The 72089-nt window shown below is 29.9% G+C and overlaps 1 protein-coding gene, 1 non-coding gene and 1 pseudogene across 2 annotated transcripts; 2 read left to right on the forward strand and 1 right to left on the reverse strand.

Annotated features, from left to right (window-relative positions):
- Positions 1 to 16119: 16119 nt before the first annotated feature.
- Positions 16120 to 18863, reverse strand: LOC111302766 (G-type lectin S-receptor-like serine/threonine-protein kinase LECRK3). The gene has a single exon (XM_022898580.2). It carries the CDS (start codon positions 18626 to 18628, stop codon positions 16235 to 16237), a length of 2394 nt encoding a protein of 797 aa, XP_022754315.2. The 5' UTR covers positions 18629 to 18863; the 3' UTR covers positions 16120 to 16234.
- A 1067-nt stretch (positions 18864 to 19930) lies between these two features.
- Positions 19931 to 24714, forward strand: LOC111304013 (G-type lectin S-receptor-like serine/threonine-protein kinase RLK1; annotated as a pseudogene).
- A 46507-nt stretch (positions 24715 to 71221) lies between these two features.
- LOC149515293 (small nucleolar RNA R71) lies at positions 71222 to 71328 on the forward strand. Its single transcript, XR_016327181.1, has one exon. It is a non-coding gene; the product is annotated as a small nucleolar RNA R71 (small nucleolar RNA).
- Positions 71329 to 72089: the final 761 nt, after the last annotated feature.

The raw sequence follows: 72089 nt of genomic DNA on the forward strand, positions 1-72089 counted from the left end.
TGACATCTTGCTAATAGCAGAGAAATACATCAACATTGAAGCTTCAATGAAAACAAATCAAGGTAAAAGAGGCTTATCCACTATTCTCATTGTAAAAAAGATAAAGAATTCTATGATCCTCACCTAAGAAGGATACAACATAGGGCTAGAAGTTTCAATGGAAAAAAAAGCTACATTGCACTAAATACCTCATGTAAGAAGATTCTAATGCAAATCGAAAAAAATCCCAACCTCAGTTGGCCTAAGCCAATAAAGTAGAACACAAGGCAAAATCTGACAAATAAATGTGCCTTTCATTGGGACATTGGCTATAATACCAAAGACTATGTCAACTTGAAAAATAAGATTAAAACTCTAATAAAGTAAGATTAGTTAAAAAGATTTGTGGGATAGAAAAGACAAAACCAGTTTAAAAGAGACTACAAAAATAACCATAGAGCACCCATCCAAAATAGAGAAAGAAAAGCAAATCAAGGAAGAAATGATGCCCGATGAGAAGAGCCAAATCAAAATAAGGGCCGAGTTGACAATAGCAAGCCAATCGTCGGGGTCATTAATATGATCATAAGAAACAGCTCCACCTTAATGAAAACGAAGTTTAACCTGAGCATGATAATGGCAGTAGGCACTTCGGCTAAGAAAAAAAAGGTCTAAAGAGACTGTTAGAAAAAATAAATAAGAGAAAAAAAATAATAAAAAAGAATTTTGGCTTTGAAGCATGAAGAACACTTTCTTAAAAGCAGTTATGCCTTTAGGATACAACAAGGCCTCAAACTCTCTATTCAAAAGTAGTGAAAATAGTTATGAAAAAAGATTTATTTATAATGAATGAACAAACATAAACTTCTATTCAGATGATTATGACCTTATGTATAATCATAACTTTTATGAATAATAATCTATTTATATTCAAATAGTTATGACCATTTGTTATATGATAATTGTTCTTGTTTAAACATAGTTATTTAAAATATGAATAAAATTAATACAAAAATTAATTTTATTCATCAATAATTAAATCTTTTCATCTAATGTGGGATGCACCACATTCTCAATTACTAACAATCTCCCACTAGCTTGGAATGTTGGTGCTTAATTTTTATCTTTTACAAAAATAAATATTATGAATACAAGAAGGTATCTCTCAATTTAAACCTTTAATTGGCTTATATATCTTAAAATTCTAACGAAATTGATTGTGTCCACAGATTAAACCTTAATTCTTAGTGTTAGAATTGAAGATATAATACACATAATACTTATTTATTCTTTTGTCAAAAGTTTATAATCATTTTTAGTACTATTATGGCCATGTGTTTATCCTATTCATAAATATTTACAAGAGTAACCCTAATTCTTCTTCTTGAAGTACTCATTAACTTTATCTTCTGTATCATCATTTTCTTTGAAAAATGGTAAAAAAATCTTCAACCACCATAATTGAATGAGTTCTTCTTTTGTGAATTCATAATCTTTAGGAAAAATTGAACAATATGCAAAGCAATGCTTCAACTCTGAAGGAAGATAATAATAACTTAATCTTAATGCTAGAAGAATATTGTCTATTATGTCCCATAAAGGGCTCGTTAATATTTTATTCCATGTGTCAATGCCTAATTCACTATGCAAAAGACCTCCAAGCATTTCTGCTACTAGAAAGAGGCCTTTGCATCTTTTGGCAATGTCTTCACCGATTACCTTCAAATCTGGATGCATGATTGGGCTTCCATCAACAAATACATGTTTTGCAAATAACTTCTAACAATTATCATCAGATAAGATATGAAGATCATATGTTGGAATAGTTCTCACAATGGATGCAACCTTTCCACTATGTGTTGTTACAATAATCTTGCTATTTTTTGCTCCAAAAGTGAAAGGACTTATGAGTGCCTTTCAAAAAATTGTTAGAAAAAATAAATAAGAGAAGAGAAATAATAAAAAAGAATTTTGGATTTGAAGAATAAAGAACACTTTCTTAAAGGCAATTATACCTTTAGGATACAACAAAATCTCAAACTCTCTAATCAAAAGTAGTGAAAATAGTTATACTGAAAGATTTATAATCATGACCTTTATGAATAATAATCTATTTATATTCAAATAGTTATGACCATTTATCATATGATAATTATTTTTTTTCAAACGTAATTATTTAAAATATTAATAAAATTAATACAAAAATTAATTTTATTAATCAATAATTAATTTTTTTTATCAAATATAAGATACACCACATTCTAAACTAACAATACAATTGAGTCGATCTCATTCAACTTTAAATATTTAGAGGGGGTCCAACACCCACATGATGATGCCATAGTGATCACAACCTACAATAATGTGGTTAAAAAAATCCTACTTGACAATGGAAGTTTGAACGATGTTATATACTATGGCTGTTTCAAGAAAATACAGATTGGCGAAGATCACTTAAAGCCAACCACCACAACATTAGTGGAGTTTGGAAATAAATAGGTGCTCGTGAGAAAAACTATCAAGCTTTCGATCTCTTTAGAGATAGAGCCAAAAATGATTACCTTGATCGCAGAGTTCATAGTAATAGATGTCCAATCTATCTACAACAAGATATTAAGTTGACCTAGCCAGTTTGTTATGTGGCTCATAGGCTCAGCTCTCCATTTGAAAGTGAAATTCTTAACACCTACAAGGGCTGAAAAAGTTCGAAGAGGCCAGTCCATGGTACGACAATGTTATGTCACAACAATGAGAGATAGGACTAGGAAACAAACAGGTAGCTCAACCAATATTGAGGTGGAAAACAAAGAAGAACTAACATAAAAAATGGATAAGGAGTAAGAAACCACTAATAAGAACACAAAACATAAGATTGATCTGGAAGAAGTGCACTCATAAGCCACTCTGTGCTCTTAAGCTCTGTGAAAGTTTAATTTTGTTCTATTTTTTAAAATTTGAAGCAACAGTAGAAATGATGAAGCTCATAAGCTGATGTAAAAATTTTGATGTTACTTAGACTGAGCCAACACATCGATCAAAATATAGCATTAAATGAAAAATATACTTCACTTTTACTAATACATTTAACAAGTTGTTCAATATACTAATCATCACATCAAGACCTGTTCTCGCAAAAAATGATCTTGACCTAATAGAACAAAAAGAAATAATCCCTCAAATATCAAACTCGGATGCAAACCAACCCAAGTCGACTGAGGACCTTATGACAATTCCATTCTAGAACAACATTCCTTAAAAATACATGCAGATTAGAGCCAAGCTTAGCATAGAGACTAATTAATTCAACTCATAAATGATAATATCAACCTATTTGCTTGGACACCATCTGATATGCCTGAAATTGATATTGAAGTGATGATCCACAGATTGTATACTAATCTTGAGGTTAAACTAGTTTGGTAAAAAAAAAACTTTTGCCCTTGAAAAATAATTGGCTATTGAAGAAGAGGTTGACAAATTATTACGAGTTAACTTTATCAAGGACGTCTATTGCTTTGAGTGGATAGTTAATGTGGTTATTGTTAAAAAGCACAACGAAAAATGAAAAATGTGCTTAGACTTTACTGACCTGAATAAAGCTTGTTCGAAAGATAACTTATTCTTCCCTAGCATAAATTGACTAATAAATGATAAAGTTGAGCATGACCTTATCAGCTTCATGGATGCTTATCCCAGCTATAATTATATTAAAATGTTGAAAGAAGATAAGGATAAAACATCTTTTATTACTGAGAAAGGTCTTTATTGCTTCAAGGTCATGCCTTTCAGATTGAAAAATGTATGAGCAACCTACCAAAGATTGGTGAACAAAGTGTTTAAAGACCAGATCAGTCGTAATATGGAGATAGATATAGATGACATGATAGTCAAGAGTAAGAGTTTGATCAAACATCTAGAAGACCTCAAAGAAACCTTTAACATTTTGAGAAAGTATAATATAAGACTTAACTCAAGCAAATGTGCTTTTGGGGTTATATCAGACAAGTTTTTTGGTTACATGATCAACTAAAAAGGCATAAAAGTAAAACCCAAGAAGGTTTAAGTGATTCTAGAAATGAAGACACCGACCTTGGTGAAAAAAGTACAGAGGTTACAAGCATAACAGTTGCACTTAGCTTATTCATGTTTAGATCAGTAGAATAATGTCTACCATTCTTCAAAACTTTTAGGAATGTCTTTGACTTCAGATGGACTTTACAATGCCAAAAAATTTTTAATGAACTCAAAGAGTTCTTACCCTATTTATCTATCCTATCTAAATTAAGGATTGGCAAAATACTATACCTGTACTTGGCTAGTATAGATCAAGCTATCAGCTCGATCTTATTTCGAGAAGAAGAGAAAAAGTAATGATCAATTTATTTTGTAAGCAAAGTATTGACAGGGCCTGAAGTTAACTATAATAGTATAGAGAAATTGGCCTATGCCCTGGTCACTTAGGTTAAGAAACTCAGGTCGTACTTTCAAGCGCACATAATCCATATCCTGACCGATCAACTACTGAGGTAAGTCTTACAAAAGTTTAAAATGTCAAGAAGGCTAATCAAATAGGCAATAGATTTTAGTAAAATTGATTTACACTTTTTACTCAGATCGGTATTAAAATGACATATGCTAGCAAACTTTGTAGTAGAGCACACCTTGGTACAATTGGAAAGACAGCTTAAAAAAAAAAATTTTAGATAAAGATGATTGGAAGCTCTATGTTAATGAATCTACTATAAGCTAGGACAAAGGAGTTAGCCTTATTCTGATCAATTTGAAAGGGCTATAGTACCCATATACCTTGAGATTCAAGTTCAAGACATCTAACAATGAAGCAAAATATAAGGCATTGATAGTTGGCTTAAGGTTGGCAATCGAGTTAAATGTTTAATGCATAACTACTTATAGTGACTCCCAACTAGTGGTTGGTTAGGTAAATAGGGAGTTCAAAGTTTAGAAAGATAGAATTTAAAAGTATCTCGACAAAGCATTAGCTTTGATAGCTGGCTTTAAGAAAGTTGAGGTAAAAAAGATACTAAGGTTAAAAAATTCAATAACAAACTCTCTATCAAGTTAACTTTAGAAGCAACAATGAAAAGCTCGAATCAAGTTCTAGTAGAGGAACTAGTGTATAAAAGCGTCGAGGACAAGCTCGTAGGACAAGTCACAAAGAAAAAAACTTGGATGATGCCAATTCAAGCATACTTGACCACTAGAGTATTACTCGGTAAAAGAGTTTGAGCTAAAGTACTGTTAAGTAAGGCCCCCTAGTATATAATGATCGAAGAAAAATTATACAAGAGATCTTTTAGCCTATTTTACTTGAGATATATTGATGAAAAAAAGACAGACTATGTCCTGAGAGAATCCATGAAAGAATATATGATAATCACCTCAGACCTTGGCCTTTAGCTTATAAAACGTTGAGACAGGACTATTATTGGCCCACCATTAGAAGAGATGTGATCGAACTGGTGAAGAAATATGACAAATGTCAAAGATTTACCTATGTGTAACACCTTCCCTCAATTGAGCTCACTCTTATCATTAGCCTGTGGCCATTCATGCTATAAAGGATTGATGTCTTCAGATCATTCACCCCGACCATAGGTTAGAGGAGATTTATCTTAATGGTAGTAGATTAATTCATAAAATGGTTAAAAATTGAAACCTTAGCCATTACCATGGAAGCACAAGTTGAGAAGTTTGTGTAGAAAAACATAGTTTGCAAATTTAGACTACTTCGGTCTATAATAACAGACAACGACAAACAATTTGATAATCCAAGTTTCAGGGAATGGTGCTTAAATATTCACATTGACCTCAGGTTCATATCAATTGTCCACCCTCAATCCAACGGGCAGGCCGAAGCTATAAATAAGATAATATTAAAAGCTTTGAAAAATAGGCTCAATGTAACAAAAAAAAAAAAGATCGACGAGCTACCAAGAGGTTTGTAAGCCTTAATGACAACGACGAAGGTGCCTACCAATGAAACTCCCTTTCACTTGGCATTTGAAATAGAGGCTATAGTACTGGTTGAGATCAGTCTGTCGAGCTTATGAGTTAAATTAACATAAGAAGAAAAAAATGAAGAAACACTTAGGGTCGACTTGGACCTCACCAAAGAATAAAGGGACATAGCCCTGACCCAAATTATAGCATACCAATAAAAGGTAGCCAATTATTATAATAAGAGTATTTAGCACAAACACATTAGGGACGATGATCTGGTACTCAAAAAGGTTAAAGTTCCAGGTGTAAATGACTGAGGTGGCACATTAGTCTTGACATGGAAAGGACCATATATTGTTAAGAAGATCATTTATGATGCAACTTACAAATTACAGAATTAGAATGGCAACATCATCTTAAGGATGTGGAATGCAAATAACTGAAACGTTTATTATCAATAGCTTGGTATAAACTAAGCTCACGCTTGTATTATTTTGTGAATGGCACTACCACTCCAAGTATGTGAAATACAAATCAATTATATTACTAGTAGATCGGACCAAATTGAGCTTACACTTGCACTATTTTGCATGTGAACACATAAATTAAATTATCTTTAGTAAACTTATCTTTAAGTGATTTAAAGAAATTTGAACTAAAAGTTGTAACTATGTTCGTTAATCTAAATAGTCCAAATTATTTACCCTTAGATCGATTACCTATTTTCAAACTTATGCAAGTAAGAAAGAAATGGCGATAAAGTTAAGCTAAAACTTAGAAAATTCTCTTTTTTATTTCTTTGTAACAAGATACATCGGTTAAAATATAAGAGGTTTTTACAAAAAGCAAATCTCAAAGTCAAAAGTTTACAAAATCAAAAATAAAAAAATTACAAAATTAATTCATTAATAGTAGTAGTGACGGGATGAGTACTCTCATTAGCAAAAGCAAGAAGGATGACTTTAGCTTTGATGACCTCTACATCTTCCTCTTATATCCCTATTATGGCCTCCAACTCTTTTTCTAGGGCTTTATCCTTATCCTTCTCTTCTTCTTCCATATCTTTTTTGGGTTAATTTCGATAAGGCTTTAATCTAATATTGTTAATATCAATATCAGAGAGGTCAAGATCGAGAGAAAAGAATTTAAATTGTACCTTATCCTTGGCCAGCTAAAAGGCATCAAGAACATTTTTTTTAAAGAATTTTACCTTTACTCGGAGACATTTATCGGAAGCTTTATACTTCTTTACAACCTTAATCTACAGCTCTTTCTTCCATTTATCCTGACCTTTTAGCTTAAACCTCAACTTCGTAATTTTGGTTTGAGCATAATTTAGTGTCTACTTGGTCTACTCTTTTATCCATTCAGCTAAGGCTTTGTCCATCGATATGGCATTTAGCTTTGCTGTCAGCTTGTTTGCTTTCTCTTTAGTTTAACCTTTTTCTTGTGGGACAGGTTGAGGCTTGATTTGACATCACTCAATGCCTTCGAGCTCTTTTTATACTCTTTAACAAGAGCAGCCATTTCTTTCTCAGCACTCAGCATATGCCCCATGGCAAGATAAACATTATAGAGTTTTTGGCTGCTGTTCTCTATAGGCTAAAGTGAAAACTTCTTTTGGACTGCACAAAAAGACTTAAAACTTAAGAAAATAAAAATAATAACAATAACAAGAAATTGAGTTGAGGTCAGGAGATACTCATCAAGAGAAGTAACCATCATCTTGTAGAATTTTTTGGCAATATCGAGGTTAGAGATAAAGTCATTTGTTAGAGTAAACCTAACCCTATGGATATCCCCTTTAACCTAAGCCTCAGTACCCTAGCTTTAAGGCTTACAAAAGGAAATGACAAGATCTCCAACCATGATCTTTTAGCTGGAGGTGGTAGTGTTGGCATCGAGGAGGAAGATAGGTCCTAACCTACCTTAACTTTAGACTTTTGACTTAGAAAAGTGTGATGTATAGCTGTACTGATCACTTTGTCTCTCTTACGTGATAAGGTCCCAAGCTAAATCTTTTTCTTCCCCTTTTTAGGCTTTAAGGCATGTTGGTATAGGAAGACATCATAAACCCTTTTGGTTTCAGTCATATCTTCCAAACTGAGCTAGCAGTTAGATGAAAAATTAATTTAAAATAAAATCCTATAAGGTTACCTCAAGCCTACCCCAATACTTTGTCTTGTTTATTACTTCCGAGGAGATCAACCCATGAGCATCGATAATGAGCTCGCCTATGTGTAAAATATAAAATTTTATCCCAATATGCTAGATTGGGTATGAAAAGGGCCACCAGTATGTCCACAAAAGAGCTGGGTGTACTTATTTTCTAAGCCTCAATCTCGAGCTCACCATTTTTATTAGCCATTTGTTTTTCAAGTCATAGGAAAAGTAGCTTGCAATTCTTTATTGAGCTTAAACAATCGTGAAAAACTTTTTATTTGGCTGAGCTGTGATATAAAATCACCTATTATCACTAAGATGTTTTTTAAGAGAGAAAAACTCCCTAAATAGAGGAAGAAAAAGAATAATATTTAGCTGCTGACAAAAAATAATAAAAGAGACTATGTACCAAATAGAATTTACGGTGAATTAAGTGATAATCAAATTGTAATAATTAAAAATTGAAATGAATAAAAGATAAAGTGAAAACCTCAGACTAGCCATGAATGAATCCCAATATACATAGAGCTTATATGGCTCTAGTCTATCAGTGATCCAATCTGAGAAGTTCGACATTATTATACTGTATTTTTTTTTTTAAAAAAAGAAAGTGATACCTAGAGCTTGAACGTGATAAATTGAGCATATGTTGGGATAGTTTTTGAGATTTGCCTTATCTTTTAGCTCACTTATCATGTTCTTAAAGATCACATCGAGGTCACATGCAGTATATACAAAGATCTTAACGAGTTCATCCTACTTTATAGGACTCTCTCCCTCATCATCACTTTCTTCTACAGAGGTTCTCTCTTTCTCTTGTCCTTTATCAAAACCCCCTTCATTAGAATAATCTAACTTTTGGGTGAGAGGTGGATCCCAAGAAAGAACAACAGATGAAAATAGCTTGATCTCGAAAAAAAAGAGATGAAGTGAAGGCCCCTTAGGAGAAGATGAAATGTCAAGAAAAATTGATTGAGAGAAGAGAGTATAAGTGGTAGGAGGTTGAAAAGATTGAACCCCAAAAGGGGAAATACCCCAAGAAAAAAAAAAGTTGGACATAGAAGATAGGCTGACCTAAGAGACAAGGAAAGTAGGTGAATTTTAAAGTTCAAAGTCTATCTGAGCACATAGCTCTTCAGTACTCAAAACTTACTCGCCTCTTGCCCGAACATTTTTTTCATTACGCTGACATCGGATTGAACCAATAGGTCATCTTTGTATAGTTACGACCTCAATAACATAAGGGATTAGGTCGTTATCTTGTTTTTACTAACCTTTACTTGGTTCTACCATATAGCTTTCAGCCCTTCTAGAACTCATACTAGAAGACATGGTTAGAAATGCATACTGAAGTGGGTGTAGAAAAAATTTTAAAGGTAAGAAAGTTATTAAGATTAAAAATTTTAGGTCAGATTGAGAGTAAATAAAGTGAAAAATGGAAAGCTGAAGCCTTACCAGTTCTTTTATATAGACGTGCTTCAGGTTAGAGGGATGGCACGATCAATGCCACGTGTTGAACCACGACAAGTAAACATCTTTTCGTCTTTTTTGTTTTAAATCTCCCCACTCAAACCATCTCTCTCTTCATTTAATGCTGTTAGATCTGCGTAACCAAATGAACCCCAGATTGAACTGATCAAACCGGACAACTGTCAAGGGTAAACTGGAAGTCTGGTTCACTTTTAAGGTTCAAAATAAAAGCTTAAGCCCAAATTTTTGAAAGAAAACACAAGTCTCACCATGGCCAAACAAACTCCAGCAATATTCTCACAATCACTTCAGATAATTATCACCTCAGCAACTTTTAAAATGATTATGTACTCATTTTGGAACATACATGTGAGATCAGATAACCGTCAGGTCAGATGTAGCTAAAAGCTAGTCATCATCCAGAATCGATCTCCCCCTACAATATTGGCTTTTAATGAAAAATATAGCCACCTACCCTACATCGAGAACATCAACAATAAATTTGGTGATCTGATACTCAGATCGCTTGATGGGGGGATAAAGTGTTAAGGGCATATAATGGTTAAAAGGATATAGTAGTCTTTTTTCTCTCAAAGTCTTCAGCAGATAATCGGGGGTATCTTGATCATTTGTACCGATCTATAATGTCAGATTGGTTTAACATCTCCAGTGCCACCTTAGCTCGGCCTTGTCCTAATTGTGCCTTTTTTGTCCTCTTTAGCTTACCTATAAATATGAAGACTCAAGCACTATGAAGCTAAGCTCATCTAATTCATCTTTCTCTCTTCTTCCTATTTTTTCACTTCATTTTCGACCTGATCCTTACTGACTTGCACATTGGAATGCAAATGCTAGGAACACCCCTTGCCTTTGCTTCTAACTGTCCTTCCTCTCTGCGTTTACAAGAATACCCTCAGGTTGGAGCTCAGCACCAACAAAAAAGGTATGGGAAAAAGGGGAGGTGACACAAAAAGGAGGAAATCACCAGTCCAACGTAACCTACAATCGACACTGAAGGACAGGCAAAGCGAAAAAGAGAGATTTAGGGATAATATGGGTGGATCTTTGATTCAAACAAAGATTCAAAGAAAGACATCAATATTCAATATGAATGGTAGGTCTCTGATGTTCGCCTCTATGAAGATCACATATTTCAGGTAATAGTTTCAAATTTATGGTTTTTGTTGTTTTTGTTCCTCTTACTTAATTGGATGGTTAATATGAGGTTTTTTTGTTGTCTTTTGTTGGTTAGATGAAGAGTAATCTAGAATTGAAAGAGATGGTGCATGTGCTTGAGATTACAAAAGCCAATGTGATGGTAGGATTAATGCATGGAGAGCCTTATCTTTGCAAATTGAAATTAGCTATGTGTTTTCGATTTATATTTGGTTCTTAATTTTGTTTTATCCAATTGTTTGTTTTGGTTTACATAAAAACAGATTTGGATATGTGTTTTTGAGTTGTCAAAAAAGTTTAAAATTTAGAAATATTAATTACTATCCTGCATTAAAGGGAGAAAGCACATTGATACTATGTGAAATGTATTTCAAAGGGTATTTTACAATTTTGGAATGTTGATGGTCAATATGACAATCATTGCCTACTATTTATATTCACCATTGGAGTCTACATTAGATGTTCATGCTGCTGCTATTATGATAAAAATTTTCAAATGCCTTCATAATCTAAAACTATATTGTGGAATTAGCGATTTTTCTACTCAATATGTCCTGTTAATTTATTGTCTGTTAGCATTATTTTCTTCTCATCCTTAGTTTTCTTTCTTTTGTTTTTGTATCTGATGGGTTTCAATAATTTTTTGTTCAATACATGCAAGTATATGGTTAGATCTGATGTTTCTCCATCGTAAACTTTTTCCAGATAATGTTTTTAAATTCGTAGTTCATGCTTGACAATTGTCCGTCTCTGGTCTATGATTACGGGCTAACAGTCTGGAGACTCAAATAGTGATGTTGAATAACAGTTTATAGTACAATTGAATGGAAACTACTGATCTTAAATACATCTAATAATACGATGGTTGCCATGTTTGCTAACCTTTTAAATCAACCAATAATGTTATCTTATTTTGAACAGTGCATATGTCATTCACCCATAACATGAAGAATAAAGCTCTAGGTCATAGCTTTTGAGAAAATATCCATTTGATTTTTTTATTTGTTGGGGGTTTATTTTGAAGAATAGGCGCCCCACACAGGCTGTGTTGGTACTAGGTCATTGTTTTTTCTTGATTGCGTTTTCATGTATTTTGTACAGAAAATTATACAAATTTGAAAATCCAAATCAATTGAAGTTTGTAGATATAGGTGGATCGGTCTTTCTTCAGCATGAATGTAACGCCAAATGCACACAAAAGCAGTTGACGAGTTGCTAAGCAATACATCACGCTCAAACTGGGCATGCAAGAGAATTTGTTCTACTTCAAATTGCTGTCATACCTCTCCATTATTAGAAATTTTTTCAAAATATGAAAGATTAATTAAATTAAATAAGTATGTTACTTATTTAATGAAATAAGAAACCAAAGTCATATGAAACATGAATGAGTTAGAAAAGTAAAGTTTAGCCAAGTGTATCCAAATGTCAGTCGTAAGACATTCAAATAACAGCTTTCTGTTTCAAGGTATTCGAGGACTCATGAAGGGCATTCGAATACCTCCTTTCTGTTCAGTAAAAAATGTGATTTTCTGAAATGGTATCTCTTGGAATGAGATTTACTCATTCATATCTTTCATTATCAAAGAGGTGAATGATTATGTCCATAATTATTCATAAAGATGTGATTTGGTTTAAGGATGCATCTTTTAAGTGAAATGATACGGATAAAGAGTCATCACTCTTCTCTAAAAGCTCACAACCATTCTCTTTGATCTCTAAAAGTAAAGACAGTAAGAGTTCATTTATGTGTATGTTCAATGATTCTAAAATTAAAAAATCACTTTTTTTTTCTCATTCTTTCACTAATAAAGTAAAGTTACATTGACATTATTTCTGTAGAAATTAATGTTTAAAATTTGATATTCTCATTTTCATCAAGAGATGTTTAGTGAATTGATATCACAAGTTTTAAAGAGAAATCAAATAGAGCTTTTTGTATCATGGAGACATTTCTATTATATCCCTTTTGTATACTATAACTCCTTTTTGTATACTATAACTCGTTTCATAGAGACGAAATTAAGCTTAAGGAAAGTAATATCATGCTTTGAAATCAATTTTTCTTTGTTTTTTTGAAGGTTTCATCGTAAGGAAGAGAAAACTACAACTGAATATACAAGCGGAAGATCATTAATTATCAACAAGTTTGTGATGAAGATGCAAGTTTTGGATTTTGAATATGCCTTAATAATTAAAATGCCGAACATCCTTATTGAGAATAATAATTTGAATTGCATTCTATTTCAATTCTTATCAAAACAATACCTTTGTTTTGTGGTGAATTTTCTTTATTTTTATCACTCTTTCCTTCTTTTCTAAAAATGGTGAATCAACCCATTATTCTTTTGATTGTGGCGTGTAACTTCTTAGTCAATTGAATTTTGATTTTCTTCTTTGTTTATTTTTGTTTAATTGAACCTACACAAACCTCAATAAAGTTCACTTTTGGGGCACATCATACAAATATTCGTATTGGCCGCAAAATCTGTGTATTTGAATTTTGTAATTGAATTTTTATTTATATATTCATTTGGGTTAATAATTATATAGAAGTGAGTTATTCTTATAAATCTAACATATAAATTTATGTTTTTAAAGAAAATTAACTTATCTTAAATTGGAATAAACATAAATAATATAAAATTAATGAAGTAATCTTGAGTTAATTCAAATTGTTGCTATGAGAAATATTCATTTTCTTTTCTTTTCGTTAATAATATTACTCATTGAATATTTTAAAAGTTTTATTTTTTTAGATGTCACATGGGTATATGCATATATAAAATTTGTATATTTTATTAAAAATATTATTTGTATGTACAATTATATATATAAAAATATTAATTTGTGCGTCGCACGATCACAAACTAATAAATTTGAAAAGATCATGAACATTTTATTTATTACATATAAAATTAAATTAAATTAAGTTAAATCAAACACAATTTACACAACTGAAAGGAAAACACAACATTTACCAATTTGGAGATGATCAGCTTCTCCTGAAGTCTAAATCCTTACCAATTAAAATATCCTCAAATTGTACTTAAAATGAAAAACCATGGAATAATTATGATAATTGCCACAGCGATTAAAGCCATGCTATTGATGAATGCATAAATATTTCCTTGTCTAATGTTAGATTATCTTCCTAGTTCTTCCCCCAACCCATTTAATGCAGCATTTCCATCCAGGGGGGTGAATTCTTGTGAATTTGGTCATGTAGGAGGCGAATACCATAAATAACATTCCAACCAACACAAAGTTCAGAGACAGCAACCATATATGAGTCCTGACACCGATGTTATAAATGAATCTTGGTCAATTTTTGTGTCCGGAATTGGACACGGAGGATTTTCCTCAGTCCATTTTTGTGTTTCCTTTTGCGCAGAATAAAGCATGTCATTGATCTGTATTGCCAGTGTTGGTAACATAACATCAGTAGGATTCTTGAAGCTCTCCTATAATGGTGGAGAGTTCCTTTTAAAAACTACAAAATTAACTTCATCCTTCATTAAAGCATAGGCAACTTCACTGGTGGCAAAATCTAATCTCCACATCACTTCATGCATCTTGGGGATTGCTGAGAACAGCCTGCGATCGGCTGTTAGATCTACTTTTGATCCTCTTGGAGCAGGGTTATTGCCATTTGCATACCAAACTATAGCCCTGCCAGGGATTTTTTTGTACCATATGGCAAGTAAGAAGAAATGCTCATCTTCAAGTTGTGAAATCCGAATGCAAAATCGCTAGATGGTGAAAGCCATAGTTTTGCTTTAGCACTTAGCAGCACCCGCGGAAAGGGAGCTACCGAGGCTGACATTGCCAGTGGTTTGAGCAACAAGAAATGCGAGGAGACGCAATAGGTAAAATGGAACGAGAGAAGGAAGAAAAGAAGTTATTAATCTAATCTTATGGATATATACAATAGGTAGATTGAGTTAATTTAAAGATTAAAAATGGATATTATATAAGGAAGATTACCTAAAGACGCGTAGAATAGAAGTGCATAATTGTGAACAACTAAGTTAATTTGAATATTGAGTTTGATTTAATACAACTAACGTTATTTTCATTTGAAATGTGGTGCTGCTTCCTGAATGATTAAAATGAAGAACCCTTAGAGAAAATTTTGCCTATTAAAAGTATTAGAGGCGAATATTATCACTTAATCTTATTCCATTCAAATGTGCTTTCTTTATATTTTAGTTACAAATGCTAATCAAGCATAACAAAAACGTATTGATTTTAAGTGAATAGAATATTGATCAATTTGCCGTTGCCAAGCAGCCGAGACCGTTTGTCATTGGACAATTTTTTTTACTCTCATTAATAGGCTTAAAAGGTCAAAGATACAGAAAATTGCACATAATTTAATAGTCTGCTTTTGATTGTCATGCTGCTCTGTGACAAAAACCAATCCTGGAGTTCCCAGTTATTTTATTTTATTTTTATTTTTTTTAAAAGAAGCTTATTTTGATTGAGTATGTATCAGGAAGGTGGAGAAGCAATAGTTCATTCTAAGCCTGACCACTCTGTAATAATCTAATATAACTGAAAATTGCTGAGTGGTTTATGGTATTTTACCATATATATCTTCTTCCGTTTCCTTCCCTCCATATAATAAGATAGACAGAAGCAAACCAAGTAATGCTGAGAATGATTTTTGCTCCGACCTTTACATTTGGCCGCCAATTGAACTTAATACTCCTGTCTCCAAATGTTTAGAGATATTTTGAAAGAAAATTTGGTCTCTGGTTTCATACAATTGGCCACATGGGAAGGATGCAGTTTGTCTTAGGAAAAGAGATCCCTAGCTACAGAATAAATTGTCCAGCAAACAACTTTCTGTTTGCAGTAACAAGTTAAAAAGAGTTTAAACCAAATGTTGGGTTCCTCTGTTTCTGTAGGGGAGTCCTATAACACCCTGTATTTTTTTTTTTCACACTGAATTGCCATGAAATGATGCAACAGCAAACCTTAATTCACAAACGAAGACTAAAACTGCGTCTTATTGATCATTTGTGAAAAATTATATCAGTAACTAGTATCAAATTTATTGGGATTGATTTTAAATTGAGATTAGGAACCTTAAGCTGGAGCATAAGAAAGAAAATGTTGTACAAAATAGAGGAACCTCGCTGCTTCATTTTTATCGGAGAATACTAAAATTAAATGAACAACAAAATTTTGACAATATTTCTTTATATGGTAGAAGTACGTTGTATTTAAAATATCAGGGAATTTTTCACCATCATTATTTATTTAATTGTCATGTAAAAAACATCAGAGACAACTTAGAACTTAATAATGCAACTTATATATATATATATATATATATATATATATATATATATATAACAACGCTATCTAAAACTAAAAGAGGGTATAAAAATCACAGAAAATTACTTGCCTGAGAAAACTTCAAAAGTAAAATATCTAGTGTGATGATAAAATGTTGTGCAGAGACAAGATCTGGCCTTTAGTTCGTCAAATTATATGGAGTGGGACATGGAGGAACGGGTACCTGAAGAACTCCTTCAAGCATCTGAGTCACCTTTTTCATGGTGGGGCGTAAAGAAGGATCTTCTTGTATGCACCAAATGGCAACCATCAGAAACCTCTCCAGCTTCCCTCTGTCATCTAAAGCTTCCACGTCATTTTCAACAATGGCATCTAATGTTCCTTGTTGGTAGCAGTCATATGCCCAATAATTTAAAATGATTTTCTCCGATCCTAAAGCATCCATGTCTACACTTCGTCGACAGCAAATGATCTCTAGCAGCAAGACACCAAAGCTGTAGACATCCACTTTCACTGTTACGGGCAAGTTCCTAAACCATTCGGGTGCAACATATCCTTTTGTTCCTCTAATGGCAGTACTGGTTTGGCTCTGATCAAGCGATAAAAGCTTAGCCAAGCCAAAGTCCGAAATACGAGCATTGTAGTACTCATCTAAAAGTATGTTTTGAGGCTTTATATCACAATGGATAATTTGAGTACTGCACTCTTCATGTAAGTATAGAAGCCCTCTTGCTATGCCAAAAGCAATTTGTAGTCTTTCATTCCAACTCGGTTTGAACTCACCAAAAAGTAAGTTTGCTAAGGTGCCATTGCTTAAGAACTCATATACCAGCAATCTTTGGGTCCCTTCTTCACAAAATCCAAGTAGTCGAACTAAATTCTTGTGATGAGTTTGGCCAATAACATTCACTTCAGTTCTAAATTCTCTCTCACCATCTTGTGCTATATTGTTTAACTTCTTCACTGCAACCTGAACAGAGGACCCCAGTGTTATTGTTCCTTTGTAGACTACACCGAAAGCCCCCCTTCCCAGCTCAAGTTTGAACCCATTTGTAGCTTCTTGGAGCTCCCTGTAGGTGAAACACCGCAAATTCGTTTCCACATCAGAATCTCGAGGAACTATTGTGCGTTTATTGCGGTAAATGAATATGAAACCCAACCAACTCACAATGACTAAGCTTGTCGGAAGCACAGCCAACAAAATTATTAATTTGTTTTGACTCTTCTCTTGGCTATTCTTATTTGGCAACAGAGAAGGAGGATTAAGTTGATCACCTCTCCCAACCTTGACAAAAGCCTTTAAGCCATAAAAGATATTATCAGTTCTTCCATTTGACAGTGGTAGCTTCTTCTTCCAACATTTATCCCCAGCTCTGAAAATGGAAATGGCACACAAGCAATCCTTCAAGCAAGATTCTCTGCACTGTTGTTCAGTAAAAGGCTGTGAAAGTTCATAATCCGAAGTTGGCCAATCTGTATTAGGTAGCTCCTCTATATCATATAGATCTTCTTGGGACCACTGGCCATCTGCTTGACAGCCTAGTATGAAATCTGGTTTGCAGCTGCCATACTCATCATTAGGATCAAGCAAAGAATACTTTGGTGGACATTTACATGATGGCCTGCTATCATTTTTTAGTGTACAAATGTTATTGTATCCACAAGCCCCACTTCCGATTTCTCCATAGATTGACCTGCAGATATTATCTGGAATTGTCTTGATAACAGTCCAGCTTTGGTTGGCAGTAAAATCCTTTGGATGATAAGACAAGGTAAAAACCCCATCAAAATTGAGAGTTGCTCTATGATAAGAGTTTGCAGCAGGAACATTCCCCTTTGGGGTGAGATAAAATTTTGTATTATTTCTACTCAATACATAAAAGTAGCCACTTTCATCGAAGATAACTTGGTAACCAGAATTTGTTGAATTTATTGCATCACCGGTGCTAGTGATGTAGTATGGATCGTAAGTGTTGTCTGATAACAAATCCATGGGAGTGAGCACAGCGTTTCCATCTTCACGCAAACGAAACTGGAATCTTCCTCTTGAGAAATTGTTCTCTCTGTGTCGAGAAGAAAGCACCCCGTTTATCTCCAGTATCTGAGTTGGTAACATCGTATCAGTAGGATTCTTGAAGCTCTCCCATACTACAAGCAAATTCTCATTCAGAAGCACAAAGTTTCCAGTATCATTCATAAAACCATAGGCTACAAAAGTAGTGTTACTGGTCTTAGCTTTCCATAAGAGTTCACCTTGGGGACCGTTGACCACAAGCCCGGTGTCGTAAAACAGCTCAAGTTTTGATCCGCTTGGTACAGGCTTGTCTCCATTAGCATACCAAACTATGGTTTTATCTGGTATCTTGTTATACCAGATAGCAACCAGGAAGAGATCTTTGTCGTTGTCGAGTTGTCGGAAACCAAAGGCAAAATCACCTGAAGGAGAAATCCATGGAGATGAGTTTTCAGTCGCATGGATAGAAGCGCCAAAGCTAATATTGCCAGCAATTTGAGCTACAACAGACATTGGTTGCAAAAATATGAAGGAAAACAGGAGGAAAGCAAAAGCCATTTGTTGCTAGAATCAATCACATTGGAGATAGCACTGTTGTGAAATAATTGTGTCGCCCATCAAGGTATGACTATAAACAATTCCGGGAGCCACAGGTAGTTATTATTATTATTAATTTAATTTTCTAACTTTGAGAAGGACAAGTTTTGTCGCGTCAGGAAGGACAAATTTTATTTGGAATTCTGAGGTTGGTCCAAATTTGTGGAATGAGCTTTCCAGAGGACTGACTTTGTAATGAGTGCGGCCAAAACATTTTTTCCACATTGAAAATAATTTTGAAATATCTTTAATAAGTTGGTGATTAAAATTCATGATTTCACAGACCTAGGACGTATAGCAGAAGATTTGCAGGCTGGACGTGCTTTCTAGCTGTATAATGAGAGAAAAGTTTGCAATGACAGAAAACGTTCAATGGTACGATTCTCTAAATTTATCTTTGACAATCATCAATTTTATCGTACGGGCAGTTTGATTCCCGAAAATTAAAATTTTAAAAGAAAATATAATCTCTAAAGTGATATAATATTAAATTTTTTTTTTATTTTAAAAATATTTTATATTTAAATTTATTTATTTGTTTGATTAAAAAAATTCATGCATATTAATTTTTTTTACATATATAATAATTTTTTATTTTATTTTATTAATAATAAATACTTAAATTAAAAAATATGCTTTTAGTAGTTAAAAAAAATAAATATTTTATTTAATTATTATTTTTATTTATAAAATATAATCAATTAAGTCGTTTAGTACTTGTTTTAATAATAAAAATTATTCAAAAAATCAATTAATACATTTTTTACTTTTTTTATCTCAAGAAAAATATTAAAAGTGTTCATTTTATTTATTTACAAAAAATATCTTAAATAATCTTTTTATAAATAAATAAAAGTTTTTTATTTTTTATATACTAAAAAATAAAAATGATTTTTTTTATTTATAAAAATATTATTTAAGGTGTCTTTGTATACAAAAATGTATTAAATAATCCTTTTATAAATAAATTAAATGACTTTTAAAATTTTTTATAAAAATATTACTTAACAAAAACATCTTAAATAATTTTTTTATTTTTTATAAAATGATCATTTAAAGTATTTTTATATAAAAAATTTAAAAATGATCTTTTAATTTATTTATAAAAAAATTATTTAAAACATTTATGTACGGGCCTTAAATAATCTTTTTATTTAAGCATTCTAAGCTTCTTTTTATTTAAGCATTCTAAACTTCTTTATATGTCAAAGGTTTCTTCTTCACGGCAACTCAATCCATCTAAAACTCAATACACGTTTATCAATGGCCTCAGTTTTTTCACCTTTCCTGTCAGTTTGCCTATCTCTTCTCCTACCTCTTGTTGTTGCTCAAAGTACTGAACGCAATGTCCGGGTCGGCAGCACTATCGCATCGATGACAGTGCAAAACCCTGGCTTTCACCTTCCAATGATTTTGCCTTCGGATTTCACCAACTTGAGAATAAAGAACTTTCCTACTTGCCATATGATATTATAAAATACCAAGCCGCACCATAGTTTGGTATGCAAATGGAGATAAGCCTGCTCCAATAAGATCCAAGGTAGAGTTAACCACTGATCGCGGACTAGTTCTCAGTGATCCTAATGATCAAGTGATATGGAGATCATATTTTGCCACTGGCGAAGTTGCCTATGCTAGAATGAATGATACAGGCAATTTTGTTGTTTATAGTACTGGTTCTCAACGACTGTGGAAGAGCTTCGGAAATCCTACTAATACGTTGTTACCAACTCAGGTAATGAACAGAAAAAGTTTGCTTTCTCCTCGGCAAAAAGAAAACAACTTCTCAAAGGGAAGATTCCAGTTTCGTTTACTTGAAGATGGAAATGCTGTGCTCAATGCCATAAATTTGCAATCCAATTTTGCTTATGTTGTATATTACATTAGTGGCACTCATGATGCAGAAAACTCATCGAATTCTGGTTACCAAGTGAAGGTTGATCAAGATGGTTCCTTTTACATATTGAGAAACAAAAATCAGAGATATTTACTAAGCTCAGACGATTTAGTTCCCTCTGCACACTATTATTACAGAGTAACTCTCAATTTTGATGGTGTTTTGACCCTATCCAATTATCCGAAGAAGTTCACTGCAGCTCTGAAAACTGGACTGTCGTTAAGACCATTCAAGATTTGGGAAGTGGAACTTGTGGCTTCAATAGTATCTGTCTACTCAAAGCCGACAAAAGGACAACATGCAAATGCCCCCCAAGTTATTCTTTATCTGATGCAAATGACGAGTATGGCAACTGCCAAGCAGATTTCATGCAGGGCTGTGAAGCAGATGCCCAGAATTCTGCAGAAGATTTATACAATTTAGTGGAAATGCAAAATACAGATTCGCCAACTTCCGATTAAGAGTTGATTACCCCTTGCAGTTCTTTAAAAGACTGCAAAACTTATTGTTTGCAGGATTGTATTTGTATTGGGGCGGTATTCAATGACAAAGGCTGTTGGAAGAAGTCACTACCGCTTCCACATGGGAGACAGGACAGACAAGTGAATTCCATCTCCATCCTCAAAGTAAGAAAACCTGAATTTGCCCTCAAAAACCCTGCGATGCCATTCTCATACGTAAAAAAGAACCAAAATTCATTGATAATTCTGATTTCAGTGCTCTTAGGTAGCTCTGTGTTTGTCAATTTAGTATTGGTTGGGATATTATGTGTGGGATCATTTTTGTTGTATCACAAAAAGATTACAAGAAATCACATAAACAAAAATGGCATACAAAGCAGTTTAAGGTATTTTAGATATGAGGAGCTCGAAGAAGCTACAAATGGTTTCAAGGAGGAGTTGGGAAGGGGATCATTTTGTTAGGCAAAAAACCTCAATCCAATCAAACATCCAAGCCTGTGAAAGTGAAATCAAATAATCAATTAATCACACAATAGATAATAATTTAACGTGGTTCAGTTAAATTGACTTATATCTATGGATGAGAAACAAGATCCACTAGTTGTAAAAAATTACAAACATACATCAATTCAATCTCACTCAATAATTAATACTCATATGCCTTCTTAATCTCTTTTAATCTTATAGAGTATTCTCAACTTAAACGCCTTAACTCAAATTCCATCAAATCATCTATTTTAATGATGATATATTTGGTTCCACCTGTAATTGAAGTCTCACAATCATCTTCTCTTATTTATCTTCATGCTTCACACAAACCGATCATCAATTTTCAAAACATGAATTTGAACTCTTTTTTTGAATCAAGCTCTTCTGGGTTTGCCTCTTCCCATGGCTCGATCCATACTCTGATACTACTTGTTAGGCAAAAAACCTCAATTCAATCAAATATCTAAGTCAATAGAACCAAAATAAGATAATCAATCAATCACATAAGAGATAATAATTTAATGTGGTTTGGTCATTATTTGTTAGGTTAAAAGCTTTTATCCAATCAAGCCAGCAAAAGTATAATCAAACAATTAATCAAGCACATAAAAGATAATAATTTAATGTGATTCAGTCTAATCGACCTACATCCACGGATGAGAAATAAAATCCACTAGTTGTAAAGAATTACAAACATATATCAATTCAATCTCACTCAATAATTAATAGTCATAGGCCCTCTCAATCTCTTCTAGTCCTATAGATTATTTTCAACCTAAACAAACACATATCCATGTACACCCATGTATTATACCTATGTGAACCATCTAAGTCTCTTCTAATCCACTCACAAACATATAAACATACATGCCTATAAGACGTAAATCTCTAATAGTCTTATGGAGTATCTATCCAATAAAACTTTACAACTCTCTTATATCTTTTTCTCATACCTAACCCTGTAAAGACTCTATCTATTTATAAACAGATAAACTTACCTATCAAGAATCTCTTTCCTCTTAAAATTCTTCTTCTACAAGTCAACTTACCTATCAAGAATTCTTTTTCTGCATGTCTTTTTGTCCACCAAATAATATTTAACAAATCTCAAATAAATCTTTTATGGGATTTGAGTCACAATTCCCAACACATTTGTCATTGTTTATAAAAGGGTAATAAAAATAGATTCTCAAGATCGAACTAATGTTGCAAGTAAAAAATTAAACAGGGTGGTTCAAGATAGAGACAATGAATTCAAAACTGAAATAAGTGTTATTGCTCAAAAACATCATAAGAAACTAGGCAAGTTACTTGGATACAATGATGAAGGTCAATATCGAATGCTAGTATATGAGTACTTAAGCAATGGGATGTTAGTGAGCTTTCTCTTTGGGGATCTAAAACCCAATTGGAGCCAAAGGACACAAATTATGTTGGAAATTGCAAAAGAACTGTTTTACTTGTAGGAGGAATGCAGCCCCTAAATAATTTATTGTGATATAAAGCCTCAAAACATACTTTTTTATGATTACTATGTAGCTCGGATCTCTGACTTTAGGCTATCAAAGCTTTTAGGGATCAATCAATCCTATACTAATACTATTATCAAAGGCACAAAATGGCATGTAGCACCCAAATGATTCAAGACTATGCTTATAACTATGAAGGTTGATATGTATAGCTTTGGTGTTTCTACTACTAGAAATCATTTGTTGTAGAAGAAATGTAGCAATGGATAATGGGGCAGTACAAAAAGCAATTTTGATAGATTGGGTGTCATGAGCCAACCTTGTATAGGACTATAACCGGACATAGAATGTCATGAGCCACCCATGTATAGGGTTATGATTGGGTAGAGATGCCAAGGGGGAAGGTAGATCTTATGTGCTAGAAAAAAGTGTTCTCATTTCAAACATTGTATTCATTCTTGGTAGCATAGATATAAAATCTCTTAAGCTCTTTAGAGGGGATGAACAATCGACGTATTATTGGGTTGCTTCATTGGTTAAGGTACATGCTAGACCACCCATCTAGGGCTACCCCCTGGCCCCAATGATGGTGGAAAGACTCGATGTCCCTTTTGCACTCATGTGCTATTCTCGATATTAATAAAATATTTTTTATAAGAGAATGCCAAGGTTTGCCTTGGGGTGCTCCCATTTTGCTTTAATATATCGTTGTGTATTCTTGAGATTAATTTGTGGCTTGTTGGTTGCCTATTCAGATATTGAATTATCCTTGCTTGACTTGTGTGGAAGCGTCCATCCAAGTGCTACACGATTTATTACTTCATCGAGAGAAAGCTTAGCCCATGACACATGATTTCAAAGCACAGTTGAGAAGTACTAGAGAATTGATAAAATGGCTATAAGTGGTGGATCTAGTGACTGACAGAAGATCGAAGAGCTTGAGGCCACGGTGGTTGCCTTAAAAGCTCATGTGGTAACTTATGATTGATTGAAAAAGATCGAGACATCCTAGCGGGAGTTGTCTGATACTTTACATAGCTTGGGTGAAGAGACCAAAGATGCATTAAATGTCTTCTAGAAAGAGTTTGAGAAGCTTAAGGCCCAAATGAGTGTGCTACAAATGGCTGTGGCTAGGTCGAGTTTTAGCTCGATGAAAAAAAGGAAAAGGGTCAAGGTGCCAAAGCCTCGACGTTATAAGGGGGCAAGAGATGCCAAAGAGCTTAAGAGATTTATAGCTATATTACCAAGAACCAATATAATGCTTGAAATGAGGACACTTTTTCTTAGCACATGAGATCTACCATCCCCTTGGCATCTCTACCCGATTATGTCCTTATACATGGGTGGCTCATGAGATCCTATGCCCGATGTCATGAGCCAATCATGGCCCTATATAAGATTGGATCATGACATCGGGCTTGTGATTTCTCTTTGGAAGGCACTTTTGATGATGATGCAGAGGCCTTAAGTGACAAGATGAAGCTGGAGAGGTTTGTTATGGTCGTGATATGGTGCATTCAGGAAGACTTCTCTCTCGGACCCACCATAAAGCAAGTTATACCGATGCTTGAGGGAATAATTCAGGTTCCTGCTCCACCTTGTCCATGTCCACTAATTAATTCCATTGAATAAAAAAAAAAAAAAAGGACAACTTCAGTTTTTCTAGCTGTACTGTTTTGCTGCTATTGGTTGCACTTCTCTATTTGCAATATTTTGCAAAAAACTCAGATACTACAGCCGAGCATATGTAGTTTACTAAGTGGTGATCATACTAATTATGCCTGGCATAATAACACGATAAAAATGTCACAGGGTTTGGATACATGCTACCTGAATACTTAACACCATTACTTCAAGAAGTTAGTAAAATTATCAAAAAACAAAAAGAAGTTAGTGAAATTCCCTTTTCCTCTTTTACAATGAACCAGGTTTCTCCGTCTAAAACCTGATCTATTTCTAACCATCTCACTTGACAAGCAAGCAACAGTATTAGCCGATAAGCTTTTGATGAAAATGACATTGAGCAAAGCAAGCACTAATGAATAAGATTGGGTCCATCTCACCAGTTTCATTCACAAAAAGTTTTTAAGAGTTTTGAAAAGTAAAAGCAGAAATAAAACGCGGCTGTTGGAATGGAAGTTTCTTTCTTTTTCTTTTTTTTTCTTTAAGGTGCAAATGCAAAACTTAGTCATTTCATATGATAACTTTATGTACAATTGCAACTGCGCATATTTATTGATATAACTACACTTGTTCCGCAACATGTGAGTTCTTGCAGCAGCAATCCAAAGCTATATAAATCAACCTTCACAGACATTGGCAGGTTCATAAACCATTCTGGTGCCACATATCCTTTTGTTCCTCGAATAGCAGTACTATTGGTCTGGTCGGGCTCTGATTCAACAACAAAAGCATTGCCTATCCAAGGTCAGAAATTCTTGCCTTATAATACTCATCCAGCAGAATGTTCTGAGGCTTCATATCACAGTGAAAATCTATGTGCTGCATTCATCATGTAAATAGAGGATGAATGTAAATAGAGGAGTCCTCTTGCAATCCCAAAAGCATTTTTTTTTCCTTTTTTTCTTCTCCTTCCTTTTCACTATTTTATTATTTTTTGGTTTTAATTAATTTCTTCATCACTTTTTTAAATAACGGTATTATTTTGAATAAAGAATTTAATAAATTCATCTAAAAATTAATATATAATTGAATTAAAGATAAGTTAAAAATATTAACATGTATAAGAATAGAATATAATTGTTTAACTAGAATTTAATTTAATTATAATGAAAGCTAATTTTAAAACATTTTGTAATTAAAAAAAATCTTGAGTAAAGGAGAGAACAAAGTAGATAGACAAACAGATGATTAATAATTAATAAAGAGTATTTAGTTTCTTAAAAAAAGGGTATTTAGTACATTTTTATCAAAATTCATGGGGAAAGAGTGGGTATTTTTTAAACTAAAGGGGAAAAAGGGAATTTTTTTAATCGAACTTTAGGAGTAAATATATTTTTTTCTAAAGTGAGGGGGAAAACTTTAAAATATGTTCTAACTAGTAGTAGATTATGCATTTCAATTTGAAAATTATTTTAGTGGAAAGCAAAAACTAATACTAATATTTCTAACAACAAGCAAAGCATCACAACCATATGCTGCATTTTATCAGAAAATTTCAATATATCAATATAAGATTTCATCAGTAACCTCTTTCATGGAAAAATCTTTGTCAATTTAAATAGTTTATTCATGTAAATATGACATTTAGTCTGAAATTCATATTTTAACTTACAACAAAATTTTTTTTTATCAACTTACGACTTTCGTTTATAAAATAATTAAATAATTCAACATTTATTAATGGTGTCCCACAAGTTAGTATTTCTGCAGCGTCAAAAATTTTTAGATCATTCAATCAAATAAGTTTTTGCTTTTATAAGAACATAAAGTCTTCCGAGAGGGATCTATGGAAAAAGATTTTTACATATTTTAGACTAACAGTGAATATAAAATTTGACTAGCTGAAAAAGGTGGAGTAGTTTTCTAGAAGTGTTGATGGAAGAAAAAAAAAATCTACGAAAACACAAATAGTAGCAAACACAAAAAGTTCGGCCAACCTACACAAACTCAATCCAATCTAATTTGATAAAAAATAACCCACTTGTTATAACAAATTTCGTCCAAAAACTCAACAATTTTAAAAATACAATAAAGCTATAATTAATTTTTCTGTTAGTATAATTGTTCACCCCAAATAATTATTCTTTTAATAAAATATTAAAATTAATTAAAATTATCTAAAAGATAAGTTTAAATATGAAAAAATAAAATTAGATTTAAAAATACGTTTGTGCAAGAAAAAAATATTAACACTCACATCTTTCATTTTAAAAAACTGGTCTGCATACCAGTCTTTCGAGTTCACTAAAAGTTTAATTCAAAATTTATTAATGTTGCCCCACAAGTAGACCTAAAACACCCGTCAAGTTAGTATTTCTGCAGTGTCAAAAGTTTATAGATTACGTCTCATTCAAGCACAGATGTTTTTAGCTTTTATATGAACATAAAATCTTCTGGGAGGAACCAATGGACAAAGATTTTTACATATTTTAGACTAGTAACAGATTAACAGTGAATATAAAAATTGACTAGTTGAAAAAAGGCGTTGTAGTTTTCTAGAAGTGTTGACGGAAGAAAAAAATACATATATAGTAAAACATAAATAGTAGCTGGCAAGAATTGTCAAAAATTGATCCAAACTTTAAAAATTGGGCCAACCCACACAATCTCAATCCAATCTAATTTTTGATCCAAAATAACCCACTTGTGTAACAATTTTCGTCCAAAAACTCAACAATTTAAAAAAAAACAATAGAGTTATAATTAATTTTTTAGTAAGAGTAATTGTTCAGTTAAAAAAAATTATTCTTTTAATAAAATATTAAAATTATTTAAAAGATAAGTTTAGATATGAAAAAATAAAATTAGATTAAAAAATACGTTTACTTATAAAAAAAAAATTAATATACATACCTTTCATTTTAAAAAATAGTATCTGTTAATAACATATTATTCTTTAACCTTAAAGCTTTCATTTCAATATATATATATATATATATATATATATATATATAACAATTAACCACATATTATCCTTTAACTTTAATAAAAATGATTATAATTTTAATTTAAAAATAATTCCTTTAATTTATTTTATTACAATCAAAATCTTTTTCTTTTCTTTTATTATCTCAAATACTCATTTTCCCTTTAAAAAACAATTCTTATTTATTTCCTTGTCCAAAGTAGAAATCTTTTGTATTAAAAAAATTCTTTAAATACTCCAATAATTTGAGAATATTTTAAAAATTTTTTGTCATATAAAAAAATTTGAAAATCTCTGCATTAATTTCCTGAGATCCCAATCGAAGATCCATATTTACCGGTATGACACAAATAAATAAGATGCACATGAACTAATTTTTACCTGAACTGCACTTATCTCTCCAAGTTCATACATTTCTTAACCTTTATCGTCATCCTCATCTACATTTACTTATACTGCATTTTTATTAGTTGAACAACTATCTTGATCAGAATTCAGAAGTGAGAATAGGTACTGAGGTTGTTGGTGGTCCCAATATTATTGCCTCCATTAGTGCAAGACGCTCCACCAACTCATTGCGTTCTTGCTCAAACATTTAAAGTTGTTCAGCTAGTTGTTCCTCATATAATTTTTTATGTGCTTCCACTAATATTTGTGCTTCTTCCACCTTGTGATTCCTTCTTGGTGTATTGATGACTGTGGGAGAAATAAAGCTCCAAATGAAAATGGCATTACATCAAGCAACAAAACATTTTTAGAACAAAAAAAAAAATCGCATATCTAAACCAATTCAACAAATTAAAGCCTCAATCAAGCCAAAATAACTGACTTAATTCAAAGTAACAAGTATTGGCATCAGGATTACATTTTTTCTTCAAAATTTGAAATTAGGCTTGGTGTGGTGATGCATCATTATTGCTCTTCTCCTCAATCATGATAGTGTTGGGATGAAATTGGAGAATTAACAAATCTTCGAGGATTAAGCCTATAGACATCCAATTTTATTCGAGTTTTATATATATATATATATATATATATATATTATGTCTCGAATTGTATTTTGATATTGGATTTTAAAAGATATTTTTTAAGTTTAAATTTAAAGGCTCAAAAATGTTTTTATTTTTATTTATGTTTTGTTATTTGGTAAAATAAAAAATATAAATTTTGATTTTTTTTAAAGATTGTGATTTTATTTAAATTTTAAATTTAAAGATTGAGTTTGATTTTAGTAATTATTGGGAATTAAGTTTCTACAAGAAGGAAAAGAAATTTTGACAAGATCTTGATAAGTTTAATTAGCATTAAAATTTTTTAAATTGAAAAGAGATTCAATCCCTATATAAAAACGTTAATTCTTAGTAAAAAATCACCAATAAAGAAGCAATTACGACAATTAAAATCATCAAGTAATACAGAGCTTTAAGTTTTGAGAGAGAAGTTATTGGGCTAGAAACAAAAAAGAGAAGAAAATTCTGAAGGCTTTGGGTTTTTGGCTTACATACCGAAAGCAAACAACATTATTTGGAGGAGGTTTGACTTGTGCCTGAATTTGCTTGACCCGTTTCCTGACCTAACTCAATCGTAAGGGTTTTTTTTTTCTTTTTCTTTTTTGATTTTATTTTTGATTTATTATTTTTTGATTTATTATTATTTTTTTATATTTTAGTATTTTTTTTAATTGTGATTGAGTTAAAATGATGATAAAAAGAAAAAAGTAAAAAACTTTGGTAAGTTTTTTTATAGTTTTGTTTGCATTTTTATTTTTTGCATGATTTTTATGATATTTTATTTGCGTGATATTTATATGGTATTATTGCATGAAGAATTATAATATATATTTTTACATGATATTTTGCATGGATTTTATTTGCATGATTTATTACTATATTTTTGCATGATGTTTTATATGAATTTTATTTGTATGAATTATTTATTTTTGCATGATTGATGATATTATTGCATGATATTATTATTATATGTTTACTTGATTTTATTTTGATATTTTTGCAGGGTTTATGATATTATTGCATGATTTTATTATAATATTTTTGTATGACTTTTATTATGATATTATTGCATGATATTTTTCTATGATATTTTGATAGTATTTTGTATGACAATATTTTGTAAATAAATAAGAGGAATTGAGATCTAATTTTTCATAATATACTTAATAAATCTAATGACAAAGCCTCTTCAAGTGAACAATGAGTTTATCTTAAATACTCTAGAGGTAAGAAAAATTCTTTTTGGTGAAAGCCTAAGAACTTTTTTTCTAATATATAAATATCGAAATTAATAAAAATAAGGAATAAAAACCATTTGAATTAAGGCTTAAATAAGATAATATAAGACTAATTTGATGCCAATTTTGTACATAATGGGGTGCTAAAACCTTTCTCACATATAACTGACTCCCGAACTTAGTTTTGTTATTGTAAACCTAAACCTATTATTTTTAGGGACTTTTAGTTTATACTTAAGATAACTTCAAAAAGGGATAAATTCACATAGGTGGCCAATCACACTTTGATAAAAATGATTGTTGACGATTCCATTTTTTTGTGTCTAATTGACAAGTTCTTAAACTTGAACGTTATGATAATTTGGTGACTCTACTAAGGACCTTAAAGAGTTAAGCTATTAGTTAGTTATCTATTATCTTAAGCCTTACTTTGATGGTTTTTATTTTGTAATTATTTATTATTTTTCATGTGCACTAACCCTTTTGCTTATTTTGTAGTTTATGATTTTTTCTATGTACTAATCTACTTGTTTATTTTGTAGATTTTGATTTTACATGTGTACCAATTTATTTGATTATTTGGGTTGGCATATCTTTTTATGCACCACACATGTATTCATACATAAACTCTAGACCCAAGCTTTGTCCTTTCTTAGAAGAAAGTAAGTACTTACACTTTTGTGAGGTAATAAGTAATAACCTCTGTGTGAGCTAATGAAAACTCTCATTCAAATTAAACCCCTTCTGATTGAGCTTATAATGGTGGATAAAGATTATGGTGTTTTACTGGCCTATAATGGACGATGATATAAGGAACAATTTGGAAGTTTTTAGATGGTTAAACCTTTGAACTTAGCATGTAAGTAAACCCTAAGAATCTAAACCTAAGTTAAAGCCCTGCCCTCATCTTTATATAAAAAATGACACATAAAGGGACTTATTTTGTCATTCACCTTATATTTGTTTTGTCAAGATCATTTTAAACTTGTACAAAAATAAAAATGTTTTTAATTTTTTCTTTATTCAGAAAACAAAAAATGAAAAATGAAAAAAAAATAGATGAGATTTTGAATTGATTGCATTATCTTCTTATTATATGATCTAGGGTCATATCCGGTACATACATGTATTTGCACATATATTTTGGTTATCCATTCACTAATGCAATATTCTATTTCACTTTTTCATATATAAAAAGATGTGAATGCCTAATTATAAATTAAAAAGTAATTTTTTTTTACTTTTTTCAATTTTGTACATAGTTGTGAATATTAATTCATGTTGCTACTATGTGTTGCATGCATTTTTTACCTATGTAAATATTTTTGTATGTACATCACTTTATTTATTTAGGGGCAATCTTTACCTTTTTCAATTTTTACATATTTGTTGTAAACATCCTATTATGATCGGAGTTATCCATATTATTGGACTTCAAGCTTTAATTTGATATTGGGTTTTTAATTATGCCATTGGATTTTAAGCCCAAATAAAAAGGACCCAAAATAGTTTTATTTATTTTTGTTATTTATTAAATGTGGAGTTTTTTGGTGGTTTTTTTTAGATTGTGATTTTGTCTTCAAGATCTAAAAATTAATTATTGAACTTGGATGTGGCAATACTTGGGCTCCAATTCTCCTAAAAAAAGAAAAAGAATTATGTAAAGTTAAAATTGAATCTTGATAGATTTGATTCCATGAAATCTTTCTAGTAAATTTTTGGACTAGAATTTGCTATAAGAAAAGCATTAGCATCTTAATTGAGGGTGGCTAGATAGCAGCAAATAAAGAACAATCAGAGGCCATTGACATAAAAATCCAACAGTGAAACAAAAGCAATTAGTAAGCAACAATTCATAATCAATACAAAAGTAATTGGCAATAAGATTTTTGTATTTCAAGAAACAAAGAAGCAATAATCGACCAAATAATTCTCTACAGCCAAAAAAAAGTGAATAAAAAGTAACAAAATTCAAGAGTAATTGGACACAAAGACAAAATTTACATTCAAACCTAAATTTCTAGTCAAAACCAAACCCACCCATATCTTCCAACAACCAATACAGATCTAATAGCCTTAATTAGAAAAAAAAATTCATCAAGATAAAAAACTAGCTAACACAGACAGAAGTGAAGCAGAGAAAAAATCAAGAGTAAAGGAATTCGGTAGCAATAAGGATCAATTAATAAGCAATTCAACAAAAAAGCAATTAGTAGATTTCGGCCATGGAAGAATCAAAAGCAACAAGTCTAGAATAGAAAATCAAGCTTTCAAAACCAATAAGTAATTCAAAGCCAAATTCCATAACACAAGTAGCAAAGAATTCACCAACAAAGCCTTAACACAAATCAACAATCAGTGAACCATCGACGACTACCCAAACCCTAAAAAGACCTATTTGGTAGCCATAAAAAAATAGAGCTAAAATTTGACAAGTAGACAATCAACTCAACATCACATACCCAGAACTGGCAACACGTACTTAACAACCCATTAGAAAACAAATAGAGCCAACACACAATTTAAAAAAGCCATAGTAAACAAAGGGTTTCAAAATAAACAATTTTAAGCAATTCAACAACACCAACAACCTAATTTACAAAGTCAAAGTGCAAAACAAAACGAGGGCAAAGGTTTTTCTATGGACTATGGATTGTGGCATTAGTGTTTTAAAGAGAAAAATGGAAAGGAAGAAAAGTAAAGTGGAATTGAGCAAGGCTGCTATTAGGGTCTTTGACAATGGTAGCGAAGTGGCAAAATCGATCAACGAAGTTGTAGTGGGTTTTGTTAAAAACTAATTTTTTTGGTTTGGTGTTTTTCAATGAAAAAAAGAAGATAGAATCTGAAACTCAAACAAAAAAAGTAAAAGAGTAACATGGGAAGGAAAGGTTGATTTTGATGTGTTATGACAAAAGCAAAATGCTACTATTTGAAAGTAGAGAACCCAATCAATGTTCCAAAACCCATGTAATACTAACAGTTGACTCGATCCTCTTTGACTAGTTTTTTTTCTTTTATTTGGTCTTTTGTGTTTGTTTTGTTTTATTATTTTCTATTTGTTGTTTTAATTCTTTTTATTATTCTCCTTATATTACTTTGAAGAAGAAAAGAAAAAAAGAAACTTTTATTTTTGCATCATATTTATTTGCATGTTTTGATTTTAGTTTGCATGATTTTTTTTTGTGGCATTTTGGCATGAATAATATATATTTTTGCATGATGTTTACTTGTATGATTTATTATTATTGCATGATTATTTATTTGTATGATTTAATATTATAGCATGATTATGTATTTATTTGTATGATTTAATATTATTGTATGATTATTTATTAATGCATGATTTAATATATTTGCATGATTATTAATATGTTATTTTCATGGGTTGAATTTAATTGGATGATTTATTATATAATTTTGCATGATTTATTGTGAGATGTTTCTTATATTTATTGCATGATGTCTTGGCATGATTTTTTATAGAATTTTTATTGGCATGATATTTGTTATGATATTTATTGTATGATGTCTTGGCATGATTTTTTATAGAATTTTTATTGGTATGATATTTTTTATATTTGCATGATTTGATTTTTAATAGAATTTTCATATAACAATGTGGTGTAAATAAATAAAGGATTGAAATTGATTTGTTTGTACGATAAAAAACAATCTTTGAGTAAGGCTTAAATAAGATAACATATAATTAATTTGGTACCAATTTTAGGCGTAATGGGGTGCTAAAACCTTTCTTGCATGTAACTGACTCTTGAACTTTAATTTTGTTGATGTAGACCAAAACTTGTTCGTTTTAAGGACCATTAGTCAAACTTAGGATAACCTTAAAAAGGGTAGATTCACATAGGTGGCTAATCACACCAAGGTAAAAATGATTGATGGTGACTCCATAGTTTTGTGTCTAATGGATAGGTTTTCGAACCTAAATGTTATGACAATTTAGTGACCCCATTAGGAACATTAGAGAGTCAAACTATTAGTTCTATGTTATCTTAAGCCTTGAGTTGATGGATTTATTATGTAATTATTTTTTTTTTCATGTGAACTAAATTATTTGCTTATGATTTCTTATTTGTTTTGTAGATTTTAATTTTTTTTCTTTATGTACGCCAATTTATTTGATTATTTGGCATGTTCCTTTACACACACCAGTCTTGCATTCATGCATAAGCTCTATACCCAAGCTTTATCCTTTATTAGGAAGGAGGAAACAATTACCTATATTCTCGTGAGGTGGTAACCTTTGTGTGAGCTATGAAAATTCTCACTCAAATTAAACCCTCTCTGTTTGAGCTTATAATGATGAGTGAGAATTAGGGTAACTTAGTAGTCTATAATAAACAATGATGTAAGAAACAATTTATGAACCTTTAGTTTGTCAAGGCCTTTAAACCTAGTATGTACATAAACTATAAGGATCTAAATATAGGTTAAAGCCTTATCCTTCCCCTTTGTATAAAAAAACCCTAAAATAAGACACATGAAGGGACTTCTTTTGTCATTCACCTTATATTTGTTTATATTTATGCTTTGTTAAGATAATTTTGAACTTGTACAAAAAAAATAAAAATGTTTTTATAACATTTTTCTTTTTTTTTTAAAATAAGGGAAAATTTGAAATGTCCGTATTTGTACATATACTTTTGTTATCCATTCATTCATGCATTATTTATTTCATTTTTTCATATATAAAAAGATGTGAATGCCTATTTATAAATTATAGAATAATTTTTTTATTACTTTTTTTATTCAGTTTTGTACATAGTTATGAATATGAATTCTTCTTGTTATTATTATGTATTGCATACATGTATTTGCATATATATATTTGTATCTGTGTAAACATCTTTGTATGTGCATTCTTTCATTTGTTTGGGGGCAATCTTTGTATTTTCTATTTTGTATGTAGCTTTAAATAAATTTTTTTACCATGTATTACATACATGTATTTACATATATATTTTTATTCATGTAAACATCTTTGTATGTGTATTATTTCATTTGTTTGGGAGAATCTTTGCCTTTTTTAGTTTTGTACATAGTTTTGAATATGAATTCTTCTTTTTCATTATGTTCAACATACATGTATTTGTATATATATTTTTCATCCTTTTGAATTTAAATTTGTTCAACAATAAAAGCCCACATGATTTCTTTTCATGATTAAAAAATGTTTTTTGGTAAAGGAAAAATTATTGTGCAAACAATTTTAAAAGAATTGATTATTACTATCAAGAATTAACATACCCAGTTGTTTCACTTGCCACTTTATATTTCAATTCAATTGAGCATCATACCATTCAAAGCCTGACTTCTCAAGTCCCATGATCCTGATTTTCACTTGGCAAAAAGGGATTTCCAAGTTAATAACCTTCATTAAAGCTGTGAGTAATGAAATTTGCAAAATATTTTTTGGAAAATTCTTTATAAGCTAATACGTGAGGCTTTCTCTTAATGATTCTAGACTTCGATAATTTGATGTTGAGACTATTCCAAACACATCACTACGCAAGTTTCTTCACTAAGCTCAAACTTTTCAATTTTTTCATTGGGGCATAATTGTTGAAAAGGCCATACCCTCTCATTATCCTTGTTTGACATCTTGATTCCTTTTCTCTTTTATTCATTTTCCTAAAATTTTTCTTTGCCTACATCTTAGGGTAAATTCACTAACAAGCAAAATTATCCAATTTTTCCAATATCTTTTGATCTAGATAGCAATGATTTCATCTTTTATTTAAGGGAGATTATATGAACATTTGGTATGGGTTGTGAAAATGATGATTCATTAGTGTCTAAAGGTTTCCAAATTGTTCCTTACATTATTGTCCATCACAAACTAATGAGGTACCCTGATCCTCACTCATTACAAGTTACAAGCGAAAATGGTTTAATCTTAGTAGGAGTGCTTCAATAGCCATTATAGGGGTTTTTCCCTTACGTAGCTACTTTACATCTTTCTAAAAAGGATAGAGCTTGGGTATAAAGCTTATACACGCAATGCAACTATAAGTGTGTGCGAATGAATATACAAACCTTTCACACATTCCTAAAATACCCCTATCCTAAATGTTCCACAATTATTAAAAGTAGGATAAATAATAAAATTTAAAATAAATGACATAATTAAAATATGAATGAAATGCAACACACACACTTTTTTTTCTTTGTTAAAAACAAGAAAATTGAAGTCAAAACATTTTTTATTTTTTTTCAATTTTTGATTTTAAAAAAAAAATTAAAATCAAGAAATTAAGATTAAACACCAATTAGGACCATTAAACCAAAATTTAAGATAGTATTCAGTCAATTTTTAGCTTGACTCTCTAAAAAGTGTGTTCCCAATGAAGTCACCAAGCTATCACAATGTTTCAAGACCAAGGGTGGTGACTTAAGCACCGGATGAATGGGGAATGAAAAATAGGGCTTTTAAAAAGCTTTTTTTTTTTTTTATAAAAATCAAAATAAGGAGTCGCTACCAATCTTTTTTAAAATGTTGTTGGCCACCTAAAAATATTTTGTCCTTTTAATGAAACATTTAAAAGATTTTAAAAGTTTTATAATAAGAACAAATTGAAGTATGCAAAATCATATTTAGGGTTTAGGAGTCAGTTACACGTAGGGAAGGATTAGCACCCCTATAGTACCCGTCGAAGACGATACCATTTAGCTATATGTTATCCTTAAACTTTGGTTAAAATGGTCTTATTTGGGTGTTTAAAATTAATTCCTTTTCTTAATTCAAGAAAAAAACTAAATTTTTTTTCTTTTTGAAAAGAAATCGAAATTTGAAAACAAAGCATTTTTTTTATGGATCAAAATGAAAATAACTTAAGTATCAAGACACTTTTTCACTTTCTTATATTTAGGTAAAACTTTAAAAATATCCTTAACATAAGGGTTTTCAAATTATCTCACAAAACTGAGATAATACCTCGCATAAATAATAGTCACCGAGACTCCCCTATATTTGGGCCAAATCTTGATGACTATATTTACTTGATATATTATCTTATTTAAAAATATTTTACTTTGAAAACTCATTTTTGAAAATAAATGCATGATATGCATAAACATCATGTATAATAATGTATGATATGAATGACATGGTATGAATGCAGGACAATTTAAGGATATATGTAACAAAGTAAAATGAAATGCAAATGCATGAATGAGGGACAAGGGTTGGTTCAAGTTTTGAGGGTTTAGGGTTTAGGGTTTCAAACTTGGGGTTTCATGGGAAAAAGCATGTAACTTAAATAAATTACAACAATGCCATTGGTAAAAATGTAAATATTGGATGCATATTACTTGTGCAAGACAATAAAATTACAAATAAGATGTGTATGTGAACACCTGAGGAAAATGAATTAAACACTAAAATTTGTCAAACTTTGAAAAACATGTTCCACCATTTTTCTTTTTTAAAAATCAATCAAACAAACATAAAAACACTAAATAACTTATTAAACTAACATTTTATCTATTGAAAATTGGATCAAACATACTGAAAACTTGAAAAACATAGCAAAAACATAATCAAACACATGGAATCAAGCAACATTTAGCCACAAAATAAAGAACAAGTTTCAACAAAGCATGGAATTACCTTGGTTGAATGTCCTATGGCAGTTTCACAATCACATTTTCATTTTATTTCACTAAAAAATGCATTGAACATCACAATATTCATCACTTGAAGGCATTTTAATCAAAAGAAGAATTCCATCAAACATATAACAAGCTAAAATAGCAAAGAATCCACGAATAACTAGAACATGAATCAAACACCAACATACATCACTAACTATTCCAAATTCATGCAAAACATAAGTAAACTCATCATTTAATTATCATAGATAACATTTAAAAGAAAATAAATCAACAAGAAGAACCATAAGGAGGTTCGACCATGGTGAAATGGAGGTTAGCTGTACCTCTATATGGTGTTAATGGTGGTATTGAATTTTTTGTTGCTTGATTCTCTAACTTCAATCCAAACTATGAACTACTTTGATGAAATTTGATTCAAGCTTTGATAAAAAAAAAAAAAAAGAATGATGAAAAACCAATGTAAAAATGTTATGAAAATGAGATAAAGATGTAATGAATACAAAAAAAAAAAATAGAGATTATACATTCTTTAAGCTTTCTTCAACTTTTCTTTCTTTCTCTTTTTCTTCTCTTTTTTTTTCTTTTCATGTTTTTTTTTTCTTCTTCTCCATTGTTTTTCCTTTCTAGCCCTTCCCTCTTTCTTTTCTTCAACATCCCCCTTCTCTCTCAAATAAGCATGAAAAATATCTTTTAAAATTGAATCTTGGCCCTTAGATTAGAGGTGCATCTAATGGTCCATATTCATCCCTTTTCTATTTTGTAAAAAGTCACATTCACCATTGGATTTAGGTCCCTGCTAAAGGTTAAAAATCAAATGGTCTAGGATGCTCACTGCTAAAGGTTAAAATTTTAATGCTGTTAGAACCAAGTGAAAAGATTATTTTAATCCCTATTAGAAAGTTATCAATTTCTAGGCCATTTTTTTGGAAAACAATACTCCCTTATTCATTTTTGTGATTTTAAAACACAAAAAATCATGAAATAATATGAAATTATGTTATGAAAGTTTTCATGAAAATCCAACCTCGAGAAGGTTGACTTACGAAATTACCTCTAAGGACTATCTTAGTAATTTCACACCTCTCGAGGTGCTACCAATATTTTTAATGTACCAAAAATCATCAAATAATTTAAAAACATGGATTGAAATGTTTTACAAAAAACCAACTTTGAGAAGTCAAATTATAAAAATACCTTTAAAGGGTATTTTAATGATTTTACACTTTTCAAGGTACAATCAAGGTTTTCAATAATTCAAAAATCATCAAATAATATTAAATCATTATCTGGAGCTTTCGTGAAAAATCGACCTCGGGAAAGTCAATTACGAAAATACCCTTAAAGGTATTTTAGTAATTTCATACTTTTTAAGGTATGATCGGGGTTTTTAATGCATAAAAAATTATCAAATATTTTAAAACTATGACTTTGAAAGGTTAAATTTCAAAATATCCCTAAATGGCATTTCGATAATTTTGCCTCTATCAAAATGCAATCAAAGTTTTCAATGCTTTAGCATCACAAATACCATTCCCATGGTTGATTAAACCCATTTGATTGTAAATTTTGAAAATTTAACTGAGTTTAATCCAGTTTGACTGATTTGATCAATTTTAACCAAGTTTTAGCTAGGTTTGACCAAGTTTGACCTTGAGGCCTTTAACTCAAATTGGTCCCAATTTTGATTTTAAACTTGTTAAAATTAAAGAAATGTTGTATTTGAACCAGATTGGATTTTGAAAGCTTCACAAATGGTGAAATTTTACCCAAATATAATTAGGTGTCTATAATAGTTCAAATGGGTAGTTGGGTAATGAAAGTACACAAAAGTCTCACAAGTTTTTAGGGTTATTCCTTAAAGAGAAATTCTTCAATTTAAGCATTCATGACTGATCCAATATGATGTAGACCAAGGTTAGGGGTTTTTAAAAAAGGGATAGGCTCAAAATAAATGTTTAAAGGTGATTAAACCAAAGGTTATTCTTTCCGATTTGAAAGATTCACTTTAAGGTATTTATCCTATCATTTTCCTATACTTTCCACTTAATCATTTTAGTTTTTTTTCTCTTTTCCTTTTCTTTCTTTTCTTTTCTTATTCCTTTTTTCTCTTTTTTTTCTTTTTTTTTTCACTTTCACTTTTACTTTTTTTCTTTTTTTACTTTCCTTTTCTTTGAGTGGATTTAAAACTTTTAAAACTTTTTATTGGATGTTTGCCTTCAACATGCAGGGTTCTTTTTTGGATTTTACCATACTTAACCCTTAAATATATCTTTTTATTACTCTTTAATATAGAGAGTGATCATTGGTTAGGGTTTATTTAAAAAAAAATCATGGTCAAGGGGATAGCAAAGGATATATATTTATATATGTGAAAAGATAATAAAAGATGGTCACTTATCATCTTAAGCACAGTTACTTAAATTTGAAGAGTAATTTTTTTTAGAAAAAGGTTTGAAGAAAGGTTTTTCAAAAATTTTCTTTTCTTGGAATTTTTTTTATATTTCTAACTTTTCTTTTCATTTTTTGGTTTTTTTAAAGGATTTTTTCATAAACTTATTGAGATCTTTTATTTTTTGACTCATTTGAATGCTTAAAGTGCATGATGTCAATCAAATTTTCTTTTGCTTTCTTTTATTTCTTTCCAATTCTTTTTTTTTTCTTTTCTTTTTGGTTTTATTTTCAATCCCTACATTTTTCCACCTTGCTAGGATCACAATTCGGGAAAGATGCTGCCATTTTGATAAACCACCTTAGCGAAGGTCAATGTGATAAAAGGGTCATGTGCTATAAACTCATTTAAAGTGTCAAAAGGTTCATTTCACTCTAAAAAAAGAAAAGGATTGGTCTTAACTCAAGTTGTCTTGAGGGTAGTGAGGTCTTGCTTTTTGGTCAATGTCCCCCAAGACACTAGACATGGAAAATTCACGATAGAAAATTGAAAGGCTGGTATGTTTGAAGTCGAGTGACATTTATTTTGACAACTTTTAAGCTACGACATAGCCTTGACATATATTAAAGTGCTTGCATGTAGAATCTTTAAATAGGTGTCATGTTTACTTAGCTTTCAAGAAACCTAAGAATTTCAAATTGACAATTTCATTGTTCATCATCGAGCAAAATATTATCACCTTTTTTTTTTGCTATGGTCAAGCAAAGATTTAGAATTTAAACCCTTTGAAATATGAAGGCTCTTGAATGATTTGATGGTTGATGGCAACAGATTGTTTAAGAGAAAAATTATAGGGGTATTTATTAGGAATAGTTCATTCTTAATAATGGTCACCAATTCTTTTTAGACTCATTTCACTTTTATTATAAAAGTTTTTTTTTCAAATTTTTTAATTTTTTAATTTTTTGATTTTTCCTTCTTTTTTTTCTTTTTTTTTTCCTTTTTATGGTTTTTGAAATCTAAATATGTAAGGCTTTATTCTTTCCCTTTTAAAACTTTTATCTTTTTATTCTTTTTTTATTCATAAAAATATGTACTAACAAGAAATTAAAATGCTTCAAATGACAATATTTACAAGTGAAATATGTAATGATTGAAACTTAAAGTTCTTTCACTCAATGCAAATATCCCACCCAATCTAACGTCCTAAAAAATGATAAAATAAACTATGAAACTAACAAGAAATTAAAATGCTTCAAATGACAATATTGACAAACAAACTGTGTAATGATTGAAACTTAAAGTTCTTTCACTCGGTGTAAATATTCCACCCAATCCAACATCTTAAAAAATAATAAAATTCATAAACTCAAACCAAGATTAAAACTACCCCTACTTTGCATGTTGGCCTTAAAACTTTGATCCTTAATCCCACCATCATTAATTATCATAGCCACTGACAAGCTCTCTAAATCTTGCAAGATTGGCTTCATTCAAAGATTGAGCTTCATCTTTAAATACATGTAACTTTCTATAGAATGCCTTCAATGCCTCCACAGTATTCACATTTGGTATGGGATTATACCACATTGAGTAAAGAGCCTTTCTAGGCTTTGTAGGGACGATGGAGATCACATGACTATTGATAAGTAAAGGAAGTAACTCTAGTAGGACATTTGAAGTGAATGGTGTGCTTTAACTTCTGTTCTTCTACAACTCTGAGGATGGATTTGATTGATCTTTTGTTCTGTGAACATTTAAGGTGAAAAAGCTAGGGAAAAGGGACATTCAAAGGATGAAGTGGTTGAAGAAATTGCTATTTTATCCTTTCGATGTCTTCCTAATCCTAAAAGAAAATTGCCAAGATTAAACTTGAAGAAACTCATTTTACCTCTAATAAGTATAACAATTGTCGATAATCGTATTGACTATTTTCAGGGCTATTATTATGAATGGACAAATGGATTTATGAGCAAATGAATGATTAAATGATAAAGCTTTTTGATGAAATGTGCATAATTTGGAAAGAGTAAATAGTTAGAGAAATTTAAAATCATGATCATAGCTTCCAGTTGATCCCCATTTTCCCCTTTCTATTATTGACTAAGAAAAAAATTTAATTTCAAGGGATTTAAGCAAAAAGTCCATGTTATTACTTTGTTGAATGAAATACACAAAACAATACCTAACTTGCATGACACATAAAGCATGTTTTTGAATGTATGAATACAATAAAAATGTAAATATGTCTACAAATGGAATTTCTTATGCATAAGGCCTAAAATATAAAAACCACAATAATGATGAATGGATCGAAAAGAGATAACAAACTTCTTACAAATCCTTAATCATTGGTTTTTCACTCTTTTGTTCTTTTTTTATTCTCCATTTTTTCATTTTTTGTTTTTTTTCCCTTGAACTCTCTATCAAATCATTTTTACAAGACTCACTAGACAATTTAATCAGTTCCAAGACTCTTTTTTTTTTAAATTCAATATCTAAAAAAATATATATAAACACTAGAAATACAAAACAACTTGGTTTATCTTTTCTTTTAATCATCCAAAAAGAATAAAAGAAATTTTTTGTTTGAAGTAAGAGGAGTAAAAAAATATTTTTTTGTTTTTTAATGAAATTTTCTTATTTTATTATTAATCTAAAAAACTTAACAAGAAATGATCTCTCGTGGTCCTGATTTTGGGTAACTTATACAAAAAAGAGTGCAACATCATTGGTCCCCTAAGGTTCACTATATGCTGAGTTAAGATTTATTAGTCTAAAAGTATTCAAATTGTTCCTTATATAATCGCCTATTATAGACTAGTAAGACACCTTAATCCTTACTCATTACAGGCTATAAATGGAAAACGGTTCAATTTAAATGGAGTGTTTCATTACAAATATAGATGTTATCACCTTAAGAGAATGTAGATACTATATTTCCTCGTAAAATGGATAAAGTTTGGGTGTAGAACTAATGTATGGAAGTGAATATGTAAAGTGTGTGTAAAGAGATATATCATTTAAGATAATATAAGTGAAGAAAAAATGACAAAATCAAAGTAGGATGCTAACTAAGATGCAATATTTTTTAAAAAAAATTAAAATGAAGAGAATTAAAATTAAATATCAACTAAAACCATTATATTCAAAACTTAGGATAACACATGATTAATTTTTTACTTGACGCCAGCTGTCACAAAAAAAAATCCTTAATAGTGTTGCCAAGCTGTCACAACATATGGGTCCATAAATCCATTTACAAGACATAAAATTTTGTAAATCAAAAAACAATGAGTCACCACCAATCTTTTTATTAAGTATGATTAGTCACCTAAAATTTTTTTTTTTAATAAAGTGAAAAATGAGTTTAAGGTTTACAAAAAAGATATGTTAGTTTTTAAAAATAGAATTGGGTTCAAGAGTTCGATTACATATAAAGAAAGATTAGCACTCTCATAACACCCATTTAAAAACAATAGCAATTAATCATGCTTTTATATTTTTAGTATTGGATAAAATGGTTTCAACTTGAAATTTGATGGTAATTTCTTTCATTTTTTTGGAAGAAAAATCTTATTTAGGAATATTGTGAAAATTTTTATGTTAAAAAATTACCTTAAAATTCTCCAACATCTAGGCAGAATCTAAAGATAATTTTTTTTGCCTAATATCCACCACAACATTCTTTTAAAATGAAAATAATATTTTCTATAAATAATAATTATTAGTGACTCTCCAACCTCAAGGTAAAATATCAAGAATTATTTCAATATTTTTTGAATTTTTAGCAAAAAAACTGATGATGCTACAATTAATAAAATAAATAATAGTAATTAAAAGACATATGCTTGTGAAATGAAAGCAAACAATAATCTAAAATAAACATATGCAAATGAATGTCATACATAATGATTAAATGAAAAGTTGAAATTAGATCCTTAAATATAAAAAGACCACCTAGATTCTCTTATCTTTAAGTATAGCTTAGGTACGACCATTTATATATAAGATCATGTTTTTGTTTCTTTTGTTTTGTTTAATCTTATTATCATTTTTGGTTAAGGAATCATATGAAAATGAAATAAAATTTCCTAAATACCCTACCATTTAGGTTGCATTTAGGAACAAATTATTTCATATGAGATTTTCATACAAATGTTTTTAATTTTGGGTGTGAAATAGGTTCAAGGTTTTGGGATTTGACTTATTTCAAGGTTGGGATAATTTAAAGTTTTAGGGTGGATTTAGGGCTTGGGTCAAATTTGGAGTTAAGGATTAGGTTTAGGGTTTAGGGTTTGATTTAGGGTTTAGGGCTTAGGGCAAGATTTAAGGTTTAGGCTAGGTGTGATTTAGGATTTAAGGTAAGTTTAGGGTTTCGACTAAGGTTAGTGTTAGGGTTAGGGATAAGTTTTAGGTTTTTTGGTTTTAGAGTTTCAATTTTAAGGTTTATGGTTTAGATTAAGTATATGGTTTAGAGTAAGTTTAAGATTTCATCTAAGGTTAAGGTTTAGGGTTTAACTTGGTGTTTAGAGTTAAGGCTAGGATTTAGGGTTTGGCTTTAGGGTTTAGGTTTGACCTAGAGTTTAGGGAATTTTAAGGGTTCCATGATTTTTATGAACTTCTTAAAAAATCCACAACATCTATGCATGATAAAATTTATGCCAAATAAGTGTTAAACATGAAATTAAACTATTACAGGTGATGAATGAAATTAAACTATCATGACAATACTAAGGCCTTGAAAAACATAGTAAATGACCACATTCTTATTTTTTCAAATACTTAGAAAATTTCTACAATACTACTTTTTATTTTGAAAATTTTCATCAAACACATAGAAAGCAATATTTAAGAAAACCATTTTTGTTAGTAAGAACATTTATCAAACATATAACAAACTACCAAAATAACTAGTTGAAGAAAACCATTCTTTAAAATAAAAAACATGTAGCAAATAAATCACAAAGCAGGGAAACACATAATCATAAGATTGTATCACCAAAAACTCATTAAAACACATAGTGGTAGCTCACAAACCATTAAAGGATTGAAAAAACTACATGGATGAAGATGAAAAATGCATGAAAAGTAAGAAAACTACCTAAAAAGCTAAATTTCACAAGAGAGATTTTTTTTTTCAAAAGTTTTTTAATTGTGAATTTATGGTTGCTGGAAAAAAAAAAGTCCATGTAGCTCCATGCATGTCAATTTATAGAGCCAAGCACCCCTCTCAATCATTGGATTAAAATGCATCCAAGGATAGTAATTCTTTTGTTTTTTTCTTCAAACTTGGTGCCCAAAGCTTGCAATATAGGCCATAGGATCATTGTACCTTTAAATTTAATGGCTCTAAAAATTTATAACACATAATTAAGGGGCATTTTAGTAATTTCACTCATTTTGAGGTTTAATAAGGATTTTTAATGCATCAAATTTCATAAAACTAATATTTAAACATGATTTGGAGCTTTTCACAAAAAATCGATCTAAAAGGGTAAAATTATAAAAATGCCCTTAAAAGGCTTTTTGTAATTTCACCTTTTTTGAGGTCCAACAAGATTTTAAAAGTCCAAATCATAATTTTACTACTAATAAGCCTTAATAGTCCTAGTCAATCACAAATTGACCAAGTTTGATCAAATTTGACCAAGTTTGATCAAGGGGCATTTTGGTCATTTTAACTCAAAATTATGTTTTTCTAAGGATTTTCTCTCTAAACATCAGGCTTTGACAAAACTTGACCATACAAGTGATTTTAACTAATTTTGATAAACTTTGACTCAGGTCACATCATGAGTATTTTGGTCAAAACACCTATTTTGCTCAAAACTAAATATTTACTTTAAAATCTTTATGAATCTAATGACTTTGGTTCTATTGTTTTAAAAATGATCCGATTTTAACTAAATTCAACTAAGTTCGAAAGTTTGACTAGGTTGACTTTTAGGTTGACATTAGACCTTTTCCTTGATTTATAAACTTTTCTTGTATCAACCTAAGACTCAATTCATTCAAAAACAATGGAATTTTTGCAAAGCCTAAAAATTCATGGAAAAGATTTGGTTCTCAAATTTCAAAGCATCGTGATTGATTAAACATGCTCAAATAAAAGTAGATGTCTACACTGTAATGGGGACTATAATTTGTACTAGACTTCATATATTATTGACCATCATTTTTGCAGTAGCATTCATAGGCTACCTTTTACTGTTGAATTCCACTGTTAATTTGGTTTACTTGCTTCAAAATGTAACCGGTTGAATCAATGTTTTGTGTCCTATTGTTTTTCCTTTCTTTTTGCCATTTGAAATTGATGCTAAATAATTTCTTTAAACTTTTCCACCTTGTTAGGAAACACATGTTTACTTTCTTCTTTAACTTTCTTTGCCTATATATCTAAACATTATATATATATTTGTCAAAAACACATATATATAATTGTTAACATAGAGTTTCGAGTTAAGTTTAAGCAATTTGAACATTTTTTAAAACCTAAATTTTAGCTACAAAAACTAAAATATTGTATAGCATAAAAGTTAACTTCAAGCATAACCAATCTTTTAGAAAAATAAAATTAGATAATTAGAAAATAATGTTTAAAGAACCTTTAGCTAAAGGGGTGATAGTAAAGGAAAAGACAAAGAGAATAGAGAGGTGAGTCCAATTGTAAAAGCTTAAGGTGGTAGAATAGAATCAAAGATGAGAAGTTGAAGGAGAAATGAGAGTTTAGAGGTAGATGCAAAAAGCGAGTGAGTTTGTGAAAGAACATAACTAAAAACAAACAAGAGAAACAAAATTAAGACTTAAATAAAGACTACTTAATTATAAAAACTATAGTCTATATGTATTTTAGACTATGCTTTTATGAAAAGCTGTAGCCTTATGTATAATAGTAATTAGATTATGGTTTTATATATTTAATATTATGCTCTAATATATTCGACTATTCTTTTTAAATAACTGTAGTTAAAACCCAAAGAAAATGAGTAGCAAAGGTCACCTTTTAAAAAAATCATTGTTAAAACATAAATAAAAAGAATAGAAAGATTGCATTACTTATAAAAGAAACACAATCTTTGTTTAATATTACCCTTTGATTAAAATTGAACTTTTGTTTAGTATATTAGACTATAGTCGAAAAATTGTAGTCTTTTCATATATATACCACAATTGTTTGAAAAATCAGCCATTTTTATATTGCTTTTAATTAAAAACTAGGTTGTTTTTAGTATATTAGACTCAAATTTTCATAATTATAGTCTTTTCTTATATAAACTATTGGTTTTCATGAAAAATCAATCTTTTTGCATATTACACTTGATGAAAAATTGGTCTTTTGTTTAGTATATAAGGCTATAGTTTTTTAGAAAAATTGTAGTCTTTCTTTATATAGACTACTAGTGTTATGAAAAACTAGGTTTCAAGCCTATGCTTCGTTGCAAGAGTAAATAAAGCTATATACTGATAATTTAATTATAGAAGTAAAATAAATTGTGCATTAATAATTTAAATATTGAACAATATATAAAAGAAAAAAATTGTGTAACTATTTATATTTTGAATATTTTCATTAGTTTAAGTTAATGATGATGAGATATTAAACTTATTCATCGAAGGTTTGTTTGTTTGTCATAATCATTGAATCACAAAAAAATAAGTAACCCTCTTTGCAACTCAACACTCAACATAGAAAAATATATCTAATAACTTAAAAAAGAGAAAGATATATTAATTCAAAACACCAATTGTTGCAAAAAGACTCTATGATAGACAAAAGCAGGGACTTCATAAAACTTTAAATCAAAGAATTGGGATCATGCTAATCTTATAAATCTATTTTGTCTAAAATTGTTTTGCCTCAATTTAACTCAAACGTAAATACTTTAAAACTCTTTAAGAATATATTTGAATATATATCACTTTTGACATTTTAATTGAATACACTAATTATTAGCTAATAAACATATTATACCGAAAAGAAAACATACAGCCATATTCATAATATAAATATAAAGATGTTAATAGTTTTTTTCTAAAACAACATACTGCTCATTATCATTATAAAAAAATAGATAAAATTTTACTTATTTGACCAACCTTATTTAAATTTTTATTTAATTTCAATGAAGTCTATATAAAGAAATTACAAGAAAAAAAAACTATACTGCACATTCTAGAATTAAGAATTGATCACACTCATGTACACATGGCTACACTACTAAATACAAAGGTATACTTGTTTCTTAAAACAAATATTACCATGTCTTCACCCATTACCATTTTGTGAAACTATAGTTAGCATAACATTTTTTAAAAAAATTAAGATATAATAGGCAAAAAATAATGTCTAATATAGAGATAAATATTCTATTTCAATTTTCTAACAATCATAATGAAATTGCTACAATAATCATATATTTACACAACAAAATTGAAGGGTTGTATACCTTAACCTACCAACCTCATCTTCGTGAAATGCCACGGCTACTAAGGCAGACCTCAGCTTTTCATCAAGTGCAATTAATTTATGAGAAATAAAAGATGAAAAGAGAAATATAGAGCATAAATACGCAATTTGTCAAACATTTCATTGAACCTACAACAGACTGTGATTATTAAGAAAAAAGTGTTACCTTATAACTATTGACAATTTCTTTATCATCACTAAAAAAATCTCTTACCTCAACAGCTTTAACTGAAATGGATATGACACCCTCAACATCATACAATAGATCAATATATTAATACTACCACAACAAAAAAAAATAGTGTTCAATACATTGAAAAGCACTAAAGCTGTATAAGCACAAGTTTGCACTTGACAAAAGTAAGTTTAACAATAAAACCTAACAATAAACCTTATAAATATTTAACAGCTTCCATCCAAAAATATTACCATCCTACTTTCCAAGAGTTAGTCCAAGCCTTGCAAAGCATTCGAGTTGTAGCCAACATTTAGATAGGCTGCAACTCTTAAATAGTGAACACAAAATTTAAACATGCTATAAAAAGGTTTTATGCACTTCCACACATGTGTTCAAAAAGTAATTATCATTTATTAATGTTTGTATTTGTTTAAGACCATTGAGATAAACAACACTGGTCATGGTTTTTGATTAATAAGAAAATAGAAAACTTACGTTGAGTGTTGTATTTAAGTTGTTCTTGGCATTGCTAAGAAGCTTTCTCGAATCGTGGTTTTCAATTAAGTGAAAACCTTAGGCTTGGACACATTCAAAGATCATGAAAAAAAATATTTTTTAATCAAATTAATATATTATTGGTATAAAAACAATAGAATATGAATTGGAATAAATGAGTTTACCTTAACATCGGTGGTAACAAAATCAAGGCTGATTTATTTGCTTGATCTTGGATTCACAGAATCCCATATATGTGCAATGTTGATTTTTCCTAGTTGGTGACAACTTAAATAGAAACTGAAAACTCATGGTTGCTAATCTGCATTATTAGGAAAAAAAGCTTATTAAATCAAACAAATAAGAAAACCAATCTAAGGGAAAAAGACCACAATAATCGAAAATGAATTACACATTAAGGAGTAAACTAATACAAGAAGAATAAAATAAAGAAAAATAGTACAAGGTGAAAAACCTTAAAGTAACAATGTAAACCTAAATTCAAGCTTTGAAAGATTCCTTATAAACAATGTTTTTTTATTCATTTTTTATTTTTTTCATTATTATATAAAATAATAACATGAAAAAAAAACTCATAATAATAACATTGTCTAAGTAATACAGATGACCAATATTTAAAACATATATATAATGCCTAATATACCAAGAGAATTTTCTAACATAAATGTAAGATGAAATAATTAATTCGTCAGTTTTTGAAGTGAAAACACTGCCAATGGGTCAAAAGCCCAACAAGGCAGCATGACTATTAAATGAATGAATTGGTAATATAGAAGAGAAACCAAAATTTTCTACAACACTTGAATTTGTTGAGCTTGTAATGTTTATGTAACAATTCTAATTGTAGACACCTAATTTTGTTTGGCCAGACTCGAATTTATTCAATTTTTAAATTTGATTTAACATTCAATTTGGGCTAACATAATTGAATTTAATTTAATTAAATTCATTCAAGTTTTTCCCAGTCGTTTTGAAATGAATTTGCATAATTTGAAGTTTAACCTAATTTAGTCTGAATCGATTCAACTTTTATTCAATTTTTATATTTGATTCAAATAATTTAATTTGAACTAATTTAAACATGGTAATTGAATTAATATATTTCTGACTTATTTTAGATTAATTGTTTTTGAATTATTTATATGAATTAAAATCTAATCCGATTTAAAAGTTGAATTCTAAAGTTCAATTCGACTCAGTATCGGATCATATTTTAATCACTCGAGCTTGTTGGTCTAATAAGGGCCCAAATCAATTTTTTAGGCCTCAGCTCCAATTTTAAGGCCAATTTCATTCTTATTTTATTTCATTTTGCTTATTTTGTTTAGAATTAATTAAATTAATTTATATAACAAAAAAAAAGGGAAATAGACAAAATGAAGTGGCCAACAGCCATTGCACCAACGATGGCTTGCTACCACAACAAGCCAAGTTTCACTACCCTGCAATCAGGAGCTTCAACTCTACTACCCTGCTCACTGAAACTTTGGATTGTTGTTACAAAATTACGAATAAAAACAAGGATGAAAATACACAAAAAAGGGGGTCTAATTTTCAATTGACAAATACAGGGATGATACATTTTTCAAGTGGGGAAAAGAAGCAAAAAACTTCCTTCACAAAAACTAACTAGAAACCCCATTGAATTGAAACACCCATGCATAAAAAGTCTTTCTAGTGCCTGTCCAGTGCCATTTCACCATTTTCAGCCTCACACCAAGTCCATGTTTAATGATCCTAAAAAGAAGTCATGAATCTCACATCGACTATGTACTAAAGCTAATTATCAGATGTAAGGATTCACACCACCTTCTTTTGAAGCATTTTTTATAGGACAAAATCGTGAGGCCAAGAGGCCGAAGTAAACAATACCTCACAAAAATGTGAATCATGATAGTTAGATTGATCTAAGATACCAGATGAGTCAATACCCGGGTCTTAGAGTCATACAGGCTTAGAGGTTGAGTCTTGATCCTTGATAAGTGGTATCAGAGCCAACTCTATAGGAACTAGCGATGTGCCACTAAGGATGGTGGACCTTCGTTAAAGTGAGGAAAGATGTCATGGTCCTAAAAAAGAGCCATAAATCTCACATCGACTATGTACTAGAGTTGATCATAGGATATAAGAGTTCACATCACTTTCTCTTTGTAAGGCACCTTTTATGGGATAAAACTATAAGGCCAAAGGAGCTAAAATAGATAATACCTCATAAGAGTGTGAACTGTGATAGTTTAACTAATCTAAAATATCAAATGAGTCAATGCCAAGGTCTTGGAGCTACAAGAATTTATAAGTTAAGTCTCGACCCGTGACACCTGCATTTTCATAACTAGCCTTCCCAAAATGGACCCTCCTCAACATCTCACTCCTAACCCCAACCTTTACCGATAGAATCCTAACGACTAACACCTTCTTCACACAAAAAAAAGCTCTTCACCAACCTTGTGCAGTACTGACTCTGGCTTACCCCATGGTATGCACCAACCTCCCTTATAAATAGCCTCTACCACCTAATCGATCCTTAAAAAAACCTAAAACTCCACTGTAAAACACCAAAAGTAGTTTCCCTAAGCTCCAAAAAGGACCAACCCTAGAAAATCCATTTTTTTTCATCCCTTAGTTTAGAACCCACATACCAAACATAATCCCTAAATTGGCCACAACAAAAAACCAAAAAGAAAAAAAATTATAAAAACATAGTCCCCTGGTAGGGAACCAAGCACCATAGTCAAAGCCACCCTTTGATAAAAAAAATAAGAAAATCAGTTTCAATTTATTAAAAAAATTAAAAAAAGAAAGAGATAACGACAATTTGCTAAAAAGGGTTTCGATTAATAAAAAGAGCAATAAGGGAGAAAAATAAAAAAGGAGAAAGGTAAAAGAACAACGACGATCTTAGATGGCAGAATCAACGATGGTAGTAGTGGAGATATTTCAAGTTTCATAATTTTTGCTAAGGTTTGAAGCTTGAAATTATGAAGAAAGAACAAAAAAGATAAAGGGAAGGACGTAGTGACGAGCAGAGGTGTTTGAAGTAGTGGTGGTAGGCTTTTTAGAGCTTGACAATCGTGACTTACAAATCAGATCTACAAAAATCCAAAAAGTTCTTGAGAAATTTAAGTTAAAAATGGGAAAGAATATGAAAAAAAAGAGTTAATGGGTAATTTTTGGGTGAATGCCAGCATAAGTTGTAGGCAGCGAGCGACGGCCAATACTGTGTCCAGTGACTAGAACCTAAGATTGCTTTTTCAATGTGGCTGGCATTTTTGGAAGATTAAGATAGTTTATTCTTTTTGTAAAAACAAAAGATGAAATGAAGTGGGAAAAAAAACTGGACGGTCAACCCAACCCGTGGACCAAATCCATCTAACCTAGTGGGACCCATGCTCTGACTCGCCCATCTAGATGTAATTAACCTAGCTTGTTCAACCTCAAACTAGCCTAAGTCTGAAACCCAATTCAGTGTTTAGCCTAAGCTCCATCCTAGTGTTTAGCCTATCCGCTTTGAGTCATCTCCATCCAAGATTTGGTATATTTCTTTTTTTTATTATTTGTATAAGTACCTAATATTATTTACCTATGTCAAATATATAAATTTCTTTTGTGCAAAAAAAAAGTCACATATTTTATGATAAATGAATATTACAAGAATAAATATTTGTGAATGAATTTTTTGTTACAAAATAATGATAAATATTAAAAATTCAAATGATAGAATTTCGAGAAGTTCGAGTGGTGATTCCATAGAATTCCCTAGAGGAGAAAATTTTTTAAAAATTGTCAAAATATTGAAATATTTAGAAACGTTTTTCAATACAAAGATATTTATTTTTCTTTTGATTTTTTAAAGAAATAAAAATATAAAATGTTTATAAGAGCATGCCTCTTTTAGGAAATAAATTTATTTATAGATAATTATATTATTACATAACTTTTAAATATTAATAATTATTAAAAAAATAAATTCGAGCTTCCAATGATGAGATTCTAAAAAAGTTCATGCAATGATTCTTTAGGAATTTCTAGATAAGAAATTTTATCTAAATGTCGTCAATGTTTAGGAGCATTTAGAATAATTTTTAACGAATGATTTTTGTTCTTTTTTAATAGAATAAAAAATGAATTTTTTTAAATATTGTCGGGTTAAATGATAGTTGTCATATTTTATTACATGCTTTATAAATATTGATTTTGAAGATAAATATGAATCGTCTATGATGAGATTTTTGAGAATTTTGAATAGTGATTCTTAAAAGATCCTTAAGTGAAAAGGTTCCTTTTAATATGGCCAAAACATTGGAATATTTTTTAGAATTTTTCAATAAACAAAGTTTTTATTTATTGTTCCAATCAAGTTAAAAAAATAATAAATAATAAAAATATGTTTTTTATAATAAAAAATTAAGAAAATTAATTCTAAATACTAAAATTAAGATCATTTTTGTCATAATTAAAGGATAACATATAATTAATTAGTACCATTTTAAACAGGCATCGTGGGGGTGCTAATCCTTCCTCACGTGTGACCGACCCTCAACTCAAATTGTTTTTGCAAACCCAAAAAATTATCATTTTGATAAAGTTTTAATTAATTTTAAAATTTTTATTAAAAAGATATGTTTAATAGGTGGCCAATTACACCTAGCCAAAAAAAATAGGTGACGACTCTTTTTTGTTTTCAAATTCATCTAGTGGACCCAAAAACCGTTATAATAGCTTGGCGGCTCCGCTGGCAACATTATTTTTTTTAAGAGAGTCAAGCCAAAAATTAATTATGTGTTATCCTTAATTTTGATTTAATGGTCTTAATTGGTATTTAACTTTAAATTTTGTATTTTGATTTTATTTTTTTAAATAATGATAGCAATAAAAAATTCACATGCATTTAATTTAAATTATGTCATTTGTCCATTATTTATTTTTTTATACATATTACTCTTAATAAATTATGGGGCATGTAGGATAGAAATTTTGATGCCATTTCCTCTCACACACACAATGACACATTTTTTATCATGCATGAGCTCTATATTCGAGCTCTGTCCCTTTTGTAAGGGAGTAAAGTACCTATACTCTCGTGAGGTGATAGCCTTTGCAATGGCAAGTGAAATGCTCCCACTCAAATTAAACTCATTCCATTCGTAGCCTATAATGGGTGAGGATCAAAATGCCTTACTAGTCTTGTGTGGATACCAATGAGAAACAATTTTGGAGCCTTGTTAAATTTAAACCAAGCATATAGTAAACCATAAACCATGAGGGCCAATCCTAGGTAGAACCATGCCATTATTTCATAGAAATTACTCGAATTAGGGCATGAGAGAAACATCCCACTACAATCTTTATTTAGGTGTAGAATAGTGCAAATAAAACTAAAATTTTGAAAAAAAAAGAGGGAAAAATGAGAAATAAAAGAGGAACAATCTTTTAATAAAATTTCTTTTTAACATATGGTTTGACTGATCTAGTACTTGTCCAAAATTTGTACTTTCAAAAAATATTTCTAAAAAAGAAGGAAGATTTTTTTTAGCAAACAAACAAACACAAATGAAATTAAAAAAAAAAACTTTTTTATTAACCAAACCATGCCACTATTTCATAGAAATTACTCGGATTAGAGCACGAGAGAAACATCCTAATACAATCTTTATTTAGGTGCAGAATAGTGCAAATAAAACTAAAATTTTGAAAAAAAAAAAGAAAAAGGGAGAAATAAAAGAGGAACAATCTTTTAATAAAATTTCTTTTTGACAAATGGTTTGATTCATCTAGTACTTGTCCAAATTTTATATTTTCAAAAAATATTTTCTAAAAAAGAAGGAAGATTTTTTTTAGCAAACAAACAAACATAAATGAAATTTTTTGAAACAAAAAACATTTTTATTAATCGAATAAAAAGTAAAAACATGAAAAAAAAAAAAAGGCAAAAAATTTCTTAATTGTTGGTAATCTTATGTGCTTCTTTTTTCATAGAAATGTTTTCTTGAATTATTATTTCTTTTTACAAAAAAGCAAAAAAAAAAAAAGATACAAAAACAAAATTTTCAAAAAAAAAAATCAAACAGAAAGAGGTTTTTTTTCTTTTCTTTGTTAGATAAATAAAAAGCAAAAACATGAAGAAAAGAGAGATTTTACTCCTTTTTTCTCCAACCTAAATTTTCTTCTAAATTTAGAATCAAGTTTTTATGTACTCATTTCATTTTTATGTTCTCAAATTTTAAAAAAAAAAATAATAAGGGAAGTTTTAAAACTAATCAAGCGGTCCAATGGGCCTTGCAAAAATGTCTCAGCAACCAAACTTGAAATAAAAAGGCACATCTAATAAATTTTCTTTGTGGCATATTATTGGTTATGTGTTATTTCAAGATTTCCATTTGTAGGAATTTGCAAAAAAGATAGTTGTGATTTTGAATTTTATCCTTTGTAGTTCATTTAATTATTTTTATGGTTATTTACATCATGTTTCACATTTGAAAATAATAATGTAATACATGCACTTCATCTCATACCCAAATCTTAGTGTCAATTTCATTGGATTTGCATTGTATGTGCTTTGTATCCAATGCATAAAATATGTTAGTGCATCTCATATAAGTATGTTTCATTAATCATATGTATGCTTCCTGTTACTCATGTAATATGTCATTATATTTCATACATGAAGATTTGTGATGATATGATTCTATAAAATGTGTATTGTACAAATAGCATTTCTTGCAAGCACACCATCTCTCAAAAAATAGGACATTGCATTCCATGCATATACATTCACATGGTTTCTATTGTGCATATAGTGCATTCAATATAAATGTGTCTCATCACTCATATACTGTGTCATTACATACAATCAAAAAATTATATGATTCCCATTATACTTAGATTATTGATACACTTCATTTCATGTAAATATGTCTTGTTACTTGGTGAACATACATGAAAAAAAAAGGATTCTCATCAAACTTTAATGGTGCATGCGTTGCATTTCAGTATGGTATGCCTCATCTTTATTGTACATACATTCACAAATTCATCATAGGAACATCATGCCATTCATGTATTCTCACAACATCCCATCATTCAATGAATAAAAAGCACTCTTTATAAGTGAAAAAAAGGCTTTTAAAGTTCTTGTAAGAAAAAATCATGACAGAGGAAAGTTTGATAGAGCCTAGTTTTTTTCAAATTAATCTTCTTTTCATCTAAATTTGGTAAGAGCATCAAAAGGTTGAATATAGGAGAGGATTGAGCATCTCAAAGTGAATAAACCCAAGATAAAAGATAACATTGTGGACCTAAAAAACATGGTTGATGATCATAGACAATATTTGACCTTTCTAGCTTTGTACCAATTCTTGAAAGTAGGTTATTGTTTCTCAAAAAAATACTTTTAATTTTTGGTTTTTTGTAAATAATAATATATTGATTGATTAGATTTGATCTATAAATATTGTTTCTTATATTTTCTAACTCGTGTGTGAGGTAAATTCAAAAAAATTAATTTGCAATTGTTTGAAAATAAAGTCCCATAAAAGTGGTTTTCGAGATCCTCAAACAAATTTTTTTGAAAAGTAAAAAGCCTTTTCAGAGGGTAATATACATTTTTAAAATGACAAGAATCTCAAAGTAATTGGTGACTACTATTAATAAATAAACTCATCTAATACCTTCACACCTTTTCTTGACCGTTCTTATGTTTCAATGTTTTTGAATAACTTCACTCACCAATCATAATCCTTTAGGGGGCATGAACTTCAACTTGCAAACCTTGTCATTATTTGATATGTTAAGATAATAATATTTTCTTGGGCAATGAACAAAAGAGGCTAATTTTGAAAATTCATTTTGAATTTCGAAAACACAAAAAAAAGATACTTTTTCAAAATTTTAATTGGTAGTTCAATATGTATTAAATTTTGCCAATATGATTGAACCATCCAAATTCTTTCATAACTATAGACACAAAAAATACTTAAACTTTCTTTCTCAAGTGGCTCTTATTTCACGTCTTAAGGCACATTGACTAAAAGAAACAAAATTCTTTCTTCCTTAAGATAATTTGTTTCATGCAGTAATACATTTTTCCCTTATTTAACCAAAAATACTAGACAATTTGAAACCAAAATAAACTATTTTATAAACTGTGTAATCAAATTTTGGACATCCTATATAATATGATTTTCACCGTTATAAGAATCTTGAGTGGAAAACAAAATGGAGCATTAGTCACACAAAAACAATTGATGGTTATAACATAAAAATCAAGAAAAAAGTTTTTTATCTTTTTTTTAAAATAATTTGCTCTTTTAAATGATTGTGTTTGAAATGATGAATGGCCATACTTCTCTATCATTTGCATATAGAAAAATTATCCACTTATTACCCATTTGAGCTTATAAAATTTCTTATTCCAAAATGAACTCTAGCGAAGGATTATCTTTTACACTGTGGGGTAAAATAAGGATATCTTCATAAGCTCAACTTCAAGGAAATCAAGAGCATCAAACATGTTTCTCGAAGATGAGAGTCCAGGGCAAAATATGAATGAGGCTTCAGTTGGAACCTAAAGAATTCAAGAAAGTAGATTACTAAAGATGAAGTCAAATGTTTAAAAAAAACAAAAATACAAAGAAAAAAGAAAGAGCAAAGAAACAAAGATATGCACTTTTGAAGATTGGAGTTCCAGGTAAAAAGTAAATAAATTTTTAGGTAGAATTCCAAGTAAGAAGGAAGATATAATTTAAGAAAGTAGAATGCTAAAGTTAAAGTCAGATGTTTTAAAAAAAAAGAGCAAAAAAAAAAAAGACATGCAAATAAAAAATGAGAGTCTCGGGCAAAAAGTGAATGAGCCTTCAGTTGGAATCACAAGAATTCAAGAAAGTAGATCACTAAAATGAAGTCAAATGTTTCAAAAAAAAAGAGAAAAAAAAATAAGGAAAAAAAGAGGAAAGAAAGAAAAACATACACCTTGGAGATGAGAATCTGAGGTAAAAAATGAATAAAGCTTTAAGAAGATAAAATTCAAGAAAGTTGATTGCTAAAGATGAAGTCAAATGTTCCAAAAAAGGAAAGTAAAAAAAGAAAGACATGTATCTCGAAAATGAAAATCCAGAGCAAAAAGTGAATGAAACTTTAGGAAAATAGAATTCAAAAAAGTAGAATGCTAAAGTTAAAGTCAAATATTTTTGAAAAAAATTAAAAAAAAAAGAGAAAGAGCAAAGAAAGAAAGACATGCACCTCAGAGATAAGTTTGAAGCAAAAAAAGAATGAGGCTTTAGTTAGAATCCCAAGTAAAAAAGGGACATAGAATTCAAAAAAGTAGAATGCTAAAGTTAAAGTCAAATGCTTCCAAAAAAGAAATAGTAATAAAAGAAAGAAACATGGCTTTTCATCCAGAGAATGCTTTGTAAGATCCTTGGCCTAATTACCCTAATAACATATTTTGAGCCCATTTATTCATTCTTTTAGAACCCTAAACCTTGGCCTACATTACATACCTTGAAATATCTAGTTTAATCAAATGTGAAAACTTGAATTAAAAAGCTATGTTTTTGAAAATTTGTATATACTTGTATTAATTGGAAATATGTTACGAAGTTCTTCATTGATTAAAAAATATAACTCTGAGGTGAAAACCTAAAAAAGGCAATTTAGAGCTAGAGCCACTTTTGAGACCCTAAAAGAATTTTAAAGTTTCAAGGTTTTGTCAAAAATAAAAAGTCATGATTCAAAACATTTTGAAGGATCAGTACCCATTAAAGACTTTACATTTCACCAAAGCATAAAACTAAAAAAAACCATCCTTCTTCTCTTCCCAAATCCTTTTTGAAAAATAATGATTAGTTTTGATGCACATTGAAGTATCATGTTTTCAACAAAAAAAAGTGTTTTAGAAAAATTATTTCTTTTATAAGCCCAAGAATAATCCTTGCAAGCTTCATCGAGCCTTCTTTAATATATGCCTACCAGTGAAAAAAATTAAATTGTTGATTACCCCCATCCATAAGCATTCCAAATAATAATCATCAATTTTCAAAAGATTCGAAAGTCATGAGTTTTAACTTTTCACATTGATTACAATGATACTTTATGTGGGGCAATTTTATGATCACTTTTGAAAAGTTCAGAGATTATTTGAGCATTTTACACAGAAAAACTGAGATTATTTTTGGTGAAGAGTAAAGATTAAAAAATTGGATAGAGATCCTTCGAAAAAGGAAACAAAAAGAGTTCATATTTACATCACTTACATTCATATTCACATGGACATCATAAGAAAAACATTTGACCTGTATGCTGTAAAAAAAATCACATTTGTTTTAATTACATGTGCATCATTAAAAAAACATTTCATTTACAAGTTACAAAAAAAAAAAAGACATTCGTATTTGCATAACTTGCATTGGCACTAACATGTGCATCATAAGAAAGACATTCGCATTCGCATCTATATCATGAAAAATACATTCGTATTTGCATCAGTTGCATTTGTATCATGAAAAGACATTCGTATTTACATTATCTACATTATAACCAAGGCATTCGCACTTGCATCATAAAAAAGAAATTTACATTTGCATCATTGCATCTGCATCATAGAAAACGTATTTGTAGGGTTATTTACATGAAATGAATATTAGCATTTGCAAAAAAAGTCACTTGTATTTGCATCAAGCATTCACATTCTTGCATTTGCATAAACATTCACATTCATAACTTTTGATAGAAATAATTGCATTTGTAAATGTTGTAAATATTAGAAAAAAAAAAGAAAAAAACAAATGAAGAGAGAAGAAAATGTAGTAAGTTTTTGAAAAAAAAAGTTTAAGAAGAAAAAAAAGAAAAAAAAGGAAAAGTCTCCCAATGTGAAAGATAAGAAAGAAGAGTCTACCAAGAAAGAATAGAAGGAAAGAGTTTGAAAAAAAAAAGGGCAAAAAGAGATAAGAATGTCTATTATGAAAAAAATGAGAGATAAATAAAAAAAAGAAAAAAATAGTTTGACAAGAAACCAAAATGTCAAAAAGGTTTGAAAAGTCGAAAAACATTATTTGCAAAAAAAAAAGATTATTGAAAAAAAATGAGCTTTGATACAAGATAAAACTTAAGCCCAGTCTAGCTAGCATCCAGATCAACTCAAACCAAGATTAGCTAGCATTTTAAGCCCAGATCAACCGACACCCAAGCCCATATTACTTGGCACTTTAAGCCCAGTCAAGTTGGCTTCCAAGATAATCTCTAAGACCTCCAGGCATAATCTTTAAGACCTTCAAGTATAGTCTCCAAAACCTACAGGGTAAAATATTTTAAAATTTCAAAGTTTTGATGCCTTTGATTGGGAGGAACATTAAAAAATGTTGAGTTTGTAAGACCTTTGGGCATAATCTCCAAGACCTCTGGATAAAACATTTTAAAATTTCAAAGATTCAATGCTTTTGATTAGGAGAAGCATTCAAAGATGTCAAGATATGTAAGACCTTCAGGCATAATCTTCAAGACCTCTAGGTAAGACATTTTAAATTTTCAAAGTTTCAATGCCTTTGATTGAGAGGAACATTCAAAGATGTCAAAATTTGTAAGACCTCTGAGCATAATCTCCAAGACTTCTAGGTAAAACATTTTAAATTTTCAAAGTTTCAATGCCTCTGCCTCTAATTAGGAAAAGCATTCAAAGATGTTAAGATTTGTAAAACCTTCGGGCATAACCTCTAAGACCTTTGAGTAAAACATTTTAAATTTTTAAAGTTTTAATGCCTCTGATTAAAAAGAGCATTAAAAAATGTCAAGATTTGTAAAACCTTCGGATATAATCTCTAAGACCTTAAGGTAAAACAATTTAAATTTTCAAAGTTTTAATGCTTCTGATTGGGAGAAGCATTAAAAAATGTCAAGATTTGTAAGACCTCAAAGCATAATCTTTAATACTTCTAGGTATAGTTGGTAAGACTTTCAGGCAAAAAATTTTAAATTTTTAAAGTTTCAATGCTTATTATTAAAATAGCATTCAAAGATGTCGAGATTTGTAAGACCTCTGGGCATAATCTCTAAGTCCTCCAAATAAGGTTTGTAAGTCTTTCAAGCTAAATCTGTTTTAATTTCAAGATTTATAAGACCTTTACGCATGATCTCTTATTCTACTTTCAAAAGTTATTGAGTTCTTGTTTTAAAAAGTTTTTAAATTTGTTTTCAAATAGTCAATTTATAAAAAGTAATAAAGACAAAAAAAAAGCCAAAAACCCAAAAAAAAAAAAAACCAAAACAAAACAAAGCAAAAACAAAAAAAAAAACTCTTGAAAAATTTTGAATCATTACTCCAAACAAAATTACTGTCTATATCTTTATCCTATTCTTCATTCTCAATGATGTGCAAAAAAGGGCAGCTGTGGACACCCAATTTTGCCAAGCACAACTTAAATTTGTTTAATTTTTAAATTTGATTTTAACATTCAATTTTGGCTAACTTAATTAGATTTAATTAAATTAAGCTCTTTCATGTTTGTCCCAAATTAATCGTTTTTTAATTGATTTGCATAATTTGAAGTTCAATCTAATTTAATATGAATTGATTTTACTTTTTTTTTTATTTTTACGTTTGGTTCAAATAATTTAGTTTGGACTAATTTGAGTGTAGTAATCGAATTAGTGTGTTACGAACTTACTTCAAATTAATTGTTTTTAAATCATTTATATGAATCAAAATTTGGTCTGATTTAAAGTTCGAATCCTAAAGTCCAATTCGGCTCATTCTCGAATAAAAATTCAATCATTTGAGCTTGATGGTCCAATAAGAGCCCAAATAAATTTTTTAGGCCTCAGGCTCCAATTTTAGGCCCAAATTAAGCTTTTAAGCCTAATTTTAGTCTTATTATTTTATTTTGCTTATTTTTTAGATATAAATAAATTAATTTATACAACAAAAAAAAAAAAAAGGAAACAACCAAAATGAAATGGTCGGTAACCATTGCACTAAGGGCAGCTTGTTGCAACAACAAACCAAGTTCCACTACCCTACAATCAAGAGCTTCAACTCCACTACCTTGCTTACTAAAACTTTGGACTATTGTTACAAATTGCCAAATAAAAACAAAGCTGAAGATATATAAAAAAAAGGGGTCCTATTTTCAATTGAAAAAAACATGAAGGATACATTTTTAAAGAAGGAAAAGAAGCAAAAAACTTTGTTCACAAAAACTACCCAGACACCCTAGTGAACTAGAACCATCTACATATAAAAAGAGTCTTTCCAGTCTCTATCTAACACCATTTCACCATTTCCAAACTTGCACCAAGTCACTGTGTCATAGGCTCCAAACTCAAGCTTAGATCGTGCGACCTTAGATTAGGAATGGACTCCGTATGCCTAAGTCAGCCTACTAAACAAGATGGAAATGATTTTGTGATTTTTATGCATATTGATTTGTAATTGTTGGATATGCTTATATACTATGTTAATTAAAATTACTCAATTTGTTCTCAATGCTTGGATAGTGTGAATATTTTTTAAAAACTTGATTGTTATATTCTAAATTGCTATAACTCTTGATTTTTGAATTGATAAACATCTTGTGCTTAAGTGAGATATGTATATTGATTCTTTGTTCATCTATGTCTTTGGTCAAGGTATATGCTCATATGATGATTGGTTCAACTTGACCTTAATACTTGTGATTTGAAAGTGCTTAAATTGTCTATTTTTTAATTTGTGAAATACTTTTATGAAATATGCTTATTTTTGCACTTAAATGTTTTATTAATTTTGTGAAATATTTTAGATCTTGTGCTCAATTGATATATCTCTTGATTTGTGATTTTCAATATGATGAACTACTTGCTTGTAAATGATATGTGTTATTGGTTCATCTATTGTTCTTGTCAAGCATGTGTATATATGATAAATGTGATTTTTCTTGACTTGACATAGTTGCAACATGACTTAAGTAAATGAATTTCTTATGATGCTTATTTTTAGGTTAAGTTATTGTTGACTATGGCCCATAATTTGTGTAGACATATTTATGCTTTTGTGCTAAAATTTTCTTAAATATTTTTTTGATGATAAATATGTCTTCCTTGAGTTTTTATTTTTTATATGGCCTAAAATTTATTTTGACATATTCTTTGGTGATTTATTGAATATATATGAATATTGAATATGTTTATTTTGTGTTCATGGATGATCAAAAAAGTTTGATTTGTGCACATTACATGAGAACTTTTACTTTAGAGCCATTCTTGTGCTATTTGATGCTTAACTTGATACATGACCATTAGCTTAAGTTTATAAATATATCACCCTTGCAATTGGCAACTTGTGCTTAGTGAATAAATTTTCTTTTACCTATAATGACTTAGAATATGGAATTCGTTTCTAACAATTGGTATAATTTTTATCAATTGATATTCTTGATGCTATTAATGAATATTTTTTTGTCAAGAATATTTTCTAAGTCTATACTAGGAGAACTTCAATGAGCATGAATGAACCTACATTTTTGGAATTTCAAGTATAGCAAGCAAAGTATGTTATTATCATCAATCAAGCCCAAGTACATAAAAGACTAGCTTAAATGATGTGGAATAGAGGATTCAAAGCCTCACTCAACTACAATGAGCACAACAACATAGCTTGATAAGGATGGAGGTAATTATATTGAATCTATGCTATGTGCCTATGATTTATAATGTTTAATGCATGATTTGATAAATGCTTGCTTTGATATGTGCAAAAATGAGATATTATGTTTGAATTAGTGAACACTTTGCACAAATTAATCACCAAGCTACTTAATAGAATTTGTCTTAACTTTGTTAAATGCTTGGATTGATTAATATTCATGCCTAGTTCTTGATTGCTTTGATTACTAGTTTTTTATTACATGAATATTCATTTGAATCTTTGGACATGGATATGAGTTAAATAAATTGATTTCTTTGAACATGTTCATTGATTGAGTCCATTGAGATAGCATGTACCATATTATGTCTAAAGGTTTGCATTTTTTTTAGGTATAATGCAATACATGTTTTGAAATGTTCTTGCATATGCTTGTGTGATTTTGTTTGAAATAAATATATTTTTGATTACTTGCATATGCTTATATTAAGCACATTGCTATGTAATGAAATAATTTGGATTATAATTGAATAATTATGCTTTCATTATTTCTTTGCTATAGTATATGTGCTCATCATGTTCGAAAAATCATGTTTATATAATCTTTGTTAGGACATGATGATTGAACCTTATCGCTCATTAGCACTTATGGTTTATTATATACATATGAGCTTTTGGTTCTTGTTTGGATAGGATAGCTTATGAAAGATTACTATTATCATTTATATATGTACTGAATGAATCTTTCATATGCTTGAAGTATATGTGCTCTATAAAATTTATTGAATAAAATTGCTAACAATTGGTAACAATTGCTATCAAAATTGCTAAATTTTTTTTTTTGAACTTTCATAGATGCTTATTTATGTGGCTATCCTTAATATAACTTATAACTTTCATGCAAAATTGTGTGTGCCTTAAATTGATTAATTCTTATTTTGGAAAGGAGGAAATATCTTAGAATACAGTTTTACTTGATTTTTTTTGTGATAACAATTGGTATACTTTGTGATAACATATCTTTAACAATTGGTATTCTTAACAAATGGTATAAGCTTGTATGCATGTGCTTGAATTTATGCTTAATTGCTATTGATGTTCTAGGTTTTAAGCACATCTTATCCTAACATGATTTATGAGTAGATTGCATATCATTCATTATCCTTTGCTCATAAATTTCATGTAGTGAATTTGAAGACTTGTGCTAAAATACTAAAATTGGATACACTTATACTTTTGTGCTTTAATACATATATGTGAACTTTATTGTGCATATTACAATTGATTACATGCATTCAAAATACTCTTGATATTATTGGTATTAAGCTTTTTGTCCCATGCCTTGAATTAATCTTTCTTTCTTTTGAAATGACAAAAAGGGGGAGAGAGTTTAGAGATATTTCTTCTTGTGTGCTTATTGCAATTGATATAGGAATTTAAACATTTGGTATAAAGAGCATAAACAAAAGGGAGGAGAAATTTTTTCTAAATATATTTGTTAATGATGCCTCTTTGTGTTTATTTTTTCATTAATATGCTCATGCCTTTTTACTATGACAAAAAGGGGGAGAAATATCATATGGATAAATTTGCTTGTGCTTGACATACATATGTTTGATTGTGCTTGTTTCATAGATTTGACTAACATATGTTTATTGAGTTGTGTTGGATTATGATGCATTAATTAAGAGAAAGTTTTGCCTTACATTGTTTAAGGGAGAGTTTTTCAAAATGTTTTTCAAAATCTTAAATGTCTTAAAGAAAGTTTTTTTTATCAAATAAATTTATCTTTAAGTTTTCTCATATCAAAAAGGGGGAGACTATTAGTCTTGAATTGATCCTTATTTTGAAATGACAAAACATTAAACTAAATAAGCTTGATCAAGATTTTGAAAAAGATTTATTTAGTACATGTTCTTAAGTTTTATATTTTGGTACTAAATAAATAATATGTTTTTCAAAGTATAAACAAACCTTTCTTTGTTTTCATATTTCTTAAACCAAATCTATCTTTAAAGATTATTTATTTGAACTTAAATGAAAGTCCAATTGTTGTTTTTAAAGTGAACTTATTCATTTTGGACTTAATACAATTTTGATAATATTGGTTTTGAGAAATAGATTAACTTAAGAAAGTTTTTTTACAAGAACAACGTTTTCCAACATTGAACTTATTTTATTTTTTTTTTGTATTAATTCACAAAGTTTTAATATTTGAATTTTATATGGTTGGAAAGCTCTTTGAGTCTACTTTTTAATGGATTAAACAAAATGAAAATCTAAATTTTTTAAGAAAAGATTTTGAATTTTTACTAGACACTTAGCAGTTGTCTAAAAACTGCACAAAAGGTAGATTTGAAAATTCACTATAATTCGTACACAATGAATTAGATGATGAATTTTATATGGATAGAAATGTCTTTAAGTCTAGTTTCTAAATCTTTAAATGGTTTGTGATTTGGATTGGTATAACTCAAGATATGATTAAATTAGTAAGTAGAGTGCAAAACAAAATACAACAAAGTAGCTTGACAAAATCGATTCCCTCAAGGAAGGGATCGATCAGGTCATGAATTTTAAAAGCAAATTGGTTTAAAACATGAATAAATTGATCCCCTCATGGAAGGAATCGATCAAGTCATGCCCAGAATATGTCCAGCGACTAGTTTCTCAAGCATTCGATGACTATCTTCTTTTCCCAAGCATCTCCAACGGCTAGCTCTTCATTTTCTCTATATATTAGCCATTCCAACACACCAAGAAGGTTGATTAAGCAAGAGAGCAAGTGGTAACAAGTTATATTTTCATTTTCTCTTAGAATCAAGAGTTTTTAGAGCTTAAGTTCAATATCCTTTGTATTTCTTGTATCCAAAATATTGTTGTTCTTCATTCATCACATTTCCTTGTACTTCATTAGGCAAACACTTAGCCTTTAAGAGGTGTTTTTAAGTTTGCATTGTTATTAAGTGATTTTGTAATCAAGAGGTGAGGTATCCTTTTGTATTTGTGGGATTGAGAGGTTACTACTTAGCCTAGAAAGTAAAAAGTATAAGATTTCGATCTTAGGTCTTAGTGAAAAAAAATAGGGTTATAATTTCAATTCAAGTACAGTGGATTGAATCCTTGGTGTGGACAACCAAGAGAGAGGACGTAGGTACCTTATGGAGAATGATCGAACCTCTATAAATTCTTGTGTTTGATTTCTCTATCCTTATCTCTTTATTTTAATTATAGTACATTTTTTATTATAGTTCATCAATTCATTATTATTTGCATCATATTTTGATATTGATTTTAATTTTCATTCAATTATATTGAAATCATTTGTTTGAGAAGAATTTGAAAAAATCTAATTCACCCTCTCTTGGATCACCATCTCACCTATAAAGCTAACAGATAAGATTACAAATTCTTACTCTAATTGAAAGATTAAAGGCTTTCTTAATCTTGGGAGAGGATTGGCCAAATATAAAATCTTCAAAGATTGGGTGTGTTGGCCAAGTGGAACTTTTTATTAGTCTTCATTGCTCATTTGTCATGCCTTATCATCATCTTGAAATCTTTATAGGAGTTTTGGCTAAACTTGATTATCCAAGACAATCTTCTTGATTTAGTTCAAACTCTTAAGATTAAATCTTCAAAAATCCTTCTTGAATAGAAACTCTAGCCTTATTTGTTGTAAATTATTTATCTTGTATTTAAACTCTTTTAAATTGATAAAAGAGTCATTCTTTAATAAGATCTCTTATTGATTGAATGGATGTAGGAGTTCTTATTCAAGTTGGATTCTTCATTAACCGAATGCTTGTAGGATTCTTATTACTAATTGGATTCAGTTAAACTTCCTTACTACATACTTGAATATTATTTGGATTAGGATTAGCCTATTCTTGCATGGATTTTTATGGCATTGCATGGCTTTCATGTCCCATATGAAGTAAACCCTAAAGATCAAGAACTCACACATTTAATGCACCAAATTTAAGTAAATTTTTAAAATTTTTAAACTAAATGGACTTGTAAAACACTATAATTTTAACTGCTAGCACACCCGCACCTTAGATTTTTGCTTGTCCTCAAGCAAAATTCTTAACTTAACTATACTAATAATAAAAATAAATGTACACAAACTCAAAGTTTCATAATTATCAATCAAGCACTATAATATAATACAAAGATAGTTATGAATACAATTAAATAAGAAATTTATTCAAAAGTAAGCTTTCAATTTCATACAATTCTCATGAATATGAAAGTAATCTATATGTAATCTATACATACAATTTAAGCAAAAAGTATGCAACATATACCATCACATATCAACTTAAAGATAGAGCACATTCATATGTTTACTTTCTTTATTCCTTCTCCTTTAATGTAGACTTGTATACTTGACTCAAGATCAATAAGTCTTTATAGGCTTGTAATTTAAGGTTTTTAACCCTTTGCTTACTTTTTTCAAGAATAAACTTGAGAACATTTTACATTTTTCAAGGTAGAGGAATCTTTATTTGATTATTTTTCATATAGCCTTTTTGACTTTTGCTTTGCCTTGCTTTGCCTTGCCTTGCCTATTAAATATAACTTTGCTCTCTTTATTTTATCCTGTACATGCATAAGCAATGTGGGTTGAGTAAAAACAATATGGATAATTTATAAAAAAAGGCTTAGGCTTATTAGTATTGTTAAATAAACAAAGAAAATGAAATATAAAAGCTCAAAATTAAGGTGCTAGGGATGCATTATTCATAGGTTGATTTTGAAAGGCTCAAATAATCAAAAGAATACCTAAATCACTTCTTAAATCAAGCATAGTCTAGGATTTCGCCTCAAGGGTTAAGTAGGCAAATTCTAAAGTTATACTCATGCCTTAAATCTTTATGCAATTTTATATTTTACATGCTTTTAAAAAAAAAAAACTTATGTGTATCAAATATCAAGAACAAAATACACAAAACATAAAAATCACAATCTAAAGAAAAGCATACTTAAGACATCGTTCCATGTTTCATTACATTCATACTTGTTTTCACATCATATATAAGTCACTAATGATTAACTTATAACACATTAGCTAAGATTGCATCATAAAGATTATAAGCATGTTAACTTGGTTTGAAAACAAAGAATTTTTAGGGATACTTACAAAAAAAATTTCAAAAATAGTTTTGCACAAAAGATTTCTTCCCCCCTCTAAACACTTGGTTTGCATAATATTTCACATAAAACATTAAAGGATTAGGGAAAAGGAATACTTAAAAAAAAATTTGAAAATAGTTTTACATAAAAGATTTCCTTCCCCTACGCTTGGTTTGCATTATATTTCACATGAAACATTAAAGGATTAGGGAAAAAATTCCCCTATCTTAGTCTTTTTGAGGCTGAATCTTGTAACTTGCTTTGGCATCTCTTACATCTCTTCATTCCTAAGAAAACAACACAAAAACAAACAAAAGATAAAAGCATACATGTCATAAACAAAATTAAATAACAAAGGAAATGTAAAACTTGGGTTACCTCTCAAGTAAAGCATGACTATCCCTAAATGTCAAAGATTACACCTTTTTTTTTAAGAGAGGCTTTCCTTTGTTGTTTGCTTTTGTGGTATCACATAAATAAATTTGGCTTTAAGAGATGAACTTACTTTTATAGCAAGGATCACATAACACAGGGATATGTTCTAACATTGGGTTTTTCAAGCTTGGATTAGTGAAATGGGTCTTGGGCTTGCATGGGTTGGTCAAGTGAGTTTTGAAAATGGACTATTAGGCTAGATTTTGTGGATTCAGTTGGACTCCTTAACAATTGGTCTTTCCTTATCATTTATTCTAGACATTCCTTGATCATCTTTTTCATCTTTAAGGATACCATGTCCTTCAATTTTAACGGTAATCCTTTTATTTTTAAATCTCAATGTTACCTTATAGTTATAAACATCAATTAAAGCTCTAAAGGTCATAAGAAAAGGTTTACCTAAGAGAATTGGGGCTCACTATCTTTCATATTTAGAATAGTAAAATCAACTAAAAAATTATATTTGCCTACTTTAATAAGAATATTCTCTAGAATTCTTGGTGGGTTTTCGGTAAATCTATTGCAAATTTGATGCTAAAATGTGGAGGTCTTAATGCGCTAACTTTCAGTTGTATAAAAACATTCAAAGGCGTTAAATTGATACTAGACCCTCAATCACATAAAACTTCATCAAAGTTCAAATGACCAATAGGACAAGGTATAGTGAAACTTTCTAGGTCATCTTGCTTAGTCAAAAAAAGTTGTTAAAATGCTAGGCTACACTCATCAACAAGTATAACTTTCTTTAACTCTTTAAGTAGCTTTTTCTATAGGTTTTGGTGTTGATTAAGCTACTTCAAATTTCTTCCTTTAGGTAGACATTCTTGGAGTCATTCTAACCTTTTATATGTCATGATTTTTTTTTTTTGCACTTCCTCTTTTGGTTCTATACTTTTTAAAAGAGCACTTTCAACTTGTATAAGTTCTTTATCCTTCTTAGCCGAATTTATATACTCTTCTTCAAATTCTTAAGGATCCTTTTCTTGAACTTTTACTTCTAGGTTTTTCTCAATTTTGGAGTTTCTCTTTATCTCCTTAAGGTTATTATCCTTTAAAATATCTTTTTGAACTTTAATTGTCATTGGGTGAAAACTTTGTAAAATTACCCTTTCAAACTGAAGTAATTCTTCATCTTTCATGACAAATTCCTCTTCAAGGTATTCTTCATTAGGCCTTTTTCAAAAAACTTCACAAGTTAACCACCATTGGCTTAACCATCAAAGCATCATCATTCTAAAAAAATTAAGCCCTTTCTTCACCATATAAGTACACAGCACTACACACCTTCTTACCTTGTTTCTTAGGGTTGGACTTGGTGTTACTAGCCAAGGATTCTAATGGGTAGATAGCTAAAGCACTGGCTAATTGGCCCATTTGAATTTTTAGGTTTTTTATAGAGATAGCTTAGATTTGAATGGTGGCATTATGGGTTTGTATACGTTGTGTGAGCATTTCTTCAAGGTTAGATTTATTTTCTTAGGGTGGATTTTAGATTTGTTGGTTTGGGTAAAAGTTTGAAGCTTGGTTGGTGTTTTGGTAGTTGGTTTGGTTTTGGTTCCAAGAAAAGTTTTGGGTGGTTCTTTCAGCCTAGGTTGTAAGTATTGCTATAAGGATTGTAGGTAACGTTTGGTTTGTTGGGCATATTGTCCAATTTCTACCCTAAACTATCACCTATCAAAAGAATATAGTCTTTCACAAAATATCACAATCATAAATGGGTATTGGATGGCTTGGACAGGGGTGATACAAGATTGGGTTCTTAAGGAATCTATCTTTAAGGCTAGCTAGTTGTAATATGATGGAGGTGAAGTGTTAAGCTCATTTAACCCAATACCTTTTTTGTGACCTTTCTCTCAATTCCTTATGATAGTTATCTGTAGCCATCTTCTTAATTAATTCATAAGTTTACTCTACTAACTTACTCATTATGGCTCTTCTAGTGACTTAATCTAAGGTTATTCTTATAGGTGTTAGCCTATTATAAAATATATGAATTTGTAGCCATTGTGGGAGACCATGGTGTGGACATTTATGTAACAGTTTTTTATATCTTTCCCATGTATCATATAATGTTTCCCTAGCAAACTATTGAAAGGTGGTTATTTTGTTCCTCATTTTATCCATTTTGGCTGGTAGAAAAAACTTGGCAAAGAACTTTTAAAATAGATCGCCCCATGTGGTAATAGAGCCAGATGGTAATGAAGATAACCAACTTTTCTCTTTATCTCTGAAAGACAAAAGTAGAATAGCATCACCAGAAAAATGTAAATTTGGATCATCATTTGATAATCCTCCAAATTGAACAAAAGTTTAGACCATTTAAATGATTGAAGGCTTAATCTCGAAATTGTTAGCTTGAATCACTAGCCTTCTAATAGATGGTTGGAATATTTTATGATTAGGAATGGTGTAGTCTTCATAGTTTTATGACCTTCGTTTGATGCATTCACCATTGAAATTGGATTAGTTGTTTGCTCTTTTTTTAGTCACCTAAAAGTTCTTTCAATCTCTTTATCAAGTAGAGCTAAATCAACACATTGAAACCTACACATGCAAACAAAAAAAAAAAGATAAAAACATATTTAAACAAGTAAAAATAAAAGGTGTTTAAACTACAAAGCAGTATAGATTGATATTGATATTGATTATTTTACACTAATATAATCCCCAGCAATGATGCTAAAAACTTGATTGTTGCTTTTTATATAGCCTGTAAGTGCATGGATCCATCAAGTAATAAAGTGATTAAGTGGAATATTGTTCCTATGAGGATTATGATTTTGATTGTTGGGTTGCAAAATCAAGTACCAAAGATGATGTTTTACTAGCCTTATATTCAAACAAATAAAAAAATGATTGTTTATATTGAAAAACAACTA

Source organism: Durio zibethinus, chromosome 13 (genome assembly GCF_047325235.1).
Source record: "Durio zibethinus cultivar Kanyao isolate XHJ-2024 chromosome 13, ASM4732523v1, whole genome shotgun sequence".
Taxonomy (NCBI): Eukaryota; Viridiplantae; Streptophyta; class Magnoliopsida; order Malvales; family Malvaceae; genus Durio; species Durio zibethinus.

What these genes read in the sequence shown, in the direction of transcription:
- LOC111302766 (XM_022898580.2), bottom strand. Translation starts at nt 18,628, where the DNA reads ATGGCTTTTGCTTTCCTCCTGTTTTCCTTCATATTTTTGCAACCAATG.